This window comes from Carassius gibelio, chromosome A21, assembly GCF_023724105.1.
Source record: "Carassius gibelio isolate Cgi1373 ecotype wild population from Czech Republic chromosome A21, carGib1.2-hapl.c, whole genome shotgun sequence".
Classification (NCBI taxonomy): Eukaryota; Metazoa; Chordata; class Actinopteri; order Cypriniformes; family Cyprinidae; genus Carassius; species Carassius gibelio.
Genome location: NC_068391.1, coordinates 6,510,931 through 6,583,019, shown reverse-complemented (window position 1 = coordinate 6,583,019; position 72,089 = coordinate 6,510,931). Strand labels below are relative to the sequence as shown.

Here is a 72,089-nt window from a genome sequence, read left to right as displayed (position 1 = left end):
ATGCAAAGTACATGTTACCCCATAGTGCTGAGATGAAAAAAATCATGAAAAACAAATAATGAAGAAAAATATGCAGCCTGGCAGCTTTAGCTAATTAATGTTGAACGCCAGGATTATGACTTGTACAAATGCATTAAGAGCCATGGCATAATTTCTGATGTGAGAGAATTTGCTGTGCAACTTTAGGACGGCCCTTGTGGGATACAATTTTAAATAAATGAAATTCATGTTTCCATAAATTATTGTTTTATTCAGGGGCCACGTCCATTGAAAATGATGATTAGCATTAAAACACAGGCTGGTGCAACAGAAAGCAGTCATTAGCAAGTTTTTCTCACAGCTGTCAGAAACCTTCTTTCACCCTGTGCCAAGACAGCGTTCCGCCCACTGCTATTTCACGCCAAGGGCAGACAGAAAGTGAGAGAGAAGGAGAGCATGCCGGGCTCCAGAAGCGGCATCAACAAACAGGTAATTGAATGAACCTGCGAGCCTAGCTTTAAGTTGCTGGCCTGAGGAGATCAATATATTGTCACTTGGCCTTTATAGGAAACTGGTGCATTGCTAAGTTGCTAAGTGCATGAGAGAGAGTGTGATCCAAGGCCAAATGGAAAGCCCCCTGCTGTCAGTCGGCAAGTGACAGGCCTGGTAATTCAGCTCCTGTCCTCCCTTCAGAAATATATATTTAGATATGGATAGATCGACAGCCTGTCATTGCCACACAGATTGCTTGACAAAAAAAAAAAAAAAAAAAAAAAAGATGAAGCCTGAGATGGAGATGACCTTGAGATGTTCAAATGTTTTGACTTTTGACGCATGGATTTTAAATGTGTGTGCAATTCACCAAACGATAGTTTTCATCAAGGGCATGCAATTCAGTGCTGAGGGTTTATGTGCATCTGTAAGCATCAACAATGAAAGCAATTTTCTCATGCACGTACTGAGTAGAAAACAATACAGTACTTACATACTTAAAGTAAATCATGCTGGGAAATTAATTTGTCTGCATTACTTAATACTCTGAAGTTCTAACAACTTCCAAGAGCATGTTTTATTTGAAAATAAACTTAAGTCAAACTAACAAGCATTTTTTTAGGTAAAATATGCCTGCACTGAAAAATGGTTTTGTAGTTCAGTACCAATCACCCTCTTCCCAGCATGCACTTGGACATGAATAATTAATATGTGTCAGTTGTTTCTTAATTTTACTGACATTTTTTTTTCACATTTAGTTACTTATATCATTATCATGTCATAATATTATGTTTTTTTTATTTTATTTATTTATTGGTATTAGCCAATATCATGAATAGGCTATAACATTTTTATGGAATATTGAATATTATACAGTAAAAGTGTTTATACTTTGCCATCATATAATTCAAATTTAAAGTTAATCTTTAAAACATTAATAATAAAAAACACTGTTAACTGTAACAAATCTCATACTTATACATTTTTATACTGTTCATGATGCAATGCAGTTGTTTAATAAGGGGAACACTTTGCATATTCTCTTGTTGAAGATTGACTTAATTTAAATGGTTAATTGTTACAACAGTGGCAGATGAAATCATTTCAACTGTACACTTCAAACCGAGGCTAGATATTGATACTTTAAATTCCTTGAATAAATAGCCACTGTCAAATTGTTACCCTTAATTTTTTTTACAGTGTAGAAGTATGGAGTTGTTGTATGCCACTAACTCCTTACGGGATTTGTAACTTCACTGCTACTTTGTAGAATGCACCCTGTACCCAGTCCAGATGATGAGAAAGCAAAGAATGAGAAATTCAAAGAAAAGCAGTGCTGTAACGAGTATAGCCTGCCTCTTCCGGCTGAATATACGACAACAAAGGGCAGAGAAACAGCTAGCGCTTCTTAATCACATGGCATCATGTAGTTTGTGTAGTGGAGGCATCTTGATTTATTGACTGTAATGATGCATTTTGGATCACATCATGAGCCGTGGGTGTGGGGGTGGATTTGAGAAAAGGGGTGCAAGTTGCCGATACAAGATGAACGGGCAGAGTCGAAGGAGATTCAGCCCTCCTATTTTGGGAAGCGCACAGGACCACTCCTCACAGCTTCGAGCTTCTGTTTTCCATCAGCATGCCAAAAACCAGCTGTGCCGTCTGCAGTAAAGCAAAGTGCATCCTTCTTCAGGAAATCACAGTAATCCGCTCCCCACATCCTGACAGAAGCTGACGCAACTCTAGAGGTAGAATTATCCTGTCAAGTAGCCTTTTTGGAACCCGTATGTAAATATGGCGACTGAAAGGAAGATTCCATCGGAGAGGGAGTGGGAAATAGCACTAGACATGGGTAAAACGGTACACTTGAGCAAAAGACAGGCTCTTTGGGTGTGCCAAGATAATGATCAATTTACTCCAAGCCCACTCTGCTGATATCATCATGACAGAAGTGGCTTTGTTTGTGGCTGGATGGCAAAGTGTAGGATGGCTGTTTTTGACTGAAATTTAGATGGGGATCATTAGATCTGCAGAGATATTCAGTGCTTCTGGTGGTTGTTTTTTTTTTGTCATTCACTGACAGAAAGAATGAGGAATAACTGGCAAAGAGCTTTGTTCTGGTTGATTACACATTGGCTGGAAAGATTAATTTTACGCTAAATTTAAATCACACAAGCGGATATTTGTGTTTTTATCCGCCATTTACTTGTCTAAATGTTTGATCTATGTGTAAAAATAATATTAGTCATTTTAAAATTGAAAATATTCAAATGATAGGTTTTCCTATGGTCATCAATACTTGGTAAGTTTTTTTACATGTTAGGGCATTGGGGTACGGGAGCCTGTTTACCCAGTGGAATACAAAATAATAAACTGCAACTTTTTTCTTGCAGTTCTAGATCCTCTGTTCCTCTCTTGTCTTGCACTGTCGTCACTCCTACTTTTATCCTTCCAGAGCTCCTCCATGGGACTCGAGACCAGTGAGTGACGTATTATCACTCGCACCGTTTCCCTGGCTCTCAGCAAGTGGATGGGGCAGCCACTTGACACACTTGCATTTATACTCAGAATTGTTATTAAGAAAGTCAGAACTGTGAGAGAAAAAAGTTGCAGTTAACTCTTTTTATTCCATGACAGAAACGGGCTCCCATAATGAAGCATTTCAGATATTGTTCAAAACATGACGGTTAAAGCCTTACAGGCTTTCTTCAACAAGTTCAATACCTTTTTGCTGCAAAATGGCATTTTAGAAGGGTATTCAGATCATCATTAAGGTCATTTCAGCACAAATATCATGTTGATGACGGTAACATGACAGCAATGCATTGTTTAATGTATAATTATAGAGGAATTAGCTTGAGATGACTGGTTGTGAAATATGCTTTGATGTTATTTTTGGGATGCTTATTTCCTCTATTTATCCTCATTTCAAAATTGTTCATGGTTAATTTAGAACAAGAGTCTCAAAATCTCCATCCTTGCTGGCATTCATCAGTCTTTTTAAATGAATGCCATTAGACCGTCTGTTGCGTTTGGCTGTTTTAAAATACCACTGTTGCAAAATAGTAACCAGTCATTGGCAAAATAAGATGTGTTATGCTTTTTTAAAGATCATTTTGCCAGAATTGTATGCTAATCCTGCAGTCTGTGACTTGGTTCTAATTCTAAACAACCTACTTCAATATTTGCATTGTTTGTTTGAGACTATAGACAGATGTAATCTGTAAATGTGTTCTGCAGGCTCAATAATGTACCTGTTATTTAGTTCTTAAGCCTCAATAAAGGTTTTATCACATCATAAAGCAAATCTTAACAGATGCGTCCGGTAGTTTAATAACTTGGTATACTGTTGTAGACCATCAGTCTTTGCATTAGTGATAGGGACTCTTTTGGTAGGTTACATCGTTACGGCGATAAGTGGCTGTCTTTATGATTAAATCATTGATTCATTCATTCAACTGATTTATTCAAAAAACATTAATTCAGACAGCTAATTAACATGCTAAACTAAACAACTAAATTAAAAAACTAACTAAACAATGTTGTTTAAAAGGTAAGTTACTCAATATTAGCTTATTGTTTATTAATCTGTTGAGCTTTATACAAAAAATTAGCAATAATTCAGAAACTTCGCATTAAATTGATCAAAAGTGAAAGTAGAGACACTCACATTGTTACAATTTCTAATAAATGCTGTTCTTTTGAATTTTATACGAAGAATCCTGAAAACAAAATGTCATGTTTCCCACAAAAAATATTAAGCAAATGTTTTCAACACTGACAATAAGAAATTTAATTTTGGCAGAATTATTTGTAATTTTTTTTATCATATTTCTGAAGTATCATGTGACACTGTCATTAAAAAATAAAAAATAAATAGATATATAAATAACTCACAATATTACTGTTATTTTTTTATTTATCAAATAAATGCAGCCTAGGTGGGCATGAGATGTAACTCAAAAACATGAGAAATCGTACCAAACTTCAGCAAATAGCATGCCCACTTGTGCAACAGATAGTGTTGAGAAGGTGCTGCTATTAGTTTTATAATGTTTTATTGCTCTGTGTACAATAAAATGGGCAAAATAATTCCATTTACTTACATAAAAGGAGGGAGCCGAGTCATATCTGAAGACCAGAACATTATGGAGACTTAGTAAGTAACCACCTAGCAACTTGCTGAAAAACACTCATAACCCCCTGCATTGCAGCAGCAAGTTTTACAGATGTGATCACACTGACTTAAGTAGTCTACTATACAGTACTTCCTGATTTTATATTTTACATGACAGAAATGGATATTCTATGCTGATCCCGTGACCCTCTCCAGGATTACAGTGAATCCTCTATGGGATCTGCCCATTGTGGCCGGCGTTAGAATAAGCAGGCTCGATTCATTCATCTCTGCAGGTGCTCTAATGCTGCAATCTGGATGACTCCCTCTGTGCGGCTTTGTGTCGGACTCGTCCGTGAACACAGTGATCTAACACGGGCTGCTGGGACACAGCTGGGGGACGGAGAAGCAATAAGAGACATCAGGCTCGGAACACGGCAATCTGTTGACTTTTCATAAAATATGCATGCACTCCTTGTGTGGAGAAGTCTTTGTACAATATGTCTGTGTGTGCATACTTGATTTGGGTTGTTTGTGTGTGTGGCAGGTAAATCATTTTTTGAGTCATGGTATTACATATGGACTTATTTAATTAGTATAGAAAGCAAATAATAAGGAATTAATTTAATTTAATAAGTGTGCAACTGTCACGATATGCTGCTGGAGGGAACGAAGTAGCTGTGGATAAATGAAATTGTCAATTTATTAAATCCAACACACACGGTAAATCCGCACTTGGAAGAGAAGGAAGACACACGTACACAACTGGTAGACCCAACAAAGGAGGAACGCATAGACTGGAACTAAATACATGACTTAACTAGTCAATTGGGAGGAACACAGGTGAACAGAATGACTAATTAAGAGCTAACGAGGACAGGAACAACCAAATAAGGGCACATTAGGGAGAAACGCAACATAGACAATCCAATCCTGACAACAACAAATAATTGTAATCATATTATATATTTTTATATTTTTATATTTTTTAGTTTTTATAATATAACAACATAATATATATGTTTTATTGTAATTTTCATCACAGTTACAAAAGGGGAAAAAAAACATTTCTCATGAGAGAAATGTGAATGAGTTTTGTATAGCAGGGTCTTTGGGGACAGGGTTCCATATTAACAGGGGATGAGAGTGCTAATAAAACGCGAGAGCAGCAGAGGTCACAAGGTCATCTGCTTGTGTAATGAATGGAGAAATTTAACTCATCCAATTATAGGAAAGTAAGACGAAAATCCATAGTGTTACTCTGGGCACTGGTCCCATATGCAAAACTAATAATGTCAAGCAAAGCTCTGGCTTTCTCTTTACTTACGCTGTACGCGTGAGAGAGAGAGAGGAAAAGAGAGATGAAGAAAAGACAAAGAAAATATATATGCATCAATATCTAAGCATGCCTTCCTGGCAAAGTTTGCATGCATTTTTGATGTTCAGAGTGCTTGTTTGTCTAGTCTCTCTGCTATAGCGAGTTGTGTGTACATAGCCGTCTTCAACCGCCATATAATGGGCTTCTACAGCCGACTGCCATTCACAGGGCCATTTAGAAAAACTGGCCTCTTTCTTTGTGGCCTGCTGCATACTAAAATAAAAAGGTCAATAACACTGAACAATAATAACAGGTTATAGTCCCACCGAAGCCAATTTGGCTCCATTTTGAAGGAGTTTTTGCTCATGAATGTGGCCTTAATGGACAAGTTTATGTTAAGTCAGGCATTTGTCGAGCAATAGATGCAGCAGTGTGCACTTTCAAAAGGTGATGAGGAGAAAACTAGTATTCTGACCTTGTACTGCATGGCCTCTCTGAGCATCAGAAGATAAAGCTTCATTCTGATTTAAATACAGCAATTCAAACACCTGAACCAGAGGCACAGCGCAGACCTGCTCGGCTATAACTCATATTTTACAAATAACCAAGGCGCTCTCTGTGTGCTGTACCAGGAAACAGTCACAAACACGCATGCATATGAAAAGACGACACTTCTATCAATCACTTCCCTCATCTCCAAAAGGAAACTCATAAAACGGACGATTATTTGCGAAAGCAAGCTGCCGAAGGAAAGCTTTAATTAAACCCCTTTATTTATATGTCAAGTGAAAATGGGGGGAAATCTAAATCAAATTCTTTTTCTTTTTTCGCTCTTTTTTTCATGTGAGATGTAACCCTCGGAGGCAAGTCATTAGGGCTTATACATAACCATCACGCCACATTAAAATCACATTACACAACAACGATAATCATCACGTTCAATTACATGTGGTAATAAATGCCCGTGCAATCTTTGCTAAATCTATTAGTGTGCCATCGCAGGAGAGAGAAAAAGAGATGTGCAAATAAAGAAAGAAGGGAAACCGGGTTCGATACATTAGTCTTATTTCATTCGTTAGCTGGAAGCGAGGCCACCTGAAGCACATCGGAGACAGACAGTTTCAAGTGTTCATTTTTTCAACTAAAGTACTGAAAATTTCAGGGTGTTCTGTTGCCTGTGCATGTTTAAAAAATGCTTTTTTTTTTTCTTTTTCTTTTTTTACAATTTTGCAGCTTTTTCAGCTTGCCTTAATTAAACAAAGAAATAATTAATTCATTCAGCATGTTAATTAGCTCAAACAGATCAAGATTTTACATTTAACTAGCTACATCCATATTTACAGTATAACAGTACATGATATCCAGAAACATTTTTTAAAGAAGGCTGCATTTATGTTCTTCTTAAACACAATATATATATATATTCTACAGTAGTATATTCTATAATAGTATATTCATAATTAATACACTTTTGAGACTTTGTGAAGTGAAATATACACCTGTAACCATTAATAAACCCCAAAACCCATTTCACAAACTTGTATAATCTTAATAGAGTTTTCAGATCAGACTAACTCTGATTTGATCCCAGTCACAGGGCATGTTGGGTAATCTTAGTGATATTGCCACTTACATTTGCAAAGACATTGAAATTAATTTACTGGTAATCAAGAAGTAAGTTACAGTATATGCTGGTCAGAATGTGTAGCATTGTGAATGGAATTAATAATAATGTTTGATATTTTAACATTTGGTTCAAATCCATTACAGATTAACAGAACTTTGAAAGAACATTTTTGTTGACAGAAATGTCTAAAATAGACTAAAATGTGTGGATGTGACATAACACTGTACTGGCACTGTAAATAAAAAAAAACTGTACAAATGACACCACATCTCTGTCCTGCTTGTCTAAGGTTTGGCTGTTGTTGCAGGTGGAAAGTCGTACGAGAGCAGTTCAGGTCATATTCACCCTCACTCAACATCCACACAGCAGGATATGGCAGAACCTTAAGTGGGGCACTTACCCCACTTGCCTCAGTAAATATGCAGCTGTATAAACTGTTTAAATTAATGATATGTATCTGGAAAAAGAAGAGCTTTGCACTTTCTGGTAGCATAAACGCTATTAGGCTGCCATCAGCGGAGGAGTCTGAAATGCTTGTGCTATGAAACGGGCAGTTTGCTCTGTGCCCTCGAGCCAAAAGTGTATATATCATGGGCAGATGATAACATTCAAACATCTGACACACTATTAAGCTAATGCTCAGCCATTTCAAAGTAATACCTCTTATGTTACCTAAAGACTTCATGAATATTTTATCTCTGGACATTTCCTTGAGCCCAATTGGCTGCAGTTTTCTCACACATGTAAAGTGCCCCAAAGTTTGGATGTCTTATTTTTATTTTTTTTTAGCATGTAGAGTTGCTAGTCAGGATGTATATAGTATATTTGAAAGTGTACTGGCTTAATTATATGAATTCAAGAAGTAATTGTACAACCTCATCAATCCATAACAGTGATCTGCCCCTTTAAATGACACAATGAAGAGGAAGTGAAATCACTGGGCCTTCAGAGTAGCCATTTTGAACAGGTGGTAAGTTGTACTCTTATTTAATGTTCATTATTTGCCGTTTTTTTTGTTTAGTTTTTTCTTGATTTGTTGAGTATAGCATTTCCCTATTTAAAATGAACAGAAATGTAGTAGATTACAGAAATGTTGTCTTTGTTTTGAACTCTTTTAAGAGAACGCTCTAAATCAGCACTGACACGTGTATTTAAACTACTTTATGGTTTTAGTCCCTAATGGTCACTTTCAAATGTCTTGTCAAGTGAGAAACTTGTTACACCCACAGAATGGAGTGGTTATATTATTTACTAGCAAGGTCCAACTGATAAAGCTAACTAGCTAAACTCAGACCATTTGGTTTCTTGATAGATTTGCCTTCATAGAGCACTTAATATTTTATTATATATATTTTATTATATAATATTGTAAGGCAGTTTTCATCAACTTTTCAAACTGTTTTTCTCCATCTTTTTCCCTGTTCAGCCACTTTTTAGCTTTATGTTTGCCTTGAGTCCTTTTCTCTCTTAATTCCACCAGTCTCTCCTCAAAAATGGATGTGAGCTGTAATTAACTGTTATTTGGGATTGATTGCAGACAGCTTATTGACTAGCTGCATTATGGAGTCCCTTCAAAGTAGGATTCTGGCCCTGCCAATACACTGAGTTTATTTCAGCACGGAATCAATAGTGAATGTATTAAAAGCTTTATTTGGATTTTGTTGGCAGCAGACTGCCGCTGTTCCTCAACGCTGGTGGCTGGGTCTCTGCCTGTGCCCTGACTTCACCTTTTGCAGAGGCGATTCTATGGCCTGAATTTCACATGCATTTAAGTTCATTCAGATAACCTGCAGTTTTATGCATTACATATAAACCAAATTCAAATCAGAGTTTAGTTTCAAGTTTAAATGGTTCATTATGAAGTCATTATTAAGTCTAGGTGTGTTTTCACCATAGTGTAGACATAAGTGTTTTTTGATGTCAGAGTTTGGTTCATTGGCTGGTGGGAAATCTGTTTTCTGAGCTGGAAACTGCATCTTCAAAATGTCTCTGGGACAAAAGCACTTCTGTACAAACTTGTGCACTGTGAATGTTTGGGGTTGTGGCCTTAGTTCCTTTATCTATGAGGTCTGCAAAACCACAAAGAGTGTCCCATTTGTTATTTTTGTGATACAGACGGTTGCTCACGGTGAAGGTGCAAATATACTGTGGTTTGAAGTCGAACTGTTCCAGAAAGAAAGAAAAGAAACCAGAGAGGCATGAGTGAATGAAATTCGGGTTTGGACTAAGCAGAAACCAAAAATCATTACTAAAACCATTCTTTCTTAAATCATTGCATTCAATACATCAATTTGCACCCATGTTTACAAATTTGACCAAATATCGAAACATAACCACAAGTTTGGGCTTATATTTGGATCAGCATTTGGAATAAGCCAGTCTCTTGGCAAGTAGGAAAAAAACAAAGAATTTAAACCTTTGACCTGCAAACCTCTTCAAACTGAATCAAGGCTTTTGAATGAGATACTTCTATCGGGTATACACAGCTGAAGTAGGTTCTTGTCTGCCAAGCTAAGTAGTTGGAAAATGACATTCACTTCTCAGGCCCTTTTCACACTTTTCATATCAACATTCTCTAAAGTTTCTCCCTGCTCTTGAGTGTTTGGTTGATGGCCATCATAACCCCATGCTGTCAAAAACTCTAATGCCATTCTTTCAAGCTGAGTTCTGTACTGTTCCTTTGAGTCTATATGGGCCTTTAAAGTTAACATGAAATTGTGTTTGCAACCCTGTAAAATGTAAGTTTTTAGAAGTTACAAGGCTATGAATTCTACATTTTCTGTGATGTATTTCAAAGTGAAACACTATATGCACCTGCACACATAGACAGTATATGTAATATACTGCACAATGCATGTGCATGACATCACAAATTTTACAATTTCACATTTAATAGGTTACAATTTACGATTCTGTGAATCAAACATTTGGCTATGACCCTAACATATAGTAAAATTAACACATCTTTCAGTCTGACAAAACATCCAGCTGTGATTCTGTAAAACATGACGAAAGTATAATGAGACTGCCTTCTCATCAACCAACTGACTTTCGGTTCTTCTCTTTCTCACACACACGCACAGTCACACACGGGTTGTCTCTCTGACGAGATATCATTTTGTCATTTACCATGCTGCGCAACAAGATGTATCTCCCTCACTAATGCATCAGCGACAGCAGCAGTTCTGTCCTTGTCTGTGCTCTCCCTCAAGGCTACAGCAGGCTCCGTGCTGTATGTCTGTGCTCTGCAGCGGAGGAGGCGAATGTCGTCGCTACACTATAAATGACTACACCCTTCCTCACTGTCAGACCCCCCCCTACATACAAGTTTGTGCACGTGCTGCCACACTCTCTCTACTGCATCTCACCGCTGCCTGGAACTCTCACCCATCTAGACTCGAGCGTGAAAGTTCGTATGAAGGAGTGCCACTCAAAAAAGGAAATACTGTAATGTATATGACACATTTAATCAGGCATAATCAATCAAACCAAGCAGTGATTAAAAAACAATTCAGACGTTGCTGCAGTTGCCTGTCACCAAACGATCTCGACTTCAATGGTTCTTTTATCTTAATTTTATCTATTTGCACAAAATTATTGTAACCCTTGTTCAACACTTAAAAAACAAAACATTTTTGTTGCATTAGAAAGTAAAATATTAATTAATTAATATTTAACTTTAAAAAAAAAAGTGTGCCCTATTTGATCAAATAATGTGATTTTAGTTATATATCATGCATGGACATCATACTAAATAATTTAAATACTACATAAATAAATAATTATATATGTATGTCTTGTTACAGTGTTGTTCTAGTTTCATCGAGATACTATAATGTTATAGGATATGTTTTTGTGTTCTGTTTTCATTTTAATTTTATAAATTTTTTAAATAATTTTGTTTTGTGTTCTTATCCTTTTAAGTAGTTTAAGTAGTGTATAGCTTTTAATTTTATTTCAGTTATTTTATTGCAGTTATTTTAGCATATCAAGTTAAGCTAAATTAAGAAACTTAGATTTGGCAACTAGCAGAAATGCAGCTTTAATTTTTTTTTTTTCTTCAAAATTTCAACTCTCTCTTGCACACACAAACACACAAACACGTTTATTTTATGTTCGTATATTTTAAACCTTTTTTAATCATAATTTAATTTAAAGTCATAAACCATGATTATTTGTATATTTTTGTAAATATATATTTATAAAAAATATAACTTGTATCTTTTATACTGTATTTTCTCATAAAACCTTAACCTGTGCAAATGTGCTTGTGCGGTGTTTCTTTAAATGCCACTTTGTATGATATGTACTTAAATGCTATATGACATTCATTAATTTTTAAGTGTGGCTGAAACATCCACATTGGCAGAATCCTGAGGTAGCCTGAAGGACTTTATATCTGCAAACTCAGCTGAAAAATAAAAAAAATAAAAATGTTTTTTTTTTCACCCCCGTGACTTTGGAGGGTCAGGTCAGCTCGTTAATGAGTGTGGAAGGAAGGGGCCTACACAAACGCTTAATTTCTATAGACCTGTGCTCTAAAGCAACCCAATTATTTCTTTTAGAGAATTGCTATATTTGTGCAACCCCAAAGTATTTAAAAAGAATTCAAAAGATCCCATTAGTTCTCCAAGCTTCTCTTTTCTCAAAATGGTGCAGATTTGTTATACCCGTCCTCGCTGTCAGAAGAAAAGAAATGTTTTTGGCAGACGGTACTGAATGTGGATCAAGGGTCAAACTAAGAAATATGAACACCTCTGGTGTACATCTTGAATGCTGAACTTTTTGAGCAAAAGCCGTCTTTCTTCAAAAGACAGAGAGCATATATTATCCAGCATATATGGTCTGCATCAACAGAATGACAATCCAAACAGCCCAAGATGCAGATCCCACATGACAGTATGAGCCATCTGAGTGTCCATACATCACAGAAATCATGAAGATAAATGCTTTATTAGATGCAATAATGGTGAAAGAAAAGACAGAAATTCATCAGGGCACCAAGGCGGTGGTGAAGGCTAGAAGGTTCTTTGAAAAGCATGTTAATTACAAAATTCTTATGCAGTGTGTTCCTCTGAAACCTCTCCTCATACTGTCTGAATTTTCAAAGAGTAGCTGTCGAAATGTTCATGCATTCAGTTCCGACATTTCAGTAATGAATCATTATCTATTAATGCATAAATATTAACAGAGAAAATGAATTAGTTAAATCATTGATGTGGATCAGAATCAACTGGGAGGTTACATGATTATGAACAGCATGAGCTTTCAGGACAAACTTGAGTTATTGGTTCTCTATTTATGTGTCTGTTTTGTTTCGTTTCAAGCTGAGGAATTTGTATTTATTTATTTATTTATTTTTTTGCTTCTACATTGCTAGTAATATTGAAGTTCTCAATTAGGTATCATTTACGTGTTGCCAATGTTTCTGCTCTATAAAAACAGCCACAGATGAGACAGTTAAGCACAGAGCTGTAATGTTCATGCAACATAGTTAATATAAAATGCAGACTTGAGTATTGGCAAAATCTGAGAATATTAGACCGTTTTAAAGGGGGGGTGAAATGCTATTTCATGCATACTGAGTTTTTTACACTGTTAAAGAGTTGGATTCCCATGCTAAACATGGACAAAGTTTCAAAAATTAAGTTGTACGTTTGAAGGAGTATTTTTGTTCCCAAAATACTCCTTCCGGTTTGTCACAAGTTTCGGAAAGTTTTTTTCGAGTATGGCTCTGTGTGACGTTAGATGGAGCGGAATTTCCTTATATGGGTCCTAAGGGAACGTCTGTCGGAAGAGCCCGCGCTCCCGTATAGCAGAGTACTGAGAGGCTGAGCACAGACATTCACTGATCAGAGCGAGAGCGTCGCGAAAAGAAGTGTGTTTTTGGTTGCCAGGGCAAGACAACCCTGCACAGATTACCAAAAAAAAAACAGCACTAAGGGACCAGTGGATGGAGTTTATTTTTACAGAGCATCAACAGAGTTGTGCAAGTGTTTTTGTTTGTTCCCTGCATTTCGAAGAGGTCCCCAAGGCCCAGTTTGACGACGGATTTGCGTATCGTTTATTTCTTAAGGATGATGCAATCCCACCGAAAAAGGGTCACGATCGCGTGTTGGAACCGCAGGCGGTGAGTAAAACTGCAATATCTCTGCCTCCTTGTTAGTGCGTCAGCCTCCCATGCTGGAGACCCGGGTTCGAGCCCCGCTCTGAGCAAGTCGTTGCTGCTGCTGCTCTCGTTCAGTTTCAGCCTCGGGATCTGATTCTGGATCATAAATAAACGGCTGAATCTGACTGTAAGCCATGGTTTGTTTTGAATGATGGTTTTTTTTCCCTCACGGTAATGTCACAACTTCCAAAGGCTGTCAGCGCAAAAGCCTACTCGCGCTCGTGATTCTTTAGCTCCGCCCACACATTACGCCTCCAGCCGGTCGTATTTTTCCGGGAAAAATCGGTAAAGACTATCTTTCTCTTAGGAATATAATAAAACTAAAGACTTTTTGGAGTTATGAAGGATGCAGTACTACTCTATAGGTACTCAAGATTAACAGGATATTGAGTGAAAAGATATATTTCTCCTTTAAGGTCTCTTTTGAGACCTTAAAGGAGAAATATGTCAGGTTACTGAGTTTTTTTTTTTTTTGGTTGAAGAATTCATCTCATTGTAGAAAGAATTAATATATTCAAGAGACATTAATTGTGATTCTTATTTCGTAACATAAGCTACAAGGTAATGTACATATTTATTAATTTTGTGAATAAGCTTTATTTATTGATTGTGTATTTTATTTATTTATATTAAAAATCTGTTTATTTAGATTGCAATTATTTTTCTTTCATTTGTAGTTTGAGTTATTTTAGTATTTGAACTTAAATGTATTAATTCCATTTAGTGTGTATCCTTTTTTTTGTCTTTCTTTCTTTTTTTTCAATTTTCATAGAACCTTTAGAGTAAACAAGCAAGATGTTTTTAGCACAGAAATCTTCTAATAAATACACAAAACATTAAAAAGCTGTTATTTTAAATTCTCTACTATTAAAATCTTCAACTGCCTTTTGATCTCTGACAGTCTGCAGTACCTCAGCTTATACAGAGCAGCTAGTGTAGCTAATCATCATGCTTGACATTGCCTGTCAGAGTCATATGTTATATTGTACATAACATAACCAGCATACCAAATGAGAAGCCTGCGAAAATAACACTAATAAGAAAATCATTAAATACTACTCCGTTGACCTTTTAAAATGCTGGCTTCTCAACTTCTTTTCCTAAATCCCCAGATTATTGACTCGGCCGCTTCCTAAACGTTACTTGTAAAAGTGCGGCGGGATAGATTTTATAGCACCCGCCTTTTCCTAACCTAGCCAGAAGGGCCTGACAGACTCTTAGCATTAACGATCTTCAGAAAGGGATCCAGAGACATTGTGCTTCTTGTCACCCAGCTTGTGGGCCACTCATTCCGCCCTGGGCTTGTCTTTCCCAAATATTGCTCTCTCTACTTCTTTCCTCTTTCGACTTCCGTCCTCTGTTATTTTATTTTTATTTTTTAACTGTAACAGTCCACAACATCAATATGCATAGACCATGACAGCATATGACCCACATGTCATAGTCAATCAGTAACTAACCTCTCTAAGATAATAAAGTATAGGAAAGAGCACAGTGCAGATTGTTGAGTCATCGTATGTAACTATCACAGTTGATAGACGCTGTTATTTAAGGGGTTAAATGGGTTTGATTTTGAAATAGGAAGTGGCAGTTGACCCTAATTGCATGCATCGGCTTATGCCACCTTCTTACCTGTCTCCCCGGCACCAGAGTCCCATATATCAGAGAGATCTCAGCGTATACTCCTGAGAAGTAGGCTATTTGGCCAGTATAAATCACTACAGCCATCATTGCTGTATTATTGTGCTGCAGATGAAAACATTAGCTGATCCCTAGAACATCCAACTCTGTGGGTAACCGCTGGAATAGTGCTGTGGGTAAATGTTTGTCAGGTTTTGCCGTGGCCTAATATTGTTAATATTTAGATTTTAAGGACTGTGAGATCTAACTGAGATAAATGCTGATGAAAACTAGATTGTTGCATTGGAAAATATTAGTATGCTTGCAGTGAGGTTGGAGTTTGCCTTAAAACTCAGTGGCATTGCTAGTGTATTCTGGGTGATCACTACAGTATTTTGATGCAGTTGATTAGGTTTTGTGAATGGTTGTTAGGCTGTTGCTAGAACATCAAGTCTCTGTAATGAGCTCTAGATGGGATGGTCTCATCCCTGGATATTTTTTAAAACCTGTTTTAGCATCTGTTGAGTAAAATCTGTCTGTCTAATGCTTTGGAAAATATTATTGATATCCTTAATAATTTGCACTATTTAAAGTATCATTTACATGCAAAAGTCTTGTTTACGGGTAAAAATATCCTGAAGAAAACTTTTACCTCAGAAATGAACTTGCATAAGATAAGTTTTATTATTATTTTTTTTTTAGTTATTTTAAGTTTTGTTTTATATTTGTTATAGCCTACCTACATCTAACCTGATCTCACAGGAAAATGTTACTAGTTTACTAGGTGGTTATTTTGTGTGAATACATACAATGTTAATCATACAAAAAATGAAGGTCAACAGCTAAATATAACTGTCAGATTGCAAGCAGATTTTATAAAACATACAACTGAAAGCATACGGATTACTAGTTCACCTAAACATAATTTATTGTGTGAGATTGTGTTGAGCAAACCAGTTTGCCAATGGGATAAGAAACATAAATTAATAATGTATATTCTCTAAACCTTTAAATATTTTGCTTTTCAATTACATTCTCAAGATATTTTTACTGTAAAATAAGGCAAAATATATTTTTTAATAATCCAGCAAGTAGGACCAATAGTAACAGTGTTGCTTACATTCTCAAATACTACTAATTTTCTAGATCTTTTTTTTTATTTAAGAGAACAAATTGAAACATAAAATCCAACGGAGTGAAATTTGGTCCAAATCTAACTCTAATATCACCATAGCATCCTCTAAAGGCAAATTTTAGGTTCTTTAATTTTCATTCCACACTGTGCTGTATTATTAAACAAAGCCATTAGACCTTTTAACCAGCTGATATTGTCTGTCTGTAAGCGGCCGTAAGGGTTAATAACCATGGTGTGATGTGAGGCTGGGGATCAGGATGGAAGCTGACCAGCTTTGATTTTCTTTCGTCTTAAATGGCTGTTTGGCTAATTAAAGGTCTGGGTGTTCTTCTTTCCCCATGATTTTTGGCATTACTGTTTCCTTCTCGATGTCAGGTCGACTATTTCGCTAATGATGCCAATTAAAAGAAAATATAGCAAATCTCAAGGATTAGCGTTCTGCTGGGAGGGAAAGGGGGCCTTGACTTTGGTGTCATTCTGTCTGTAGTATCAAAGCACAAAACAGAGGCCCGCTGTCGTCAGGAATGCCACATGCTAATTAAGAGCAGATACATTCCCAGGTTAAGTACTGAGGGGACTTGGAAACATAATCAGCTGGAATACATTATAAACTCGGAGTGATCAAACACCTCTAATATGTTCCCCAAGCAAACGTGTCTAACAAAGGAGCCTTTCCAGACTCCAGCCCGACTCCCTGGAGTTCAAACATTGTCATAGAGACCAAATGTTCCGAGATTGCCATAGCGACCTACTTCCCACTGGTTGAGGATAGTACTCAGGACATCATCAACGTGGCTGCTGTAATCATCACCGCTGCAGACATATCCTTGTGATGGTCGTGTTCGCAATTACCCAGCAGAATGTCATCAACGCAGCCCAGGGCTTGGCCCGAGGACAACCCAAGTTCAATGGCACGCATTTAACGGCCATCAGCACTGCAGCACACTTTGAGCTCATCACGCTTTGAGAAAAATAAAACCCGGCGTAATGATTCAGTGAAGGTTTTAGGGGCTGCTCTGTGTGTGAGCTGTATACAGGGCAGAAGACATGGTTATCTATTTTTAGAAATACTCCATACTGTATTAATGGGGCAGGTGTTCTTCCACTAGGGGGCACAGTCTCACTCTGGGCAAATTCCTCCAACAGTCCCATCTGATTACTTTGTACAGTGAGGAAAAACATACTTGATGGACCTTAAAAAAATTTGCACTAATGGAGCAAACTGTCCTTTTTTTTTTTTCGGGGGTGCATACCAAAGGCAAGGCGAAGATATTTATTTTATCATGCATTACTGCTCCAAGCAACTCGTTAATTTGCGGTTTTGCTTGCCTTCAATCAGCATAACACTTTAAAACACCATTAATGCTAACCTTATATCCAAAACTAAAATCTTAGCTTGTCTTCTAGCTTAAATGGAAAATGGCATGTCATTTTTTTTAAAAATCATAATCACAAACCACAATAGTGACTGAATCAAGAGTGAAATTGTATACACCAAAAAGAAAAACTTGGTAACTAAACTTATTAATTGATTCATGGTGACTATCTTGAAAAAAAGAGGACTAAATAAACATATACACTACTATTCAAAAGTTTGGAATAATTGCAATTGCTATATAAAATTTATATTAGAGGTGGGCATAGATAATTTTTATTTAATCTAGATTAATCTCACTGTGATCTTGAAATTAATCTAGATTAATCTAGATAAAAATGGCTCATTCGAATTCTGCCGAAGGCATTCAGAATATGTGTGTTACCCAAATAAAATTGACAAACAGTAAGTCTTTGAGAAGGGGATTATCAAGTTAGATGGTGCATTAGAAATGTACATCTCCTGTTTCCAAAATGCATCACAAACTGCTTGAAAAAGCTGTAAACTTATTCCACATTGCACAAGGTGCAAACAACATTACGCCTGTTTCACACATACTCTGTCTGCAGTGCGTATGCATTGCATACTTTTTTATTATGAAAAGAAAATAATTAATCAAGGACTTATTACATTGATTAAATGTGACAGTAAAGACATTTATAATGTTACAAGTTTTTTTTTTTTGTGCATATAAACGATACATTTATATTTATCAAAGAATCCTAAAAAATATGTATCTTGGTTTCCAGAATAATACTTTATACTAACTATATGCATGACGATTATTAAGTATTAATATTATTATTTGTATATGACTACCCCCCCCCCCAATCTAGTGCAGTTCTAGGAGGAAAATGCTATCAATAAACTGATTCTTTTAACTAAAAGGTGGGACTTCCATTCCTACAGCTGCCATATTGAGCATTGCATTAGTTTTTCTACAAGTGGTCCGTCTCCTCCTCATACTGTCTCTGCTGACACGTGAATCATGGGCTGATTCTGTAGAACTCATTTTAGCCTATGATATTAGCACACGGTGAGAGCGAGCTTTAGGTGGTTATTGGACTGACATTAGCTGATCACGAGAGATCTGAGCAGTGACTAGCAGAGATGACAGGTGAGACCGTGCCGGCTGCCAAGCTCAGGACACCAGGGACCACAACGAATGAAAGTCATCTAATCCAGGAGAAGAATATAGGAAAGCAGGAAGCAGCCCGAGGGCCTGACAGCCACTCTATCTGTCTGTTTCTATCCTATTCTCTAATTTCCTTCCTTTCTCAAGGTTTCTGTTTCTCAAACTGGTTCTTGTTCGCTCTCATATTTGCTGGCTTTCTTTTTAGGAGTCTAACTCGGTGTCTGACTTCTGGCTTCACTTCTTCCTTACATCCTGTACGTCACCATAGTCTCAGCTCTCCACCTGATGGTACCCATCACTATCGCCCCTCCTGACCCAGTGAAATTAGGGGCACTGAGGGAGATGAGTTTGGTTTGAGCAGTCCAGGGTTAGGGGACACCAAAGCTACCTGACAGGTTACTGTCTCATGGAGGCAAATCCTCTGCCGTGATATTTATCTTGACTTTGTGAAGCAGATTAAAATTGTGGATACTATCTTATGATGCCTTAGCTGAATTGTGTTATGCCAAGCTAGCAGACAGGAGTATCAAAGGCCAAATAGCAAAAAAAAAGAGCAATGTGTATGCCTAGTGCATTTCTTTGGTTATGTGTGTGCATTGAAAAAGTGGCATTTATTTTTAAAATATAGTACATTTCTAAAGAATATTTATAAGAAATTAATATAATTTAATATGATTAATATAGCCAAAAGTCAGTGCTTTCTAAACCACAAAATTTGCCACAAATCTGTGAATATGAATGTATTTGCATTTATATAATGACATATTATAAAGTAGTATTTATAGTGTTTTTTATTGTATATAATATTTTAACATTTAATTATATTTTATATAAGTATGACTTCAGTGTACAACAGTGTCCAAACATATCTACTGTATATCTATATTATGACTGTCAAATGATTAATTGTGACTAATCGCAAACAAAATAAAAGTTTGTGTTTTACACAATTTCTGTGTGTGTATTGTGTATTTTCTTTTATTTATTTACCCTTTATTTTACCAGGTGGTGTCCCACTGAGATATTCAAATCTCTTTTACAAGGGAGGCCTGGGGCAACAATTACACAAGTTACACAGAATCACAAAAATTGACTCCGATTTACAATACATGTTAAATAATTTTAAATGACATAATAGGGTTATTAAAAACATGTGCATTGTTCAAATTTGGAACGTTTAAGTAATTGTTTAAATTGTTCAAGTGGAATAAAAACCGAAAGCTTCAAAACTTTTTGGAACAAATTCCAACACCAAGGAGCAGCATAACTAAAAGCAGTCTTACCAAATTCAGTTGTTATACGTGGGGTATTTAGAGCCAGAATGTTAACGGAGCGGAGATTGTAAATGGAATGATTCCAGGTCAACAAATTAAGATAAGGTAAGGCTGGGTAAATCACCGCTAATAGCTTTGTAAATAAAACTATGCCATCTACGCCATCTAAAACCAGTCACCTCATAAAGACGACAGTGATGCATGCGTGACTTGGCATTAATAATAAACCGTAATGCACCATGGTAAATTGTGTCAAGTGTGTGCAGCATTGTAGAGGCTGCATGCATATACTGTAAATAACATCACCATAGTCTCGAGACTGGTAAGAAAGTTGCACTGATTTGAAAGATTTGATTTGATTTGAAAGATTCTGAAAGATTTATTCCTAAAATAAAAGCCAAGCTTTACTCTCAGCTTTGTCACTAATTTATCAATATGAACTTTGAAGGTTAGCTTTTCATCAATCCACAGACCAAGATATTTATAAGATGAAACATTTTCAAAACCCTTCCCATCCAGTGTGGAAATGGCTAAGGTGGTTTATTAGAGTACTGTGCGAGAATTTGTGAACTGCATCACCTTCGTTTTACCAGCATTTAATACCAGTCTAAGTTCAATGAAGGTGGCCTGTGATTAAAAGACTGCTGTAATGATTGATAAGCTTGAGCTAGGGTGGGGGCAGAACCATATATTACTGTGTCGTCTGCATTTAAGTGTATTTTGCCATTGTCTGCTACAGAAGCAATGGTGTTTATGTAGATGGTAAATAGGACAGGACCAAGGATAGACCCTTGAGGGACACCTTGCCGGACCCCCTGTGGGGCAGAACTATGCCCGTCAACAACTACAGTTTGAGTTCTGTTGGCAAGATAGTTTCTGAACCAATCAACTGCCTTAGTGCCCAAGCCAATGTCCCGGAGCCTCTTAAACAGGATACAGTGATCGACAAAGGCCTTTGACAAGTCGATAAACAGGGCAGCACAGCTTATCTTATTGTCAAGGTCGCAGATGATGTCATCAAGCACCTTGACAGCTGCAGTAATAGTGCTATGCTTGGCCCTAAATCCTGATTGTACCGTTGAAGAAACATATTTCATATTTTTCTTAACTATTTACATGCATGTCTGTGTATTTATCTATATGTAATAAATATACACCGTGTGGTCCCAAAAAGTTTACTTAAGCCACACATATATAATCGAATGCATATCTTTGCATTATATAAGAAAATATTTAAAGAAATTATAAAATAAATATTTTTATACATTCAAGACATTCATAAAAGTAGTATTTATTATATATATAAAAAAATAAAACTTTTTTTTTGTTTTATTTTTAATGTGGCTAAATATTTCTGGGACCTCCTCAAATATAGATGACGATTTACAATGAGGTTTCATTTGTTAATGTTAGTTGATTACTTATGCTAACATGAACTATAGCAAAGAAAAAATATTTCTTAAATATGATGGTTTAATACAATAGATATAGAGATATACAGTAAGTACAATTTTAGATTTGTCTATAGAGATAGATCTACAGAGGTAGATCTAGATATGCACATTGTTATATAGACATATAATGTTAGAACAAAAGAGCATGTAGTGAATCTCTCAGTGGGAGTGAAAATCTGAGGCCGTGTAAAGCCTTTAAAGGCTTTCAGTGCAGTGGGAAAGCGATTGGCCAGATGATGTTATGGAAGATTGAAGTGGCAGCAGCCTTCACCCTGGGCTTTTTATCACGCCATCAAATCTCAGATCCGACACCCTGTGGCCACCCTAGTCCACAAACAGACACAGAGAGGCCTCCACTTGGCACTTTTGCCTGCAGCAAGCCTCATAATGTCACTCTGCCATTGTCAGAGTACAGCTTGTTTCATTGTGGCGAGACATTTGGAGAAATATTTACTCTCTCTCCTCCAGATCACATTTCCTGAGTACACTGTCACAATGATATATTTGAGTCTGTCACACTGGGCACTAGAGCAGATTGCGCAAACTAAGCATTCAGTTGGGCATCTATACTTTAAAAATGGTTCCAAAAGTGGGTTTTCACAGCGATGCCAGTAAATAACCATTTTGGGTTCCAAAAGGAACCTTTCAGTGATTTGTTCTTAAAATAACCTTTAGTTAAAAAAAAATATATGTATAGCATTCACAGCCAATATTACTTTCAGATTGTCACATTTTTAGAGTGAAACCATAGACTGTATAAGCGTAAAACATTATATTTAGCAAAAAAAAAAAAAAAAAAAAAAAAAAACAGGTGGGGTTTTGAGCACACAAAGCTGTTGAATGGCTTCATAATATTTGGAATATAATATAAAAGTCATTTGCATTACTTAAAATCTAAATGTAATTAATTTTAATGTTAAAAGAAAAACTTGTTAACTGGTTCATAGTGACAAGTCATCTTAAGTCATATAAGGCATCTTATAATTTACAGCGTAAACTGACATTGATAGAATTCCGGTTTTATCTTAGTGTTTTTCTTATTATTTATGCAAATTATGGTTTTATGCTATACCTTAAATTTTGGTAACACAAAAGTTAAGTATTAAAGTTTGTTTTATTATTTTAGTGTGTGTATGACACTGTTCACCTTTTTATTTTTTATAAGTGCTTTTTTTTAAGCTTTAGGGCCACAAGGTTTAATAATTGATGACATTTCAGCAGATTTTTTATTTTATTTTGGGGGTTGTACTTGCCCTTTAAATCTAAAGGCCTGTTCTTCTTCATGAGTAAGGAGGATGTAGGGTTAGTGGATGGTGAAAGTATACAATAAGAAAAGACTGTGGGGCCACTGTGTCTGTAATATGACTGCAGTAACGATGGATGTGTATTGGAAATAGAAGTGTGTCTGAAAGTGTGTGGAGCTCTCCACCTTCTTCTGATGGGAGATGTGACAGAGTGGGGCAAAGAGGCGAGTGACAGGGACACCCTCAGGGCATTTCATTACTGAAAGTGTCTGTCCAGATGATGGGAAAAGGATTATCCTCTAAACAGGATTTACTTGAGAGGATAATTCATTGGCTGAACTCACAGAGGGGAAGTGCTCTATAGGTTAAGGTTACAGTATCGCTTCATTCACAGCTCTGTCGTCTTGTGTACGAGTAGGTGGGTGTAGGTGTGTGCAACTGGGAATTGTGCTTGGGTGCTGGCTGGGTGCACAACTTGTACTCATGCACCATTTTAAGAAAGCTCTCTTAGTGTCTGTGGAAAACAGTGCCACAGGGAACATTCTCTAATGTGAAACCTCAAAAGAAAATCGTTTAAGAAACATCCTGTTAGATTTGAAAGAGGCAGTGAGAAAGCGGGAAAGGGGGAGGTGTGACAAAGACAATGTTTAGAACATGCATAAAAGAAGAAACAGCTGTGGTATCAAAGGCACAAATATCAAAATGTGCCTCGTTAAGGCCTACAGGCACTTGATAAAGCAGTGATGGATATATAAGCAGTGTCAAAGCATTTTGCATTTTAACAAACTGACTCTTCCCAGCCTGTCATGTAATATTTATGACCGAGTAGATTGTGTTGTTCTCCTGATTTTAATGCTTTAATGTGACATCAGGTTGCTGGTGGAGGAGAGACAGGGATGGATCAAGGAGGTCTGTTGTATCTGGAGAAAGCTATCTGTTAATGTTCCCTTTCATATGGAGAAGGACGCCCTGGAAGTATGGGATTTGAAGTATGCCATTTTTGTTCATGTAAATGTGACTAATCATTCTAAACACGGGAAAATAATGTCATGCCAGTGCTGACGGCACCACAAGAACACACACAAACATGTCACTGTTGACTTTGCTGAGCTGTTAGGGGTATACAAATATCAGTACCATATTGGTTATTGGCAAAGGTAAGAGGTTTTTTTTTTTTATCCGTATATGTCAGTATTGTTTGTTTGTTTCTTTCTTTCTTTATTAATTAATTAAGGGGATATATCAACCAAAAATGAAAAATCTGTCATGATTTACTCATGCTCATGTTGCTCCAAACCAATAGCTCTCTTTGGATAATCTTTGAAAAACTAATTAATATTATTTTCATGAAACCTCCTCGTTTACCATATGCAGTGCACAATTCACTGGCTCTCATTTTGATTCTGATTTAATTCCAGTTCATTCAGCTAGAATTTTTATATTTTTGTATCCCTTTGAACTGCGGCATGAGTCCATTTTAATTATTTTAAAAACTCTCCAAGGCACTGAAAAACATCTTCTATAGTAAAATAAAATATAAATTGTATGTTGCTTCCAAAAATGCGTCATAGCTAGCTTTGATTGACTGCCAATGGGGAAAGATGCTATTTGGTCCAGATTGTGTAGTTAGCAAAGGCTAACCGGGCCATGCTAATCAGCCAAACCTTGACCCCTATTGGACTGATGATGATAGCAAATCCCACTTCATACACTTGCTGTAATCCCTAACTAGACGCTTCATGCTTTTGTAATTCTCAATTTTTAGCATAAAGCTTTATTTTGCAGTTGGTGCCAGTATCATAAGTCTCTGCCACCCCTGCTTCAACGTTTCAGACCACCAGCCAGGGCCAAACCCTTTCTAATCACCACCATCATGAATAACAAATTCCATGCTTGATGGTAGAACGTTCCTCTCTTTTATTTTCCAATGTATGCGAAGAATGAGTCAAGAATCTTACGATAAAAGGCCACTGATTGGGGTGCCACAGTCTGTAATTTGCAATTAACGAACAGGTCGGGGATTTGATTCGGGTCAAGGTCCTCATTTGCATACATTTTATTCCCCCATAGAGATTCCAAGTGTGTGTTGCAGCAGCCTCCAAAGTCTATTTACCCACAATCTGGCAACACATCCCCTCTCTCAGCATGGGCCAATCAGCCACTGATCTGCATTTTCTTCAATATAGTGGCTCTCATTTGGAACCTGCCCTTAATAAATACAGGAACCTGAGCAGTGATTGAGATTGCTACTTGATGGTGAGCTTGTTAGGACTGTGAAATTGCAAGCACCACCTCTGGCATTGTAATTGTGGTTGTTTCTCACAGTCGCTTGACGGGTCTGTTATGTTCTGGGCAAATGTTCAGAATACAAAGTGGGGGACAAGAGGAGTATTACTTGAAGTTTGTTAATACATATTTTAGCAGAAACCGTAAGGATGCCAAGGCGGAATGGTCATTTAAAGTCAACATGAAATCAAAATCTTATTTACTTTCTAAATACACATTCCTAGATGATTCCAATGCAAAAAAATACATTTCATTTGTGCGTATATTAGTTATAGTGTCAATGTTGTTTACATATGAAAGAAATTTTCTCATTCATCTCAAAAGCTATATTAACATCCACACCAATGGACAATAACATTCTGTTCAATATAAACCCATGCTGCAGGTATTTTGTCTGCAACTTAAATGCTCAAGGCTTTTAAAGTCAGGTGGTATCATTCATCAGCTGGAAAAAGTATTTCTGAAAGTGATTCTAATGAAATCGTTCCTCTGTGTTGTAATTGTTGTTCCTTTGGTAAGGACTGCCCAGTTTTTTCAAAAATAGAATCATTTTTAAACCCTAATCTTTATTATTATAGTTAACATCCTTAGTGTGAACAGGTCTCAACTCCTGAATTCATGAGTCTTTTTAATGATTCATGTAAAGAATCAGTTCATAAGAGTCATTTGTTTAAAAATGGGATTGCACTGGTCTAGGACTTGCCACAGATGATCGCTTGTCTGCTCAAGAACTACCCAGGAAGAACCCTGTCTCACAAGCATACCCTGCGTCCAGTCCTCCTTCCCGTCCTTCCTCAGAAGTAGGGCAGGTAGTGTCCATAAAGGCCTGAGCTCAGTGGCTCCTTCCCTGTTTGGCTCCAGTGTGTTGAGGCATGCGTCCCTGCCCTCCGAGTCCCAGCACAGCTCTTGTTTGCTTAGGGCCTTGCTCGAACACAAGGATGCAGATGGCACAAAAAGCAGCCCTGGAGTGACTTTCGACACGCTCTCGCAGAGTGCTGGGTCATGTTCTCTCACTGAGTACAAGACAGGAAATCCATTTAATTACCTGTGAAGCAGAAGACTGAGTGTGGGGGGATGACAGGGAAGGACTGTGTTTCACGGAGGGAGAACTACCCAACAAGACCCTCCAGTTCTACTTGCTTTGCCTCACGCTGTTTTCTCAAAACCCCTCTCGGACTCTTCTTCTGACTTTTCCTTTTGCCGTTAGCACTAACTATCCTTCTCTCAGTCTTCTTAGCCCATCTCCCTTTCATTTTCTTCGTTTCTTTGCTTACTGCTGCTTCTTTCCTGACCTCCTCTCTTTGTCCTCCTGTCTATCTCTCTCTCTCTCTCTCACCCTCCACCATTTGTCATACTTCCTCTCTTATTCTAATAATGTATGCTTCATCTTCCGTTTCACATTTAACATCTTTAATCATATCAATCATTGCGATTAATTGTTTTAAAATTTTATTTGATTCACAGCCCAGTTTAAAATTGTGTGGGTGTGTGTGGTATCATTTAAATAATTTGCTAATAATATGTTTGGTATTGATACATTTTTTATTAGTTAAAAAAGAGAACAAAATAAAAGCATTTCATTGGTAGTCTGAGAATTAAGTTGGTTGGGTGCATCTGCCAGTCAGTGCACACAGATTGTTTTTATTTATTTATTTATTTTTAGCTATGAGGACATGTTCGTTTGAGACTGCAAGCATCTATTACTCCTGACTTGACATGCATGCTTGCTTTGCTCACTTGTGGGTTTAAGAGCAACATGGCAGCCAGTGGGCCACGGCACACATGTTTGGCCCCGGTCTGCCGTAAAATGGTTTTCATATCTTCATCCATGTCTGCAGTGTGACTCTCCTGGTAATAGAAGTGGAATGGCAGCAGCAAGTCTGTCCTCATTGGGGGATGAGCTGTCATGTTTGAGGAAAGTTTGGCTTGGAGCCCGGCGTTTGAGCTGCATCACAACAGCCGCCATGCTGCTAGATATGCCAGGTACTAAATTGACTAAACTTCCATCAGTAGAAATAGTAATGACCAGAACGGCAGGGTTTTAGGTTGGGAAGTGATTGTGTAATATTGCAAATCTGCCTATAAGAGCAAAATAATTATAAAAAACAAACAGAATCCATGAGTATTATTCAAGAGGCATGTGATGAATCCATAAACAGATGCAGATTATTTTATGCACAAAGCACATTACTGGAGGCCCTGAGGCATTCGGAATAACAGAAATCTTGGCTGATTTGGGAGGCCAGATTTTGATAAGCATGGTTGCACGGCATGGATAGTCGAGAGCTTGGAAGTGCTTCACTGCTCCCTAACAGCACATTAGCAGGCTGGAGGCTAACATTAGTCCTGTATGGAGGAAAAAGAAACGGGGAAAAGTTTTCTGATAGCCCTAAGAGGTCTGCTTGAAGCAGAACTAGCCGACCAAATGAGATCTACTGCTTTGAGTTGAAACTCTCAGAGTAAAACAGCTTATATTGTATTTACTTATTTAGCATAGTATGCTCAGTAAACCAGGCCAAGAGACATCTGTTAGTAATTCATGAATATTTCAAAACCAGTGTTTACTTGAAAGAGCTACTGTATGGAGTAAGGAAATGAACACAAGAAATTGTGTTGTATTTATGGGAGGGATAGAGATGCAAATGCTAAATCACAGCCTGGGACACATTCATTGCTGTAATATCTGTGGATGAAAGCATCACATTCTATAAAAGTGCCATATTCGTGTATTAACATCTGATAATGCTTCTGAATTTAAAATTGATAAAACAAGCCTAAAGTGGTTATTGTCGACTGGTAGAACCATCTTAGGCTAGTAAGTTCATTCCCTTTCAGTGGGTCACATTCAATGTCACGTCCGAACGTACTCACAAATAGGGAATTGAGGGGGGACACAAAACAAGAATCCTGCTTAGAAATATTACAGCTTCACGTTGCACTGCAAAAGATTCTAGTTGTCTGTAGCTTTGTTAAAAACAAACTGATAACAGGGTCTACTGTACACAGATGGCATATTGGAACTGAATTCAAATAGTACAGTAGTCATAGTCTCATTGGATTAACAGGAAATCAAAGCATTCACTTTAAGTAGCCTACTGTATTCCATCAGTGTGGATTATTGAATCTACATTTCAAAGCTCTGTGATGAAAGGCATTTAGGTTGCAACTGTAAAGAAGAGTTCTGGAAATTGTGACATCTTCCCTGACACACACTTAGCCATCCAGCTCTGCTTACTGCTTTTTGTTGTCACCTCGTTTCGGATGTTTCCATCAAACACAATAAATGTATGAAAAGCTGGCATTCCCTCCTCAATAAATCTATTAATAAATCCCAGCGTGGGTGATAGGATGATGCCAGCACACCATTTATAAGGGCATTGTGCAGCTATATATTTATTAATTTGTTCATTCATCCTAGTATACCTTTTTATTTTATTTTTTATTTATGTCTTCATAAGGGGAGATAATCACTTCAAAGTGGCTTGACAGCACAACTTTTACCTGATTTATTATTTACATGGTATTGTAAAACATTTAGATTTAGGCACACAACTATTTTACAGTAGTAACAGACAGGAGAACCTTCTTTTTTTTCACATGAATAAGACCATGACAGTACCATTTTGCATTGTACCACCATGCTAATAGATCTGCACATATAGGCGCTGGAACCATTTCCTCTTCATTTGTTTTTGGGACACGGCTGTACCTTTACAAGCGCTGCAGATAATACATGTTCCTCCGGCATTTTAAATCAAGAAGCGCATTTTTCTCTCTCATTTTGACCGAATAAAAAAAAAAGAATACTCTGTTCATTTGTCCCAGTTGCAACACGTGCCACGCCTAGGCTGAAAGGCAAAAAGGCCTGGCCTCTATAAATCACCAAATGAGACTGAGATAGTGTGCAAGGTGTTAGCAGGAGATATAGTTTTGCAGTGAGGGTGCTGGAGCATGAACCTAAGGGGTGGGGGTTATGGGAAGAGGGCAGGAGGAGCGGAGACAGGCTGGGCAGCATGGTGTCATGACTCTGCTGTCCTCCGCCACCTGTGTAGGGTAACGGGGTGAGTGTTGGCAGGTGGCGGGCTGCCTGTGGCAGGTGAGGAAACTGTCACCTCCAGCTGGCATCCCAGGCCTACAGAGTGCCTGCAGGGAGTGAAGAGGAGGCTTGGGGGAAAGGTGGGTGTGCGTGCCGTGTCCTCCTCTATCAGCTCGCACCTGTGTCCCACTGGGATGGGATGAAGAGGTGATAGCCTTGAGACCACAGCAAAAGGCTCAGCTGGAAAGCAAGAGTTCTATCACAGATTGTTAGCTTTACTGCGAAGTGAGGTGTCGGGTTTGTCAAGCATAGCCATTAATCACAGACATATTCATAGCCTGCTTGGGTTTATTAAATAAGGTGAGTTTAATTGTTAGTTATTTAAAAAAATAGGATGTAGTTAGATGATGGCTTTATTCCATGCAGTTTTAGCAACCAGAGCGGTTCCTATTCTAGCAAAGGTGGGCAGCCATCTAACTGGAATAAAAGCAAATAGCACACTCCTGCTTTCACCCAGGCCAGAAGGAGCCACAAAGCTCATCATGTTGAAAATAATTAATAACACATTTAATAAATAGCTCCTGAGACGCTGATGTAGTCTCACCATCTGTTACAGTATAACGTTCTCCGCTTTATTAATGTGATACAGCCATTAGATGACTATGTAGATGACACAATAATGCATGGCATCGTTCAGACGCTATTTGTCTTCTCAAATTTCCAATCTGGTGCTGTTTTTTCTTGTTGTTTTTCCAATTCTCCTGTCGACTGATTAATCGGACACATTTTAGGTAAAGATTTCAGCCTGATCTTGGTGATCAAACGGTTTTGATGGGTGAGCAATTTAGAGAGAATTTGCCCTCAAGCATGTTTCCACAATATATAGATCTGCAACATGTTTTTATTAAGAAACCACTGTGACTGGGTAGTAACATCATGTTGTGGAATGTTGTATGTAATGAAATGTTATGTTAAAAGTTAATATAATTAGAGAAAGTTATGTTAGCATCGTGATGCTATCTATAAGCATGGCTGTTAGACACTCGCTGTATATTGATTTGCTTCGCAACATTTATTCTATGCCATTTTGTAGTATGAAAAGTATGAGTAGAGTGTTCACACTGAAGATTTCAACAATAAGAAGTATACGTAAAGAGTACATAATCCATACGTAGTTTAAGTTTGTAGTGTAGTATGTAATTCAGGTCACAAAAGTTATAAAACCAGCAACTGCTAAAGCTAACTTGCTAACTATACACAGATTCTATCAAATCCTGACACAACTCTGTTTGAGTGAAGGGATTGACTATTTTTTCCCTGAAATGTCTATTTGATCTTACATGAATCATTTAATATAGGCTCTTTGGGTTGAAAGCAAGAATTGATCCACAGGGTGCTTTAAAAGGCCAAAGCATGATTGGAAGTGAAACCTTGTTTGGCCAATACTCCTTGTTTCCTGCTCATTGCGGCAGTTTCAATGATTTTGTATGCATGCTTGGTATGTCCGATGTCAAAAGGTAGTCCCGTGCTTAAAGAATAGATCACTGTGCCCTTTGGAAGCTATTCTAATTTCCTTGGACACACAGAAGTGTTTACCATGTGTAAGGGAAAAAGCATACAGAATATGGGCTGGTTTTCACAGCTTGTTTGCATCTTGTGTTTTCAGGCGAATCAGACGGAGGAGGTGAAGGGTGCCCATTCATGATGCTGTAAGTGGAAAGATGGGGTGGAACGCGGAATGGAAAAGATTCAAGAGTAGATGAATGAGGTACTGCTGTTGAAAAGTCATTTTCTTCCTTTCCAGTCCGCGAGCCTGTTGTTCATGATGCACATGCATTCCCATCTGACCCCAAGGTGAATCTATCTCTCTTAACCTGCAGCAGTCGAGATGGACGGTCAGTGTGGTGACTGTTGTATATCCCTTTGGAAGTCCGTGTATGTGTGGTTGGACTCAAATATCACATTAGGAAATGTCAATCAGTTCATCAGTGGCTTTGTCTCTCCTCTGAGCCTCACTTTCCCCTACTGACTTAACAGTAAAAGAGAAAATCTGAAATGTCTGACTCTGTTGGCACAGCATCAGGGGGCAATCAGTCTCTTTGTATTACGTCACGGATGGCAGGTCAAGTAGAACAGACGCAATAGCTTTACGGACTGCTGGCCAAAGTAGAGTTTCAGCCATCCTTCACCTTGCTAGGAATTGCTAAAATAAACAGTCATTCAGTTAGTCTGAATAATCAATTGAGAACATCAAAAGTGTTTTACGTAGAGTTGAGTAGCTCAACTTCATTTAGATTTCATTGCAGTTGTGTTCCTTAACTGAAAGAATTATGAGTACTGGAAATGAAGTGTTTTTTTTTTTATATACATGAATTATTTAGTAAATAATATTTATTTGTGATGTAAAGTTTACTAAATCAGTGGTTCTCATCTGGCAACCCAAACAACATATATGGTTAGCTGCCTTTTATTATTTACTAATAATCATGCATAGAGAAAACTCTTCCCATATTTTGTTGATGACATCAAAGACTGATCACAATCACACATTTAGAGGCTGGTTTGGTTATCACAGTAGAAGTTATTCTATTTTGAAATTATTTCTAATATTATCATTATTATCATTAAGAACAATTGTAGTGCTTAATGTCCAGTTAAAATATATACAGTATCCTAAGCCAGCAAAGCCCGTTGAGAATCACTTTTTGAGGTACAGAAAACTGTGGTTAATCGTTTTTGGCATAATTTCTGTAAATGACACATAGATATTCTAATCGATGGAAGAGATGTAAACCTTTAGTTAACCATTAGTAATGTGTACCTTCTAAGCTAATCAAATAGCGACCTTAACATTAGCCGTCAGAGTTTTGCATCAGGAGATAAGTGGGTAGTACTTTAGTAAATCATGTTTTTAATTTATTTATTTATTTTTATACAAGCTCTATATATAGCTCATTCCAAAGAAAATATGCAATGCCTGCCATTTTCAAGATTAGCAGCCAAGCATTCAGTGTATTAAGCGATAAGCTGTTTTCATGCACAAACAGTTTATTCTGTGCATTGAGGCATCTCCTCTAGTCCATTGACTTCCATTCAAACAGAACAGCCCCTAGTCATCGTGTTGAGCATAACACCTTCTTGAGCTATTCCCTTGAAGGCTTGCCCTTGGGAAGAGGCACTGGATGAGGTTTGAAGAAGTCAGGTCATGTAAACAGTGCTTCGAAGATAGTTTTGGCTCTTCATGGTTTTGTTTACACTCTTTAATTGTCTTCTGAGCTTCCATTCTCAGTGTATTGTTGTAAACACTGTCCAACTCTTTTATGAATAGACAAGAACATATTACAATTATTTTCTCTGAAAACTGAAAGCATGCCATGGATTCTCTCCATATATTTGATTCCAAATATTATTTTAGACACGTTGTTAAACATTTCAGAATATAGGACCTTTGGTTTTACGTAAACAGCGAAACATTCTGCTGTAGTCTTTTGTAATACCATGTCATGAGGACACTGTTGCTGTAACACTTCTTTCATTTTTCTAGCTCTCCGTTGACCAAATAACTTGGTCTGAGGATTTTATTGTGAAATGCTTTGATTGAACTGGTCTGTAGTTCATACACTATAAACCCTGTACACATCTTTACAGGTCTGCACTGTCAGCATGTGGCCAAAATGTAGTAGTAATACCCTTGCATCAACACATAACCCATTCTTATAGTGGAGAGATTCACTGTAAGGCTCAACATTTTTCAGCCGAAGCTTTAAAACAAGTGCACAAGTTCTAAATAATTCAGAATAATTAAAAAATAATTAATGATGGCTGTTGGTCATTATTGGTTTGCTATTGGATGGCTATACTATTTTTGGTTAATAATTGGATACATCAGCAAAAAATGTTTCTGAGATCAGGGTGATAACATTTTGATTAAAGATTGAGATATTTTCTTTATAACATTTACTTGCAATAAATAAAATAAAAATTCTTAATACATGGATATGTATATGTGGCTGAATGATGCCAGTCTTTAGGTAGACAGCATTTGCTCTCTGCATATCAATAAGTTGTTCCACATCAACATGTATAGATTTCATCTTCCAGGTTTGCATAAGGTCAAGGCTGCAGATGATGAACTGACCAGAATGCATGGCAAACAAGCTTGATTGACAGCTAGCTCCTTGTTTGAGTTCACCGCTTGGCACCACAAAGACTTGTAATCATCCGACCTCTCACCTCTCCTTTCATCTGATGTTTCTGGTAATGAGAATGCATTTTAATATTGCCATCAAACCTGTCAAGCAATAGATTATAATCTATTTATTCAATAGTTAATAGTCTGGTTTTGCAGATAGATTTGTTCTAGCTCATGGCCTGACTGTGCTGAGCAGGAAAACAAATGGGGGAAGGGAAGAGAGATGCAGGCCGCAGAGGGAGAGAGAGGGAGAGAGAGAGCAAAAGAGGGGAGCAATGACAGGAGTGGTGTGTCCATGAAGGAGAGACAGCAGACCACTTTGGGCGGTTGGAAAATGTGTTTGCTGATGTGAACCCATGCTGGAGGGCCACACTCTTCAAAGCTAACATTTAACATCGTTTGGCACCAATCATGCGTATACTGCATTATTGGGTGCCATTCTCTCTCAGACATTCACGAGGTAAATAGAAGCTTGTTAAACAGTGAAGAAGTTGGGATTCCATCAGCATTAGACTTTAAAGAGCATTTGTAAACCACATGTTTGCAACAAATGCCACATAGAGTGTATACAAACACAGAAGACATGTTTTAAAGAGTTGTCATTGAGTCCAGCATCATCCCTCCAGAAAACCCTTGACATTAGTCTTGTCCTCCATATACGGCTTCCTGAAAGCATCTCAGTGCTTTTACATAACTGATGACAATCTGACTAGACCTTTCAGATCATTTTCTCAGTGACTTCTGATACCAAGGGAAGTCCTAACTTGCTGCAGGCCAGCCTTTAATGGAGACTGGCAACTTGTTCATGTGGATCTGCCCTACTCTGATTCTTTTCCAAAAAAGTAAATTAACATAGATTTATTTATTTTTTTCAAACCTGCTGAAAAGGCCAGCATATGTTATGTTTTGAGTTTAAAGAAAAGTTCACCCAAAAATGTTATTTCGGTCTTAATTTGCTCATTTACAGGGAGCTGTGGCCTAGTGGTTAGAGAGTTTGACTCCTAACCCTATGGTTGTGGGTTCAAATCTCGGGCTGGCAATATCATGACTTAGGTGCCCTTGAGCAAGGCATCGAACCCAAAACTGCTCCCCGGGCGCCGCAGCATAAACGTCTGCCCACTACTCCGGGTGTGTGTTCACAGTGTGTGTGTGGGTGTTCACTGCTCTGTGTGTGTGCACTTTGGAAGGGTTAAATGCAGAGCACAAATTCTGAGTATGGGTCACCATACTTGGCTGAATGTCATGTCACACTTTTTTTTTTTGTCATGTTTTACCAAATCTTCTTCTGTGAAACACACGAGAATATATTAAAGAAAATGTCTGTGTTTTCCATTATTGTTCAGACCCCTTTAGGCTCTTCAAAATATCTTCTTTTGCATTCCTCAGGAAAAAATCAAGTCAAACATGTTTTGATCAACATGGGGCCAAGTATGTTTGACAGGCTAAGTTATATAGCCAAATAGTCCTGTAAATGTCATGTGGTGTGAGTTTTATTTATTTATTTATTTATTTAAATTGCACTTTCATTATCATGGGAAACAAAATAGTTTTCTGAATATCTGAACTATGGCTAATATATGAACTAAATGACAAAACACCATTCTGTTTGGGCGTTATAATTAAAGACTTCGGAAACCATATGTTAGTTCTGTGTCTGTTATTACAGTAATAACTGCCTTACAACATAGTGATGTCAGTGATGTTTGGGGTAATATTTTTAAAGTGTTGGAAAAAAGTCTGTATCAAAGTCACATTTTGACAATTTTTCTCGTTTTCACTTTTCATTACATTTAATACTATACGCTTTAATAGCAAGGGTATGTGTGCTTGGCTGACATGTTGACTTCATGACTAGTTTGTGAAGCACTGGGAATCCGAATTCTATCCATGTGACTAAATCTCCGATTTGTGCAGTGAAAGTTTTCTCTTGTAAGCTGTTCGCTCTATTCTTATTGAAGGGAGGATGCACTTCACATCTGTGCATCTTATTTTTATCCAGCGAAGCTGAGATCCGCAATTATTTGTATGTGCTTACGCCTGTCACAAACAAGCGAGTAGCCAAGGGAGAGAGCCAAGAGTGATGTGTGTAACAGCAAATTGATCCTATCTGAAAGGGCTCAGAGAACCTTAACAGAGATCAAAGCTGACACTAAGGCGCTCAGACTGCCAACTGGAAATGGAGGGGTGATAAAAGAGAGAGAGAGAGGGATGCAAAAAACTGGGAGTATCTCATCTTGTCTAATTACACATTTCAGACAGCTCATGACCAATTATCCTCCCCTTAGTAGCATCTGCCCTTCTCAATGACCGCCGAAGTGCAGTCTAGAAAAGAATAAAAAGAAAAGATGCTCCTAAGTTAATGTTTTCTTCAGTGCTCATTAACGAAGTGATAGCCATGCTGGGAAGACGTCATATTTTTGTTTTGTTATTGTTTTTTTGTTTTGTTTTCAGGTCTAAAGCATGTTTCTCTGCCTTTTTTTTCACACTCTTAAGTCTGAAGTCCCACAGAGTGGTTCCTCTTTTAATGCTGACTTTCTTTAAGGTGACAGCCGCGTTAAATCTGTGGTGGATTGTTAGCTGCGAGGTAAAATGCAGACCTTTTCCACCATCTCTGTGTTTCAAAGAGCCCTCTAAACCTCAGCTTTTTAAAAAATGATTCCCCGGGGCGGCTTTTTGAAGCCCTGATATACACTGTCTTGGCGTCCCATGAAGCTTTTTTTACACAGCAGGTTATGTTGCAAGGTCACCTCCAGAGGGGGTCGGAGAGGATGTGTGGCCGGTCCTTGCCTGAGGCCACCTGTGGGCCACTCTCGGGAAGTAGGAAACCGCGGTTCTTCCTGGGCCTTTGCTGTGGGTTTGTAGCTGAATATCAAATTATACAGGTGGCACACTGTTGTTCCATTAAGGTATTTGCTCATAGAATTTTGAGACAGTGCCCAGAGCTAAAATATAATTAATGAAATGCCTGACTTTGTTCTCAACCCTCCTGGGACAGTAGGTGGGTGGATAAAGAGTGTAAACATTGCAAATGATGACTCTCAAACAAATGTTGAGCTGACCACGTTGCGCTTCACAATGAGCACATACTTTATGAACAACTTAATTTCAGAGAGGATTCTGAAGCAGAATAATGTTAGTTGGTACAAATTTGAATAACTTGTGAAAAAACTTGTGAAACTGTGTGAGCAGTGGGAGAAAACTTTCAGCTAACAAATATTAGCTGCATGCCAAATGACGCACTGTACACTATGCACTTGTAGACAATGTACTTATGCACTACGTACTCAACCATGTAGTGTATGAATTATATATAAGATTATTTTGTCATTAAAAATTGGAGTAGGACAGCCCATCCCCCTCCACCATGTACTGTATAATGAAAGCTGCGACAGTTGAGTCCATGAAGGGTCCAACATACCACACTTCATTTGTTCTGTTATAAGTGCATCATCCGGCTATTTAAAGTGCACTTTTTCTTTTTGGAATTTTCAGTGTGAACACACGACTACTCACACAATTTATACTACACAGCATCATAGAATAGTGCATAAGTACACTATTTAGGATGCACCTTTTAACTTGTATGATACAATGTAGCCATAATTGGAAACAACAAAATAAAGGCCTCAAATTAAACAGTCAATTAAATAATTTAAATTATTCCTCTTTTAATAGTAATATCATTAATATTGCCTAGGATAAAATGTTATCATCAATAATACTAATTTATATTTTAAATAGACTTTATTTTAAAAGCCCTGAAAATTAGCTTTGCATAAAAGTTGAAACATGTATAAACGACATATAAACACAGAAAAACATGTCCCACTGTTGGATAGACAGGGTACATGGTTAACTTCCCTTTTAAAAACTGTTTTGTATGCCCCTGGTTCTTGCACCCACTGTGCAAGAACCTCCCTCTACAGTCTTCCAGCTACAAAAACCCTTGTGCTGCATCTAAGTTAATTTGGACAAATGTAGGTCATTTCTTTCCTTGGCATCTGCATTAACGAGCCAGAAGGCTCAGATTAGGGTGCTAGGCCCAGGCTTAGCCCTGGAGCTGCGGATGGTCTCATAAGTTTAGATAAACTGAGGGCTGGATCTGCCGGCTTCAGTAGGGGAGATCAGCCAGATGCACAAGACTGTCTGTCCATCAAAACACAGACCTTTCCCACACAGCGACAGGCTCTAGTGAACCAGACAATTGCAATGTAGCCAAGTGAGAACAGGGCAAGATCGAGTCACGTTCAGCAACTGAAGTTGTTCCAGAAAGAACTGCTGCAGATGCCTCTGCTTTGAACGTAGAAGATCTCTAACAACCAGCCATTCAGAAAGAAACGACTTCACATTACAACATACAGAGACTCCTAGCATCACTCGAGATAAAAAAGGGGAGATAGTCAGGGTGCAAATAACCATCTTTATAGTGGATAGACCTGTACACATCTGACTGCAAATGATCATTAGCTTAGAGCCGTTTTCAGGAGCACTTCTGTGTATATTAACTTACTACAACCAGAACCGGTGATACAAAGTTTTTCTTCTCTTTCTACCAGATTACAAAACTACTCAAGAAGAATTTTTTTTGTAATTCCCTTCTCTTCTTTTCCCTGGCATCCTTTACTTATCTTTACTTACAGATAACAGTACTTATCTTCTCAGGCTCTGTGTCAGCTCTTTGGTCCGTCAGCATCTTTACGTTCATGTAATCTGCTGCGTTGTATAGCGGGCTTCAGCCCTTTAGCTGTGTTATTAACCCTCTTTCCTTCAGGGTGGATGGAATGAAGTGCTTGTTTGATGGAGCATTGGAGAATCTGACCCCTCCTTCCACTCCTTGTAGATGTGTCGAGGGTAAAAGGTTGGCTGACAAAGACCCGGACATGTGATGCATCTCCCGGAGCTCTCGCTGGGTCAGCATTTAGCTAAAACCGCCAAGCAAACTTGCGGTAACATTGCACATGGTCCTCAGGAAGCACACGCAGGCCTGTGGTCCAGCCTGACAGGGATTTCACTAAAGGTTTCCTCTGAACAACAGGCTGGAGCTCATCTAGCCCATTGTGATGCTAATGCTAACTGACACTATTATCCAACAGATTGTGCTGCCTGTAATGACAAACCGAAATCACTCAATCCAGGGCCAAAACTGTCTTGCTGAAATATTTATCTGCCCTCCTTGAGACTTCTGTTTCAGATCATACTCTTTTTGTATGTAGGCATCACACACATTGTGTTATGAAAGATTAAGTATAGTAAGTTTGAGCTGGATCAGAGTTTTATACAATGATTTGTCAAGTTCTGTCAGTTTCCCATCTCAAATATTTTTTATTTTACTAGAAAATACATGTGTGAGCTATTTGTGAATAACACCAGGCAGATGTGGTGTATTAAAGTTATGGCATTCAGAACTGAATGGAGAAATCATTTTATGTTTTCATTTCTGAATTTGAATTGAACTAGAAAACAGATGAATGCTACTACAAGTGAAACTGCAGTTCATGTTTGAATGTAAGGAAGTAAAATGTATAATGAATTTAAAATTTAAAATTCACAAATATTTTATTATTTTATTTACTAAGACAAACACAAAGTTTTTAGAAAGATCTAACAATCTGTACAATACCTATCTATTTCTATTTAATATATTTCTATAGGAATAGCAATATAGGTTCATAGGAAACAAACAGCAATATTGTGAAATATTACAATTGTCTTCTGTTTGAATATAATAATAATAATAATAATAATAATAATTTTTTTGTTATATTTTCAAATATTACTACTACTACTGATACTACTACTAATATTATTTTCAGCACTCATTACTCCAGTCTTCAGTGTCACATGATCCTTCAAATATAATTTGAATATGCTGATTTGGGGCTTGAACATTTCTCATTCTTATCAATGTTGAAAATTGATATTTCTGTGAAAAATCAGGATTTATTGATGAAAAGAAAGTTCACAACAACAGCATATTTGAAATGGAAATCATTTGTAACTTTATAAATGTATTTGCAGTGACTTTTGCTCAATTTATACATTCTTGCTGAAAAAAAAAAATCGTACTGACCCCGAGCTTTTAAAAAGTAGTGTATAAACTTATTTTATTCTGGTACTTTTGACGAGCACATTATTGAAAGTGAGTCAAACTTCTCATCAATAATTGTCTCTGTCAAAAGTTTAACTCACTTGGGATAAAACATCTGCGAAAATGTCTTGCTAGAAGAGAATTTATATAAAAAATGGCCTGACTGTTAGCAAAATAATGGTTAGGGACTTTAATTGACAGTCTGTGGTTAAGGATAACCTTACTTGGACTTTTCTCCTCAAAGTAAGGTCACTTACTGTAACTCCTTTACCTGCAAGACCACTGGGATATAGGAAAACTCACAGTTTCATGGGGAGGTGACGTATGGTGGTACTTTTGATGACTGAGTTCACTAGCTCTGACAAGCCTGAAACAGAGAAAAAGCTTCTCTCCACAGCGGGCAAAGCCCTGCCCTTTAAAGGTCTCGATCGGTTTTTAAAATTTATAAGAGCACTAGTGCATGTGCCTCAGGTTCAGATTTCTGAATGCAGTGCTGTGTCTGTTCAATGTTCCTCTCTCCCGCTTGGCGAAGCTTATTAGTGACACTGGTGCAATGCCCAGCGCTTCAACCCTTCCCCCACATATCTTTCTGAATAAAAGCCTTCATGGTCCAACATTATCCCTACTGTAAACAACCTCTCATGTATGAGCTCAGAGCCATAAATAGGTCATGATGGATAACAGAACGTCATCACTGACACAGAGATAGTGGTAGAGGGATAGATCTTGAGTGAACCAAGGAGGATTTTTTTTAATACTGCACATAAATTTAATTCAGTTTTTTTTTTCTTCTAGAGTTAAGGGACAGGCAGTATAAATTGAACAAGCTATTGTGAAATCTAGTTTCTTCTGAAGTATTCCCAGTTTAGCCAAAAATGAAATGTGCTCACCCTAAAATGAAAATGAACTCACCCTCAGGCCATTCAAGGAGAAGCTGAGTTCCTTTATCAAAACAGATATTTGGCATTACATCACTTGCTCCCCATTGGATCCTCTACAGTGAATGGGGGCCGTCAGAATGAGAGTTCAAACAGCTGATAAAAACATAACAATAATCCACAATTGATCCACATGATTCCAGTTCACCAATGGTTTGTGAAGGAAAAAGCTGTGTGTTTTTAAGAAACAAATCCATCATTAAGGCGCATTTAATCGTCAAACCATTGCTTTGAGCTAAAATATGAGTCTTCTATCCACAATGTTGCTTTCTGCAGTGAAAAAGTAATCTTGTCTGAGAAATATACAAGCACAATTTACAAGCGAAACGGTCCAAACCAGTACTAACAAATATGTGGGTGGATTTTTGATATGAGAGGACAACACAAGAAGGATTTTTTTTTTTTCATGGCAGAAGCAATATTATGGAGATTTATTTTGCCACAAGTGACAGTTTAAAGTTAAAACGCCTTGATGGATTTGTTTCTTACACACTTTTAATTTCACAATACATAAACTGATAGACTGAGATATAGATACGGGCATGTACACTAGCTTTTTGAATTTTTTTGACGGCACTTTTTGATGTTAAATGTTATCTAAACAGCAGTAGTTTAGCAGCATGCTAATAGCACACTCTATTGAAATGCATTTTTTATTTGAGTCTCTGTGAGGGCCTGTGTTTATGCTGCACCGAGTTGCCTAATGCTGCCTTACCATTAGTCTTTCAACTAGACAACAAGGCAGCATGCTAGTTTTTTGGAACACAGCCACTGTCTATAAGAATAAGGCTCACTTTACAGACAACAAACAAATTGTTTGGCTTTCCCAACTCCTTAATGTTTGCATTTAAGGTGCCATTCAAATTATTAGCTCTTTTGAGTTCGCTAGCACACCTGCATCAGTGCTCGGTCTAATATTTTCATGCTTGTGTGATTTCCACTGGAAGCTTGTCCTCCCCCTCTCTTCCTTTCTCTCCCCCTGTATATCTCTTCATTTTCTCCCTCCAGCAGATAAACGTACTCCTCAGGCTTGCTTCTGCCACAAAGCATTCTGTAATAGTCTAATTGTGGCTAATGGTTTGTGCAGCTAATTAAAGTGTATGAATTACAGTAATCAGTCAGACACGTTGAGGCTTGCATCTCCCTGCTCCTCCAGGCGTGGAGGGGCAGAGGAGAGGGACTGCAAAGAGAGGGAGAGAGAAATGACCAGACAGGAGGGAAAGGAGGAGGAAAGCTTTGTGGGAAGTTGATAGGTTTATCCGTGCAGAACATAATTAAGAACTTTTCTTCCACATTAAAAATGACGCCACTGAAACAATATTTACCTTTCGGATGTTCCATGTCGAAGAATGGATCAGCAGGCTTGTGTCGCTTACGCCTGCAGCATTCGAACCGAATCAATGCAAGCGAAACTAATCAGTCACAAATATAACAACAGCTAGCGGGTGGCTAAGATTTGTATAATGTACAATAATAGGAAGAAACAGAATTGTGTGTGTGTGTGTGTGTGTAAATATATTCTTCAAACATTTGGGCTATTAAAAGTTTCTGAAATAAGTTTATGCTTATTTATTTGATCAATGCAGTGAAAACCGTTAATTATTAACTGAAATTACTTTTGTCTATTTACATTTTTACAATGCGATTTATACAGAATTTTCAGTAGTGTCACATGATCCTTCAGAAATCATACTAATATGCTGATTTTCTGCTTAAGAAACATTTCTTATGGTCACCAATAGGGCCATTAGTACCACTTTAGTTCCGGAACTAAATGTACAGTACTAAAGTACTGGGACAATTTTGAAGTTTAGGAATAGGAATGTTATACCATTCTTGTCTAATACAGGCTTTTAGTTGCTCAACTGTCTTAGGTCATCTTTTGTCGCATCTTCCTCTTTATGACATGCCAAATGTTTTCTATGGGTAAAATATTTGGACTGCAGGCTGGCTATTTCAGTACCCGAATCCCCCCCTACGCAGCCATGATGTTGTCATTGATGCAGTATGTGGTCTGACATTGTCATGTTAGAAACTGCAAAATCTTCCCTGAAAGAGACGACGTCTGGATGGGAGCATATGTTGTTCTAGAACTTGGATATACCTTTCAGCATTGATTGTGCCTTACCATATGTGTAAGATGCCCATGCCACATACACTCATGCAACCCCATACCATCAGAGATGCAGGCTTCTGAACTGAGCGCTGATAACAACTTGGGTTGTCCTTGTCCTCTTTAGTCCGGATGACATGGTGTCCCAGTTTTCCAAAAAGAAATTAAAATTTTGATTCGTCTGACCACAAAACACTTTTCCACTTTGCCACAGTCCATTTTAAATGAGCCTTGACCCAGAGAAAACGCTTGCGCTTTTGGATCATGTTTAGCTTCTTTTTGGACCTGTGTTCACCGACAATGTTTTCTGGAAGTATTCCTGAGCTTATGTTGTGATTTCCATAACAATAGCATTCCTGTATGTTATGCAGTGCTGTCTAAGGGCCCAAAGATCATGGGCATCCAGTATGGTTTTCCGGCCTTGACCCTTACACACAGAGATTGTTCCAGATTCTCTGAATCTTTGGATGATATTATGCACTGTAGATGATGATAACTTCAAAATCTTTGCAATTGTTCTCTGAGAAACTCCTTTCTGATATTGCTCCACTATTTTTCGCTGCAGCATTGGGGGAATTGGTGATCCTCTGCCCATCTTGACTTCTGAGAGACACTGCCACTCTGAGAGGCTCTTTTTATACCCAATCATGTTGCCAATTGAACTAATAAGTTGCAAATTGGTCCTCTAGCTGTTTCTTAATTTTACATTTAACTTTTCCGGCCTCTTATTGCTACCTCTCCCAACTTTTTTGGAATGTGCAGAATGAAATCCAAAATGATCCAATATTTGGCATGACATTTCAAAATGTCTCTTTTTTTTTTACAACATCTGATATGTTATCTATATTCTATTGTGAATAAAATATAAGTTTATGAGATTTGTAAATTATTCCATTCCTTTCTTACTCACAAATTTTACAGTGTCTCAACTTTTTTGGAATCAGGTTTGTAATAATTTATTTGTTTTATTTCCAGTAACCAAGAACTATATTTAAAAAAATTGTCAAAATTTCTTCCTGTAAAGTTTACAATTTCTAAATACCAGTTTCTAACCATCAACAGCAAATAGTAAATAAAGGTTCACAGCAGTGATATAAAAGATGAATAGAGTTCACTAGACTTCAATTTTAAAGGGATGAGCCCTTCATCCCACCATGTCTTTCTGTTTCTTTGCTCATCAGATGTCTTCACTGAGTCTTTAAGGTAACACCTGCACTTTTTTCACCTTTTACAGTGACTGGAGAGTTAAAATGTAGTAAAGGGTGTCAGGGATAAGAAATTTAGAAATGTAAAGGTTTAAATCCTTTTAAAACGCGGGTCGAAATGAAAAGAGAAAATAAGTTGATTGATGTGATTACATTTCCATTATGTTGCTCCTTTTGCCATAAAGGCCATATAGGATCTGTTTCTGTGAGACAAGGAGCTGAAACACTGATTAATTAGATATGCTAAGCTTCTCACCATTAGAAATGTTAAACCCCTTCCATATATAGGACATAGAAGAAGTCTGTTTCTTAACCATTTACAGGGGTTTCATATACATGTTATTGCTTGTTATCTCCTGATAACATTATTAAATGTCTCAATAAATCCTCAGTTAAATTAAAATCTCATAAAAGTGTGGACGAATTTAACAGGTAATACTCAGCATGTGTACTGCATATATACGATAGGCTTTCTGATGACCAGAATAAATAAAATGTACAAGTCCAAATAACTGAAAGTGTGAAAAAAGTTATGTGTGTGTGTGTGTGTATATGAGTGGATGATTTCATATGGATCTAATAAGGCATCTGGCAATCTTCACCCCACCACAGACGTTATGAAAGAAGTCAAGGGCAAATGACAATGTGCAATTAAGAGGACAACAAGGAGAGGGAGTCTGCAAAAATGCCTGCATAACAATTTGTCACGATAATTATGAATAATTACAGGCAGCATCATAATAGCAGTTATTGATACACCTGCACACAAAAATTGTGCTCTGTGTGTAAGAGAGTGATCTGTGTGTTTCAATCCTTCTACAAAGAACTATGCATTTATATTACTCACACATGTGAACCACCATACCATGTAATTGGCAAGTGGAGCGACTGACATTAGCAGTACGACATATTGTTCTCTTTGATATGTGATGATAAGAACATCATTGCTCTAACTGCATAATGCACTGGCATTTGACAATGTAATGGCCATTTCGTAGTTGATGGTGTGGGACCACCTATCCAGAGACTTCATTTAACAGTTCCTTGAATGAAGGAGCATTCTCTATTTTTATTTTATTTTATTATTAGGTATTTGGGCACTTTTGGACAGTTAAATATGTCTAATTTTCATTATCATTTTGTAATTTTTCATTTTTTATTTGTAATTTTGCAATTTTAAGTAGATCTAGGGTTAGGGTTATGTATTGTTGTAAAATTATTTTATACATTATACTGTATCTGTGGTTTGTTATATAGTATTTATTCAGATGGATAAGAGTCATGCATTTAAAATGGCTTAAATGTCCATTTATTTATTTTCCCTCTGTATATGTACCTATGTATTAGGTATTTGAAAAAAAAAAATTTTTTCACACATTAAGTTGGAGTACTAGTAAAAAGAAGTTGGAGGCAAGCCATACATCAACAGACAAATGTGAAGCTTTTACACTGTTAAGACCACTGCGCTTAACACTATCTTACTCCCAATGAAAGGCATGTTATGGGGATAGTAAAGTTTTACTAGTCCATGATGGAGATCATTACCATGCCGGAGGCCCGTCCTGTCAAGTTCAGAAGCACATTAAACAAAACAGCAAAGAAATTTGACATGTAAATAAAAACGGGGCATGCTAATGCGCAACCTGAAACAGGCTAAATGCTGTTCTGATAAAATCTATAAAATGGACACCATCATTTATTATTGAAGCATAAATGCCGTACAGAGAAGCGTCAGAGGGAGGATTTCGCATATGTTTTGAATTCTATATAGTACAAATTAAATTAAATATGAAGAATGTGTAAATGTCATTAGCATTAGCACCACTTTTTTTTTTCATTATCGCATCACCAAGATGGTAAGTGATAACTTTTATGAAGCTGAAGCTCATTAATATAAGAAAAAAGAGACAGCAAGAGTGAATAAGACACGCACCTCTGACTTTTTCCGTCAAGTCGAAGCACAGAGGGAATTGCTTTGCCCATTCAGAAAAGAAAAAGAGAAAAGAGCTCATAAATCAGGGAAGAAATGCAGCACTTTTTGCCTAACAGATTGGCTCACCCGCTCTAGCGCATCACTCCCCATCCTTTAAATGGCCGGATGAATTAGTAACAAGCACATTTCTAGCCTTTTAATTTGGCTAGCATACAAAATACTGCTTCCGATAAACGAGCTATGGAGTTTCTCGGTGACAGTGATATCCATTATGTGTTTAATTATCTTCAAAGTTAAAATGAAGGACTTCTCCTCCGCCCACACCCCCTGCTAATGGGAAGATGTGGCAAAGCACATTTCAAACATGAATAGGAGGCTGACGAGTTAGCCAGCGCCCATTTCACATTCCCTGATGCAAATTGGAGCAATCAGAAAAACCTCGTAAGAAATATCACTCCTGTTGTTATTTATTCCTTTTCCTTTCATTTCCAAGTCAAATTCCACTGGGCTAATTTGATATCTTCTATGAAATAGCAGTCCAAACAAGTCAAGATGATTTGCGCATTCAGGATAAAGACTGTTGAGGAAAAAGGTTGGGCTTGTCTCCAATGTCATCAGAAAGACAAGCTGATTGCATTGTGCTCAATTGCATTACTGTGATCTTCAGGTGGGAATAATCACCCATTAATTTTTGGTTAAGATTTTCAACACCAGGCTGTCCCGTGCCCCCTATGTTTTACGTTTTGTCCCGGGAAAAGATTTCTTGTTTGTAAAATTAAATTTGTCTGTTGTTTTATTTTAGGGTTATTTATATACTATTTTATTTTCAGTTTACTTTTTAGTTTTAGCTTAAGTAATATTGTGCCTAAATATTTTAATAATATTAGTTAAATATAGTAAACATTTCTGTATCATTTGTTTTTATTTCATGCTTGGTGTTAACATTAGCATTTCATACACATTTTTTTTAAGCTGAAGTTTGTCTAATATATTTATTTATAATTTCAGCTTCTTTCTAATGACCATTTTTTTTATTATTCATTTTAGATAACTCAATGCCATTTACTGCAGTTTTCAAAAGGCATATATATACATGCCTTTTGAAACCGCAGTAAATGGCACTGTCATTAAAATGTTATTTGTCAGTAAATGGCATTGCCAGAGTATTATAACTTCTTTTTGTTTTCATGTGCATGACAGACCTACAATATCCACAATCGATATTTAAAGGTGCTGTAGGGAACTTTTGTAAAAATATATTTTTTACATATTTGTTAAACCTGTCATTATGTCCTGACAGTAGAATATGAGACAGATAATCTGTGAAAAAAATCAAGCTCCTCTGGCTCCTCCCAGTGGTCCTATTGCCATTTGCAGAAACTCCATCGCTCCCGGTAAAAAATAACCAATCAGAGCTGCGGTCCGTAACTTTGTTTGTGTTCAAAATGTAAAAAAATGTATATAATAAGCGAGTACACCATGAATCCATTTTCCAAACCGTGTTTTTAACTTGTCCTGAATCACTAGGGTGCACCTATAATAAGTGTTTATATTCGGACTATTTTAGATTGCTTCGGGGATACCGCGGCGGAGTAACCCAGTACCTTTGTGATTCTTCATAGACATAAACAGAGAGAAGTAGTTCCGGCTACGATGTTCTTCTGCAAGACGCAAGCAGTTCTGTTTATTTACCGCTAGAGCATAAAAAATTCCCTACCGCAGCTTTAGGGATAGATTCAAAATTGTTAGTTCAAGTTATGAGGTCATCAAATAATAAACACATGAGGAAGAAATGTGTTTTATAATTCAGTAATAAAGTATGACAGATATGATTCTTTTTCATGGCCAGCAAAAAAAAAAATTCCAATGTTGCTACGCAGTTCTATATATGTTTGTGTGTGTGTGTGTGTGTGTGCCTGTCTGCGTATGTGTGTTGTGTGTGTATGTTTTTTAACCTTAAATCGCATAAACACAATGCATTACACCAAATACACAAAATAACGTTCTTTTCAGCAATGTCATATGACCCCTTCAAGTGTGCACAGTAGGTGGGTAGAGACCTACCCTAACTGGTAAAGCCTAGTCATTATCTTCCATTACACTTGTTTAGGCGGTTGACTAGATTACCAGCTTGCTGCTAAGGTCAACCAGGAAGACCATTCTGGTGAAACTACTATCGTAAAGGCTGGTCCACAACAGTTTTACACAGGAGAACTGAATCTGACCAGGGGCACGTTTTCCTATTAATAATGTAGTTTGCATGGCTATTGTGTTGGGAATAGTGCTGAATGGTCTTTGGTATGTCTTAAGCGCTCTGTCTCTCATATTTACACGTGCCACTTCTCTTTCAAGTGATTAAACGAGACAGTCTGAGAGAGAGAAATTGATTTGAAGTGGCCTCCAAGTCAATAAAAGATGGATGCTGGGCACCGAGCTAACCGCCTTTCAGAGATAAAAAGCAGAGAGATTACTGGACATAGTGAGGAGCGTTAGCATGATGGAGCAGTAGAGGTTAGCAGCTAGCAGGGCAGCCGGCGCGAGACAGGTACCTGAGTGGCTTTAGATAAAGATTTGTGTTAGCGCTGCACTGACAGACCCCCAGGAGAGAACCGCACTGTTCCTTGATAATTCCAGGCAAATAGAAAAAGCCAACAGCAAAATTATTTAAAGGTAGGGTGGTGGGAAGAAGGGAGACGTAATCAGAGGTCGGACGAGAAAGAAAGACACAGACAGAGGATGAAGGGCTACAGTACTAACACAGTATCTCTCAAGCTGTGCTAGTTAGATTGAACTGTTTAATCTTAAAGTATCCGGTTAAATGATTCTGTGCTTTTCCTTTAGATCCACTATGAAAAAACTCCTTACTGTTTTTCCTAACTGTGAAAAAGGACACTGAAGATGTGTAATTGTTTTACTAAAAGTAAAAAGCGTACTTATGATTAGTAACAATGAAACTGAGGTAGTGGCAGACCTTTTCTTTTGTATTGTGCCGTACAAAAGAAAATAAATGAAATACGGCACACTCCACAAGAGGAAATTCTGTAATTTCAGTGGAAGATCAAGATAACAGTTCTCGACTTTTGATTAAAGGTATATATATAAAATAAAATGGGCAGGGTGAATTTTTATTTCATGCCAACTTTTGTGATTAGCATCCATTAGCTATAGTAACAATGTTGCTGTGCAATGCTAATATTAGCCAGCTAACATGAGAACAAATCAGCTATTTTCCCAGACAAACAAATAAATAACAATTATTTCTTGGCATTACCTTCTTTGTGCTTCTTCACACCAATTAAAACACAAATCACAGTAAAAACCTGCACTACAACTTTAACGTTTAAGGTTTTTTAAGTTAAGAAAGACACCACACAGGTTATTGTTTTAAGCACTTATTAAGAAAATGATAGCATATATTAATCAGAGTATTGCTAGGGATGAAACTTATATTAGTAGGAGCTAAAAAAGGAGGTTACTGTATAATGCTGTGTTGAAGACCCAGCGCTGGAGGCATCAAAGAAGAAAGTCCCAGAGGAGAAATATGCGAAAGTGGAAGGCTTTTTATAAGAAGCTTCTTAGGGAATTCCCAGACCTCATGACATCACGAGACTTTGGAATCCACCTGCTGTCTATAAGATACTGAAGTGCAAAGAGGAAAGCAGATGCTGGTTCTGTTGAGCCGCCGGCCTTGCCATTGATGCCTCTGAGCTTTCAAATTATATGCTTTAATTATTATTTCTATTTTTATATCAGTGCATTGTTCGTAAAGTATTTACCCTATATACAATAAAAATATACAAATTATAACTAAGAAGCTCGCCTGCCATAAAATTCTAGACTTGAGCAGAACAGTTTTCTGTTATCTATTTTGTGAGTATGAAAATTCAAAAGCTTACGAGATGGGACAGATCTGACTTGCTTTACCTAACCTGAGAATAAATAAGGTAGAAGGTGTAGGAAATGTAGCATCATAAAAAAAAATATATAAAATCTCCCTAAGATCAACTAAGATCAACTAAGATCAACTAAGATCAACTAAGTGTATTGTGAAGATCAGTTTGATATATGCCTCTCTACAACTCTTTTTTTTTTTCTTTCATGTATTCCTATGTAAATTAGAGAAGACCTTACTTTCAGCACACCTGCAATTCTGTGTGGGCCACATTTCAGCGCTGCATATGCACTCCATGCATGTACGCTTTGTTTATGTCATTGATTTATTTATCCTGTCCATTGAGCGTGTAGCCGGTGGGGAATGTGCTTTTCTTACTCTGAAGTCACCACCTCCTAATTATCTGTCACAATTTCTGCTATCCTGTGCTGAAGACACAGAATGACCAATAATTACCCTCCAGCCCGCATCTTTCAGTGTGTTGCAGTTGATTTCTTGACACCCTCACCACCCTAATCTCTCTCTCTCTCTCTCTCTCTCTCTCTCTCTTTAACTCTCTCTCTCCCTCTCTCTCCCTCTCACTCCATCACCCTGGAGACAGTGAACATATATCCCTCGCCACCCAACTCCTGCCATTCAGTGTGAAAACAATGCTTTGGTTGATCATCAACTCACTTATAAAAATTAGACCTGATCATTCCAGCGCTGTCAGTGTGTGCGCACGTGCGTATTTGTTTGTGTGTGTTCTTGCACCATGCTGCTATGTCTCTGCTCGTGCTGTGACACGCATGACGGGCTTGTGTGTGCGTAACAGTTGAAAAGGATGAGCAGCTGTCAGTCGTGTAAATGAAGATAAATCAAACATCATTGAGCGTGTGTGCTGTGTACACAGTGTGATTCCCAAAAGATGCGGGAGGGGCCGAGAGAAAGTGATCACAAATGTCGAGCATTGATCATTCACAATTTGAAAGACATTGATTAATCAGTGCACAATAGACTGAAAAGATGCTCAAACATTTATTCAAAATAGTGACAACAATATAATAGAAAATAAAAGTAAATATATCTATCTATCCATCTATCCATCTATCTATCTATCTATCTATCTATCTATCTATCTATCTATCTATCTATCTATCTATGTATCACTCTATCTATCATTCCATCATTTGTTCCCTTATATATATATATATATATATATATATATATATATATAAATAATATGTATGTGTGTGTGTGTGTGTGTGTGTTTGTTGCCTAGAAGGATTCTATTCTCTCATTCAAACAGACTTTAAGGCCACACTAGTTTCAGCCTACTGTTAATGACTCTGCCAACCGGTTAAGCAGTGGGCTAAATGAACGTTCTCACAACGAACTACGTCTAGCACAACAATAAAAAGTCCACCTTTGATCAGCAATCATGTGGTTTAATGCTGCTCAAACATTTAGAATTGTAGAACAACTGCCATTTCTTTGAAGTTGTTTTCAAATAATATTTGAAATAAGTGTCTCCATTGCAACTTGAGTTCACTTTTCATCGATGATTGGTGCAAAGGGCATTTACTTGGTGCTAAACGAGCCATATGAATCTGCTCTTCTTCAACAGGCAGTACGGTCACATGGCAGAAGGCCCCTCCTGCCCACCCCAACCCCCTCTAGATGCCCCTTCATCCTGATGGATGTCATCAATAATGGACGCCCCATTGCTCACTCCCACCCCGGGACACAGGAAATCACAAGCCAGCTGAAGTGGCAGCCCAAGCCAGGCAGAGGTGTGATAATTCACATCCACATTTATACTTTTAAATTCCATCAAGTAGTTTACCTCCCCAAACATGCCACAGGCTGAGGGGGGGAAAACTGACAACGAAACGTGGGTTTGATTGGAGATGGAGAAATCTGGCCTGACTGTCTTTGCTCATGGTAAAGCCCACCGAATGAGGTAAATGCATCAGCGCCAGGGGCTGTCTCGATACGGGTGGCAGGGGGAGGACGGAGGTGACGAGAGAGAGCGAGAGAGAGAGAGAGCGAGAGAAGTGCTGGAGTGCTGTGGAAAGTCTGGATCCAGCGGCTAGGACATAATGAAGCACACCAGGCAGGGTGAGCATTAAGGGCTGTCACTTGTATTGGCAGCTCCCCCCTTCCCAACACCTCTCAGTGCACAGCAAAGCCAGTCAGCTGGACACGGCTTCAGAATTCATTTATAGTCTCTATCGCTGACCCAAGGAAATGTAGATCCGGAAAGAAAGAGAACGTGAGAAAGATAAGTGAAAAAAAGATTGAGATTGACAGTTCCTGAGAATTTGAATTGGAACGTCACTGATTTGTAATTCAAAGAAAATCACACAATAGATATTTATTTTAATTTAATTGTAATCTATTTGATAATTTTGATTATTCTGACAAATAAATAGGCATCATCAATTATATATGTGTATATATCTGTGTGTATAGACGATACATGAAAATATGATTATTTAGAAAATAATTTTTTTACCTAAATAATAATAAATTTATGTATTTTTATATAAATATATGTTTTAAAATATGTTCAATATTGATACATGATGATTAAATTAGATTATTATATTCTGGCTTAATTATTTATATTGAAAATATTTGAAGGAAACAATCATATGTTGGAGGTTTTTTAAGATGTTAACATTTTACATAATAATTCAGGAACTGAACAGGAATTAAAAGGCATTCCTAATTCACTTCTGAATGAGGCACAATTCAGATATAACTATTCTGAGATATGAATATGGTAATAATATTTTCATGGCAACAAATGCAGCGTGGTACTGCCATAGTATTTTTATAAGCAGAGGAGTGTGGAAAAGAAGGAAGAACTGAATACAGAATGATGGATTTGGCAAGCAAAGAAAGTGCGAGAGAGAATCCAGAGACGGCGGGTGGGTCAGGGATGGCATGGCAGAGAGGCAGAGATAAGGTAATGACAGGGTGGCGGGTCGGACTAATGCTGTAGCTGGACAAGGTCTGTGGGAGTTGAGCTGATCACCATAGTACTGCTGTCTGGAAAAGCCTGTTTCCTTTCTGCAGAGCTCATCAGCTCCCCCGCATCAGACTGTACCACACCACACCACACCATAGCTCATCGTAGCACGCCAGCAGACTGGCACGGCTCAGCACTCCAGAAAGTCCAGCTCTGCCACAGAGACACATCTGCAACAAACCCCCACCCAGAACAAGAACTGAACACCACTTACTGTCTACAGCTAATGAGAGACATGGGTGATACAAGTAGATATTTTCTCAATAACAGTATTCTCGATTTTGGCAAGCATCAATATATGGTGGGATCCAAAATCTTACATAACTGTTTCTATTTTGCACTTTTCCAATGTAATAGGTTTCCTTTCAGTAGAAATTATATTGTCAACATGAAAATTGGAGTACACGAACTCAAGCTGCAAGAACTCCATATGTTTGTGTCAAACCTGATTCAGTTTACATTATAACTTTTGTTTCACATTTGTTTTTCTTTCTCCTTTTTTTTTCTTCAAATTTTGCATTTTGAATACCAAATGTAAACATTTTCAGTGTGTTCACACACTTTTAAACCATGGTGTATACATAACGATATATTTTTTTTACATTTATTTATCTATAAATAAAATTAATAAATTCATCATTTGAGAGTGTTAAGAAGCGTTTATTGGGCCTTTCATGTTACAGGGTTCAATAACTTATGAGATAATCTGGAGATTTTCTCTCTGGTTTACTGGTTACAAAATAAAATGGAGCAAAGCTTGAGAGAATTAGCAACTGCACTAAGACGGTGGGTTTAAGAGTTAGTTACTGTCTTTCCCTACCATGCAGTATTTTATACCAGTTTAACCAGCATAGCACCAGCCCCTACAGCATTTTAGATATGCAAAAAGACCTGCTGTGTTAAAGGCCGATCTTTGACAATTCTTTATGTTGTGGACACTGTGTACATAAAGCACTGCAATTTTCCCCTGAGGAAATAGGCAAAGAAAATTAAATTGATTTAGGAAAGCTGACAGATGAGAGAACTCCTGCAGTCCAGCAGCTGTGTGCTTCAATTGAACGTTTATTCCCTGCAGAATTTGCCCTGTATTATTAAACCTCTCCACAGAACTGACCTTCACATATATCTTACTCTCCATGTCTTTCTCGGTTGTTAAGCTCATGAAAATTTCTTTTTCTTTTTTTTTCTTTCTTTTTTTAAATTCCAGTTCTGGTTATTTTGCTCAAAGTAATGACTGACACCTACTTAGAGGCTGTATTGGTAAATCGATACATTTACATGCATTGTTTGTCGTTTTATAGAGTCTTGGTGTCATCGATATCTAAATCTATAGGGGAAGGGTAGATGACTTGTTATCATCATTCTCTTATCATGTGGAAGATGAACACATCACAATTATTGTCTCAACAATATAGATTCTGTCCTTTCAGTTGAGCACATCTTTTGTTCTATGGTGGGAATTGATCATTATATCATAGTAATTATGTTACAAGTCTGTTTTCATTGCGGAACTATGGGGAGAGAAAAGACACTGATATTGTCTAGAGAACCTCCCATTTGATGTTATTGTTTTTTTTCTTCCGGAAATCCAATTTCTGGACTAACCAAGTTGAGTTTTCTGCTTCAGTGAAGTGCACAGGCATAGTCAGTTACCTACAGTGTAATTAAACCCAAACAAACTCCATCAATCAGCTGACATTAGTCCAGGATGCACACAAACACACACACACACACAATCTGGAAATCAAGTTTAGAAAGCGGACAGCGGGCAGCGAACAGTGTGATTACAGCAGTAGAGTGAGTCACAGGTAAGCTCCGAGGGAATGGAGGTGCTAGTGGAACATAACGCTGAACATACACACATACACACACAAATTCTTGCATATGTATGTGGTTTACAGGAACTCCCCATTGGTTTAATGGTTTTTATACTGTACAAACTGTATTCTATCACCCTACACCTAAACCTGACTCTCACAGAAAACTACTGACAGTTTTTTATTTTAATAAAACACAATTTAGTATGTTTTTAAGCCTTTTGGTTGGGGACACAGGAAACCATTTTTACGTTGTAGTATACACATTTGTGTCCTCATAAACCAATATATACCAGAATACACACACACAGAGCAGGGTCAAATGCAAAGAAGCATGTCTAAATGTTACATGTGATGCTCAATAACGCTGTAAAATATTTATTACTGATTTCTTGTAGGAGCTATGGCCTAGCAGTTACTTTACTGTACATTTTATGACACGTTTAGCTGTGGCGCTCATGTGGGTGACTCAAGAAATAACATTCAATAACAAAAAAATAACATTAAAACATTGAAAGGCCAAACATACTAACATGTACTAAAACTACTGATATATAGTACAACAATGTTTCATATAATTCAACTTTTGCCCTTTTATTTACTTATTTATTCCAAATTAGTCTCACAATGCACTATGACAGTTAATAAATAAATTCCAAATAACAAAATATGTGATTTATTGTAATTATTTAGATTATTTTTTTATTTTACCCAAAAATTAATATGAAGAAGATAATCCAAAAATGCAATACAGTGGTGAACAAATCAATCTGAGGTTTTGAACAAAGCGAGAGAAATGTTGATTATGAATGTCCTTAAGGGCACAATATGTAAGAATTTTTTTAATTAGAATATCCAAAAACCACTAGAACAGTGTTATATATTTTGCTGACTTGTGTACAGTACTTACATTATCCCAAATGTTTCGAAGAATGTTTAAAATCTAGAGAAATAAGCAATTTTAACTAGTTACATGGTAAGGACTTGCCAGTGACGTCATAACTACGGTGGCCGAGACAGCTCAACACGCTGCAACTTAGAAAACACATGCAAATTGAAAAAAAACATCAAGTTAGGAAAACATCTTCATCAGTTTGACAACACAAGTGTTGCAAATCATCACAACACATGCATATAACGAAACGCGCTGCAAATCCTCACAACACTTGGCATACAACGAAACGCACTGCAAATACTTCACAATCACAACACATCGTCCCCTTGGAATTACAAGGTTCTATCTGACATTTTTGTCAAAATTGAGTTATTCACATATTCTTATTCTGTGACAATTTATTTACATTACGTTATTTACATTTATTTACATTACATATGTTAAGTTGTGTACATTTTGGGATTTTTTATTGAAAAAACAAAAAGGTTCTATCTACAGAAGTCAATGGAACACAAAAACTTTAAAGCTCAATATCTCAAAACTACTCAGAACGCAGATAAAACTTATAATTCCAAGGGGATGACATGCATATAGCGAAACGCGCTGCAAATCATCACAACTCATGCATACAACGAAACACGCTGCAAATACTTCAACACATATAAATTAAGAAACACTGCAAATCCTCACAGTACATACACATTAAAAAACAATTAATGAAGGATTGCATATTTATTTTTATTAACCTTGAAATTATATTTAGTTGAGAATATTAAAGTTAGCCAACTTAAGTAAAGTTTAACATTTAATCATTCAATTATTCAGCTTATTTTGGCTAATAATATCCAAAAGATAAAGGAATGAAAAGTCCATGAAAAAAAAAAAACCTCACCTTTCAGTTCACCAACAACTCCACTGACCAGTAGCCACTGCACGATAAAAACATTTATCCTTGAAACATTTCCATTGTGGTCAGTGCTATTTGCATATGTTGTTATATGCATGTGTTGTGATGATTTGCAGCGTGTTTCATTGTATGCATGTGTTGTGATGATTTTCAGCGTGTTTCGTTTATGTATGTGTTGTGATGATTTGCAGCATGTTTTGTTATATGCATGTGTTGTGATGATTTGCAGCGTGTTTCGTTGTATGCATGTGTTGTGATGATTTGCAGCGCGTTTCGTTATAAGTGTTGTGATGATTTGCAGCGCGTTTCGTTATATGTATGTGTTGTGATGTTTTGCAGCGCGTTTCGTTATATGTGTTGTGATGATTTGCAACCCGTTTCGTTATATGCATGTGTTGTGATGATTTGCAGCGCGTTTCGTTATATGCATGTGTTGTGATGATTTGCAGCACGTTTTGTTATATGCATGTGTTGTGATGATTTGCAGCGTGTTTCGTTGTATGCATGTGTTGTGATGATTTGCAGCGCGTTTCGTTATAAGTGTTGTGATGATTTGCAGCGCGTTTCGTTATATATATGTGTTGTGATGATTTGCAGCGCGTTTCGTTATATGTGTTGTGATGATTTGCAGCGCGTTTCGTTATATGCATGTGTTGTGATGATTTGCAGCATGTTTTGTTATATGCATGTGTTGTGATGATTTGCAGCGTGTTTCGTTGTATGCATGTGTTGTGATGATTTGCAGCGCGTTTCGTTATAAGTGTTGTGATGATTTGCAGCGCGTTTCGTTATATGTATGTGTTGTGATGTTTTGCAGCGCGTTTCGTTATATGTGTTGTGATGATTTGCAACCCGTTTCGTTATATGCATGTGTTGTGATGATTTGCAGCGCGTTTCGTTATATGCATGTGTTGTGATGATTTGCAGCACGTTTTGTTATATGCATGTGTTGTGATGATTTGCAGCGTGTTTCGTTGTATGCATGTGTTGTGATGATTTGCAGCGCGTTTCGTTATAAGTGTTGTGATGATTTGCAGCGCGTTTCGTTATATATATGTGTTGTGATGATTTGCAGCGCGTTTCGTTATATGTGTTGTGATGATTTGCAGCGCGTTTCGTTATATGCATGTGTTGTGATGATTTGCAGCATGTTTCGTTTATGCATGTGTTGTGATGATTTGCAACACTTGTGTTGTCAAACTGTTGAAGATGTTTTCTTCATTTGCTAATGTTTTTTTAATTTGCATGTGTTTTCTTAAGTTGCAGTGTGTTGAGCTGTCTCGGCCACCGTACATAACCCCTCGATTTCCGTTTTGTTTTGTAGAAAACATGGAAACACCAAAGAAGCTTTAATATGTTGTGCGTTTTATTAGACAGGTGATGACCATACTGAGTACCATTATACCAGAATTTTCAAACATCTCTAGTTTGATCAAACCACGCTGATTGGCACTGAACGGATAATTTAAAAAAAATGCACGGCTGCATCCAAAATCAAATAGTAAGCAGTCTTTCTTTTCTTTTTCTTTTTTTAAAAATATGTTCTGTATAGTATAATGGTGTCTAGTAATGTAATCTGAATGTAATATATGTCACCATTTTGTCACTGTCATGTGGCCTGCCACCATCAGTTGTACACTGTAAAACAGAAAAACTCCCTTTCGAGGTTAAGGTGAGCAGCAGCATCACAGGTTCTATGCAGAAAGGTCTGGAGCATCTTTATCAGAAGCAGATGTTAAGAAGGGTTGAATCTATCCTGTTAGATAATTCCCATCCCTTACAGGCTGAATTTCAGATGTTACCATCGGGATTACGCTTTAAACTCCCAAAATTCAGAACAAACAGATATAAACACTCTTTTGTGCCTGCATCCATTCTGCTTCTTAATTCTATACAATGAATTGCCCCATTGTGGACAAAAAAAAAAAAAAAAAAAAAAAAACACCTCTCCAGTGGCCTTATGGGAAAGAATGTTGCCAGAATAGTTGGTCATCTGTGTATTTTTCTGTTTAATGACTATGAATTCTGACATATTACACTACTCACAAACTGTTTTGTTGTACACTATATAGTAGGGAAGTGAGCGATTTCAGATGCAGCCAACATGTTAAAACTACACTAGATTTTGCATTTGCATTTCTACCAAGTGTGTTGGTGGAGCTTAGTGAAGTGTAAATTGAAACTGAAGCATGAACAGGTTTGCAGTCATTGTAAATGTGCAATTTTTACGATGGTGTTTTTAGGCCACAGATAAATTCCTGTTTCATCTGGGTTATTTAATGGAGTTTGATTTCCGTTGCACCCTAAGCATAGCACCTATGTGCTGCTCCCCTCCCTCTCTCACACACAGTAAACAGGTCTGCGTGGTGTGTATCTTTTCTCAGGAGATGACAGCTTGTTTGTGGGTGTATGTGCGTGCGTGTGTGAGTTTCTCTTTGAAGTGTCACAGCTTTTCAGACTCAGTTGCTGTCTTACTGTGCGCTGTGTGTGTCTCCGCCCCCAGGTTAGCCCTCTGCGTTTGAAGCGACAAATCGGCCGTCAGCACGCATGTCGGAGACCAGGCACCATAGCGTTCTGTCTTCCTCTCTTGCTTGCTTTCTGCAGATGTTCTTTTTACCTATTCAGCAGGTACTGTATATGTTTATCTGCACTTTCACATGCAAAAACACATGAGCTCTGTTCAAGAACCAGTGAGTCTCTTTATGCAACATTTTAAAGTATCACAAGCATACTCACAATGTGTGTAACAGTAGTGATGGGTCGTTCTTGAACAATTCGTTCATTTTGAACGAATCTTTAATGTGACTCGGAACGAGTCCTCTTGGGGAGTGATTAGTTAATTCGTGCATGCGCAACATCCTGTGGGTTCTGTACTGAAATAAGCTCAACTCTTTCGGGTCTTTGGGTTTTTTGAGTCGTTCTTTCATCATGTGACTGCCCCATAGCTTAACAAATGCAGTTTGAGCTGGAAAGAGACTTAATAATAAGAGGTGAGGTGAGCTAATCATAGGCTAAAGACCCAGGTAAATAATGAATTAATCTTTTCTGTTTCTTAAAGCGTTATAGTTTTGAGCTGTTTGTGGTGTGTTCAACAATAAACTAAACTAAATGACTCGAAAAAAAGATTTGTTCGTTTTGCTGAACGTGACTCCGAGGGCTGAGTCAGTAAAATGATCTGAAAATTATTTTACCCAAAATGTTATGTGGCCAATTGAAGAAGAGAATTCCAAAATGCAATGCGATACTAAATAAATAAAACCAAGCTAGCGGGCGACGCAAAAAAAAAATTTCATTTATCAACATCTTTAATTAATACAATAATGAAAAGTATTGATTAAAAATAGTTTAATAGTTTAACTATTTTTTCCAAAATCCCATCATTTACAGTGCCAATGACTAAAGATGTTGAACAATGAAAAATGAATTTTGTTTGCAAAGGTAATAATTAATTGTGATTCATTCATAAATATAAAAGTAATATATATACATTTTCTTGGGGAATGAATCAAGAAAATATGAATTATAAATGTACTTAAATTCATGCAAAAAGGCCTGTTAAGGCAAAACACACCATCTAGTTCCATCCTCACTACACTTACCTGTCTAGATCATCATAAAACGTATACATTATCTGCACTGATCTCCGTAGGGAAGAAAAAAACCTTGCAACAGTTTGTCTTTGAGCTCACCTCCTTATGTTTTATGACAGGTGTAAGTCTGGTGGGTGCAGGTTCCCCTGAGTTTGTTTCCATTACGAATAGTTGAGGTGAAGGAGGCTGTGTTTGGACGTCGCTCAGTCTAACAAGTGTGGCTCTCTCTGTCTCTTTCCCTCTGCAGAGACAGGGTGACAGTGGGCTGTGACAGCTTTCCCTAATGACCCGTGAGTGGCCGCTTCTGTGTGCTGACATTTTGGGTGGCAGCACAGATGCCAGGCATGCAGAGGGGGGCGTTACTGCCGCTGGCAGATCTCACTCCAAATAAATTACTGTCAGAGGTGTTGCTTTCTCTCCCTCTCTCTCTTTCTCACTTATGTAAACAAAATGCAGCAGACTTGCACCGTGTCCTAACCAGGCATGATGCAACTGTTCAGGCGACAAGCAATTTGTCTCTTACACTGAATGAGAAACTGTTATGTGATGTGACACAATCACAGCCAGTCAGAAGATATGTGATGTTTAATGTACAGCTGTATTAAGTAGGATTTTGGGTCATTGAGATTTCATTTTGGTCAGGGATATCCAGCGCAGAGAAATGCTGAATATAAATGTTCTTAATTAAATGACATTAATCTGATAAAAAAAATATATATATATATTTGTATTAATGTTAAAGTGACATACAAAACACGCCTCAATAAACAAACAATGTAAACAATTCCAACATATCCAAAAATCAGAATCAGAATCAGAATCAGAATCAGAATGAGCTTTATTGCCAGGTATGTTTACACATACGAGGAATTTGTTTTCGTGACAGAAGCTCCGCAGTACAACAGAATGACAGCGACAGAACATAAAACACATAATAAAAGAATAAAAAATACAAATATGTAGACAGTGAATGACAATATACAAATGACAATTGTAGGCAGGTATATTACAAAGTGAAGTTATGTATGTACATATATATTGTGTGCAAAATTTAAGTGTATACTAAGTATGTGTGTTAGATAAATAAAGTGTGTGTGTATATAAATATAAAGTGTAGTGTGTTCGCCATTATTGTCAGCTGTTCATAAGATGGATTGCCTGAGGGAAGAAACTGGTCCTGTGTCTGGTCGTTCTAGTGCTCAGTGCTCTGTAGCGTCGACCAGATGGCAACAGTTCAAAGAGGGAGTGTGCTGGATGTGAGGGGTCCAGAGTGATTTTGACAGCCCTTTTTCTCACTCTGGATAAGTACAGTTCTTGAATAGATGGGAGAGTTGAACCGATGATTCGCTCAGCAGTCCGGACTACCCTCTGTAGTCTTCTGAGGTCAGATTTAGAAGCTGAGCTGAACCAGACAGTTACTGAAGTGCAGAGGATGGATTCAATGATGGTGGAGTAGAACTGTTTCAGCAGCTCCTGTGGCAGGTTTAACTTCCTCAGCTGGCGGAGAAAGTACAACCTCTGCTGGGCCTTTTTTTACGATGGAGTCAATGTGAATGTCCCACTTCAGGTCCTGAGAGATGGTGGTTCCCAGGAACCTGAATGACTCCACTGCAGTCACAGGGCTGTTCATGATGGTGAGTGGGGGGAGTGCAGGGGGGTTTCTCCTGAAGTCCACGATCATCTCCACTGTTTTGAGCGTGTTAAGCTCCAGGTTGTTGAGACTGCACCAGACAGCCAGCTCTTTTACCTCCTGTCTGTAAGCAGACTCGTCACCGTCCTGAATGAGGCCGATGAGTGTGGTGTCATCTGCAAACTTCAGGAGCTTGACAGAGGGGTCCTTAGATGTGCAATCGTTGGTGTACAGGGAGAAGAGCAGTGGGGAGAGAACGCAGCCCTGGGGAGCTCCGGTGCTGATTGTACGGGTGCTGGATGTGTATTTTCCCAGCCTCACTAGCTGCTGCCTGTCTGTCAGGAAGCTGTTGATCCACTGACAGACGGAGGTGGGCACGGAGAGCTGATTTAGTTTGGGCAGGAGGAGGTTTGGGATGATCGTGTTGAAGGCCGAGCTGAAGTCCACAAACAGGATCCTCACATAAGTCCCCGGTTTGTCTAGGTGTTGCAGAACATAATGCAGTCCAATGTTTACTGCATCGTCCACAGACCTGTTTGCTCTGTAGGCAAACTGAAGAGGATCCAGCAAGGGTCCAGTGATGTCCTTCAGGTGGGCCAGCACCAGTTTTTCAAATGACTTCATGACTACAGACGTTAGAGCCACAGGCCTGTAGTCATTTAGTCCTGTAATTTTGGGTTTCTTAGGGATGGGGATGATGGTGGAACGTTTTAGGCATGAAGGGACTTCGCACAGCTCCAGCGATCTGTTGAAGATCTGTGTGAAGATGGGGGCCAGCTGGTCAGCACAGGATTTCAGACAGGCTGGTGTAACACAATCTGGGCCTGGTGCTTTTTTCCTTTTCTGCTTCCGGAAGACCTGGCGCACCGCATCCTCGCTGATCTGAATTGCAGGTGTGGGGGAGAGGGGGGACGCAGGAGGTGAGAATGGTGAGAGTGCTTGATAGGAGAGGTGTTCAGGATGGGTTGCAGGAGCTGTTAATGGTGTGAACGGTAGTTTGGAGAGGCATTCAGGGCTGGTTGCAGGAGTTGTGAAGGGTGTGAATGGTTGTGTGGGGAGGCGTTCAGGGCAGGTGATGGGTGTTCTTTCAAACCTGCAGTAAAACTCGTTCAGATCGTCTGCCAGTCGTTGATTCTCTACGGTGCTGGGGGGTGGTGTCTTGTAATTGGTGATCTTCTTTAGACTTTTCCACACTGATGCTGAGTCGTTGGAAGTGAACTGAGTCCTTATTTTTTCAGAATAATTCCTCTTTGCCACTTTGATCTCCTTTTCCAATGTGTATTTAGCCTGTTTATACAAGACATTGTCCCCCTTCACGTAAGCATCTTCTTTGGCCTGACGGAGCTGTCTGAGTTTTGCAGTGAACCACGGTTTGTCATTATTGTAAATTAGTTGAGTCTTTGTAGGAATACACATATCCTCACAGAAACTGATATATGATGTTACGGACTCTGTGAGTTCATCCAGATCGGTGGCAGCAGCTTCAAAAACACTCCAATCAGTGAGGTCAAAACAAGATTGTATATCTACTATATAAATAAACAAAAAAATTTTTATATTTTAACTTATATTTTAGTTAGTACTAAGTTAGACATTATACTTATATATGTTTCTGTGTGTTGTGTATTTGTATCCCTATTTGTGTATTGTGGCATTAGCGTAGCAACATGCTATCATCAGAATTTGTTGAATTGTAAACTTTCTTGTGGCACATTATTTGTGTTACATAGAGTCGTTGTCTGTAGAAAGCTGAAATTTGTTTCTTATGAAAAATAAAACTATACTGAAATTAGTTGTCATCTCTAATGTGGAGCTACTTTAGTGATTAGTGTAGAGCTTTTGACTATGAAGTACACTCAGAATCATTCATTTAATAATAATATTTCCTTTATTGCCAATAAGTATCAATTGGAAAATAGTTGGTGCAATGAAATCTGGATTATTCTACTCAGTATTTCTCTAGGCTACCTATTAGAGTTCTGTGGCATTAGCGTATAGCAATATGCTGTCATCAGTGTCTTGTGAAATCAATTGCCAGGTGTGTCTCTATTTGACTAGCATTAAGAGTTGCTGCATGTAGATATCTCAATATCATTTACTTATGAATTACATTTCAATACTGATATTATTCTATAATACATTTTTCAGTGATTTCTATGCCTTTAGCATTAGCAACATGCTATCGTCAAACTCTGTTGATATTTACATTTATGCATTTAGCAGATGCTTTTATCCAAAGCGATTTACAGTGCATTCAGGCTATATTTATTTTTATTTATTTTTATCAGTGTGTGTGTTCCCTGGGAATTGAACCCACGACCTTTTGCGCTGCTAACGCAATGCTGTATCACTGAGCCTATTTATGTGCCACGAAGTGTTGCTTCCTATATAGAGTGTTCCAAATCAGTCACTTACTGTACCTGTATGATGTTCAGTGGTTAGAATTTTTGGTACATCACTGGTTAGGGTGTTGTCTGAAGGCAGGCAGTATGACACCACAACAGAGCTTAATTTGCTCTGAGGGTGTCGCATTTCTTTATATACTCTGACTTTTTTTTTCCTCCTCTTGTGTTAGTGGCACAGATTCTAATTAAGGATCAGATTTTATGGATGTACATATACGCAAGCCATGATAAACACATTTAAACACTGCCTATATTGATCAGACATAATTCAGCAGTTACTCTCTGTAAAAGCACACATTCAACACAGGCAGTTACACAGCATTTTATCTCATTTCTGTTGATTTGTATGCGGCCAGACTAGCCTCAGGTTAGTGACAAGGGACAGGCTAATGCCTTGCCACCATTGCTTCTCCGCTTCCATTCACATTTATTTAAACAGATGGAGGACATGATCAATGAAGCTAAAGATTCTACAGTGAGGGGAATTAATGGACATTGCCTGGCATATGCAATTAGTCTGTGGTATTATTGAGTTGTCTTATTACAATGGCTAATTTGTTATTCCGTTGAACATCTCTCCCCAGGGCCACTACTGATGGGGGAATTTTTGCATATAGTGTCTTGATTCACCGTTAAATGGCATATTGCAAAAAACTTAGCATGGCTTTGTCACAAATAACAGTGAAAGGGGTGATGCTTTCAATGATGAACGGTGAAAAGAAGAAAAGACACCCATGATTAATAAAAGTAGAGAGATTGTGGTTCAAAAGAAGGCGGTTCGGTTTGACAGGCAGGCAGAGAGCTACAATCAACATGCTAACATTGAGTCATCAGGTCTCTTGATATTTTATGGGAGTAGGTAACATCCCAGCTAGCCTCTTTTTTCAATCTCTTCACTATGAATTAATTAAAGCCTTTGTTTGTGTTTTTATTAAGACACACTTTTGGAAACACTGGAATTAAAACCAGTAAAAATAAATGGTAGCAAGCAGGTCACGTGCTTCAAGGTGATCACGTGCCATAGCGAAAAAAAAAAAAAAAAAAAAAAGCTGAATTTTCAGCTTTACACTGTGCCACATGATTTTCCAATTTGGTGCTCAAAAAACATTTTATATTATTAATGTTGAACACAGTTGTGCTGTTTAATATTTTTGTGGAAATAGTGATACTTTTTTTCAAGATTATAAAAAAAAAAAAACTTCAAAACAACATTTATAATAAATAGAAATCTTTAGTAATGTTATATGTCTTTACTATCACTTATGATTTAATGCTTCTTTACCGAACAAAAGTATAATAAAAAATTATACACTATATTTATGTGAAACTAATATATAAGAGATTATATAAATATAAAATTGTGTATGTATATGTGTGTACAAACAAAATTAAAACACAAACTAAAATCTACGCCTGGTCCTCTCTCGTTCTGTCACTGTCGTCGCTCCTCTTTTATATCCCTCCACCTCCTCCACTGTATATATATATATACATTATATATATATATATATATATATATATATATATATATATATATATATATATATATATATATATATATATATATATATATATATATATATATATATACTAGGGCTATCAAAAATAGCGCGTTAACGACGTTTAACGCATTTCACGCATGCGCAGTGTGACAAATTATCAGGTCAGGAAAGTCTCGTCGATCTCTGAATTCTCAAGATAGTAAAAAACAGCGGCGAGCGCTGCGACGAAAACACCGAAGAAGCTTAAGGTTTTACGCGAGTTACTCTCAAATACATTCATGCCAAGCTCGATAAACAGAGACGACTTTGGTATGCTGGAGCTTCTTCCTGTTATAGCATCCTGTGTTTCACACTGCGCATGCACAGAACGCCTACATGCAATGCAGCGAAAATTACAGCTGTTTGGAAAAGCATATGCATTTTTACTTGGTTTTACTGGCACTTGAAGCCTTCAGAACGTGAAAATATCGATCCTAAAGTATTGTGGCAGAGCAAATGAACACCTCCCAAAAACAAGAGTGCCCAGAGTGCAGAGGGCGCATGTTTGTTTTTCTGAGTTCATTCTTTTGAGTTTCTCTATGCATAATTTCATAGATATGTGGCTATATTTAACCACTGGTTCACCTAAAACTCTTACACTATCTGTAGTTAAATGGCATGGTTTGATATAGTGCTCAGGTAAATTTGATCTAAGTAAATGTTAAACTTTTGAAATCCAGAAAAAAAGAACCACATATTGATGAATCAATACATGAAAATTATGTATCTGTGTCCTGTTATTTATCTTTTGGTATGCATTTCAGAAAAAAAATGGTTAGGATTCAGGTGTAATTGCAAATAGTGATTAATCCTGATTAATCCACTGAAAATCTGATTAATTTGATAAAATTTTTTAATCATTTGACAGCCCTAATATATACAGTACAGACCAAAAGTTTGGACACACCTTCTCATTCAAAGTTTTCTTTATTTTCATGACTATGAAAATTGGAGAGTCACACTGAAGGCATCAAGGGCTATTTGACCAAGAAGGAGAGTGATGGGGTGCTGCGCCAGATGACCTGGCCTCCACAGTCACCGGACCTGAACCCAATCGAGATTGTTTAGGGGTGAGCTGGACCGCAGACAGAAGGCAAAAGGGCCAACAAGTGCTAAGCATCTCTTAGAGAACTCCTTCAAAACTGTTGGAAGACCATTTCAGGTGACTACCTCTTGGAGCTCATCAAGAGAATGCCAAGAGTGTGCAAAGCAGTAATCAAAGCAAAAGGCTACTTTGAACAACCTACAATATGACATATTTTCAGTTGTTTCACACTTTTTCGTTATGTATATAATTACATATATAATTCTACGTGTTAATTCACAGTTTTGATGCCTTCAGTGTGAATCTACAATTTTCATAGTCATGAAAAAAAAAGAAAACTCTTTGAATAAGAAGGTGTCCAAACTTTTGGTCTGTACTGTATATAATGTATATTCCCCGTGCATCTATATTCCCCCCTTTATGTTGGCTTCTAACCTCAAGCTTATTTTGTCTAAAATGGGTGAGACCAAATAATGAGCTAGCAAGTACTTGATGTACAATATTGTCGGTCTCACAAATAGAGTTCGCCAGAGCAAATATGATAAGCATTTACAATCCTTCAATCCTTTAGCTGAGCACGTGGATGACCCTGTGGTCACAGTCATCAACGGGCATCTCGAGAGGCTTTATCACATGCACACACTCACACATACACAACAGCAGCTGAATAAACACTGGTGATTTGTTGCTTCCATCTCCTGATGCCGTCATCCTCCATCCACTCTGCCCCACAGATCACTATTGATTACAGAGAGAGGGGTGATAAGCACAGGTGAGGGCTAAGTGCTGCTCCTGGTGTTGTCATCAGTGTGTAATGGGTCTAATACGGTCATAAACAGAGTGGTTAAATCCACACTAAAATATTCACTCTTTTTGAATGCACCACTGACAGGACAGTTCGGAGAGATTTAACAATGAGAATTTATCTGAAATGGTAAGACAGGATTCAGAACGAGGAAGACTTGTGGAAGAAGAAGCAATGTAAGTCAGATTTGAATAGTTACATAATGCGATGTTTGAAGGCCGCATAGATTTATAATTGGCTACCTATGATATCTCACAATCCTGTGCATGCATTTTATTGGTTGTTCAGAGCAGCTAAAATAATTTATTTCCTATGTTCCAGGTAAAAGTTAGATAAAAAAAAAAAAAAAAACTTTTATGTTGTAAAAACAAAACATTTTTATAATAAATGTATAATATAAAGATATATATATATATATATTTAAAATCAGCCGGACTATGTTTTATTTTATTTTCAATATATTTTTTAGACAGTTGTTGAACCAGAGAATAAAAGAAAAGGCATCAGTTGGTGCATAAGTTGACATTTGTCAATGTGTTGCTGGATTTGTTGACACTCAAACAAACTGCAAAGAGCTACAGTGCAAGAGTGTTAGATTCTTCAGGGAAATCAACCTACGGATGGCTTACTTATAGTTGTCTCTATATATTATAGTGGCATAGAAGAAATTTTAGCATCGAAAAATTGCACACACCAGCTTAAACTGACATGATCATAATAAAGGACAGTTGGGAAGAGTAATCAAGCTACTGATTAGAAGAAAACCCTAGAGCATGGGCTCCCTTTAGCCTGCCTTTTCTCTCATGATATGCTAGGACAGATTCATTATAAGCATGGGACATAAGGCACTTCACATGGACACTCAGAACGGCAGGGAAAACTGCCTGAGACTGCAGTGGAAGCAACAGGTGGCCCAGGTGTGTTGAGGTATATCTAGACCCCACATGTTCTGCAGGATGCCAACGACCCCCACCGAGACAAATCAAGTGTTTTATCTTCAAACGGTCTCTAGTATGAATAATAATCACAAGATGAACCTGAAAAGCAGGACATGAATATCTAAATACCATCTGAATATCTAGTCTGTTCTATCTCCCTGAAATTGCAATGTTTGATTACTCTATGAACCACGTGCAACAGAGTGTGTGCAATGTCAATTAAAATTATGCAGATTTTTTCTCATTCAGGGTATTTACTAGGCATTTACATACTTAAAAAAAAAAAAAGAAAAAAAAAATCATGCATATGCATTAGCAGGGAGAAAAAAAATATGTGTAATAACAAAAAGCAAGTTAACGTGAATAAGAACCAGCCAGAAACGTTTGTCATGGTTAACACGCATTAGTATATTTCTTTACCCGTTTTAATGGTGGTGAGGTGGTTTGCCTTGCAGGGTGTTGTTTTCCAGGCTGAAAACAAGTTTAATTCTGATGGTGGTAAGTAATTTTCATTAAATGTCAATTTGGTATTAATTCAGAGCAAAGCTTAAATAAAATTGTGTTCATTAATCACTCTGCCGTCCAGTAGGCTGCTAATTAAAACGTTGTGGGGCTCGCTCGTTAGTCAGCCGCAGACCTGATTGTTAATGTCGACTCATTGTCCTCCTTTTCACCGCTATCATTTATTTTCTTTGCTGTTCGTGTATACTCTTGTTAATCATTAAATGTCTTCTTTTTTGTCCTCTGTGACACTTTGTGGATAACTATCAGAGGGGTTTCACAGGCGTGGACAGAGAGCTGAGGTCCTGAGGGCAATGAATACCAAGCAGAACATTGATCTCTATATTCACCTCTTCTCTTTCTGCCCTCATCCATTCATGACTCAAATTAAAGCCACTGCCCGGATACATCTGTAAATACACAGTAAATTGTGTGCATTCATTAATTCTATGAATCGCATTAACAGCTTGTTGTTTAAAGTATACTGATTTCAATTCAAGACACACACACACACACACACCCACACACACACACATATATGTATATACTGACACACACACACATATATATATATATATATATATATATATATATATATATATATATATATATATATATATATATATATATATATATATATATATACGGATACACACGCACACGCACGCACACACACACACACACACACACACATATATATATATATATATATATATATATATATATATATATATATATATTAGTGTTGGGCATAGATTAATTTTTTTAATCTAGATTAATCTCACTGTGATCTCGAAATTAATCTAGATTAATCTAGATTAAAATGGCTCATTCAAATTCTGCCGAAGGCATTCAGAATATGTGTGTTACCCAAATAAAACTGACAAAGAGTAAGTCTTTGAGAAGGGGTTTATCAAGCTAGGTGGTGCATTAAAAAAAGGGGCTCAACTCCTGTTTCCAAAATGCATCACAAAGTGCTTGAAAAAGCTGTAAACTAATTCCACATTGCACACATACTCCATCTGCAGTGCGTATGCGTTGCATATTTCTTTACGCACCCATGTTAATGGATTCCAGTTGTTCCAGGAGCATTGCGTCTGCAGCAGTGCAGTGATCGTTTACGTACCGAGTAGAGGACTGCAAACGCGTCCTGTGTGAAAGCACATCGAGTCCGTGCTGCACCACATACATACACACGGACTGCATACGCACTGCAGATGGAGTATGTGTGAAACAGGCGTGAGCAGGGCCGTAGCTTGGGTCAGCGGGGCCTGGTGAAGGTTGTACCAGTGGGCCCTGTTTGAAATTGTTTAATTTGTATGTTCGTTTATTTTGATTTATTTGTGCTATTTACACAATGTTTAAGTTTTTTTTCAAGTTTGTAGGTGTCAAGGTACAGAAACCAAATCATTAAATGTAAAATAGCACTGGATAGTCTTGATTGTATATTTCATTTTTACATTCAAACATTTATTCAGACACCTTCAACATTTCTCTCAATATTACAGTTTTGCTATATATATATCAAAAATTATATGTGGTGTCTGAATCATTTTTGGTTTGACTTTTAAAACTAAAAAGTAATTCAGTCAAGACTGGATTAACATTACAGCAGCCAGTCGATAAATTAGGCGCGGCCACTTTAAGAGACGATGAACGCATCCAATATAATAAACATCCCATTTTTTTCCTCAACTGTTTACTTTCACTTAAGAAATAACTGACAGTTTTTTCGAGCATAACTTCCAAGGTGGATATTTTTACATATTTTGTATGTATTTGTCGGCACAAGAGCAAAAAAAAGCAAGTTTGATGTTCAAGTGTTTTGAGACGCCTTTCTCTGCGCGAGCCCTGAACACCAGAACACTGCGAGTACTGAATTGGGCCCTTTACATCTTTTTGTTTGTTCAAACTGCGATTTGTATTTGTTCGTTCAGGTGCAGGAGGGACTTTGAGGAGAACTTCGCAGAAGAGAGCTCGGTTCAGTGTCGCTGTCCATGATACACGACTCTCTCTCTCGTGCGCACCGAACACAGCGCACGAGTAACCGGCTACTCTGTTCAGCTTCTCCACGTCTTGTGTTTGGATGCTTTAATGTTTAAATCGACAAGCGGTAAGGCTTAAAAACACGTGAATAAGATAAGCTTTCGTGACGATACGCAGCAGTGGCCCGTCATATGTATATATATATATATATATATATATATATATATATATATATATATATATATGAAATGATTCATTGAAGTGTTGAAAGTAATATCAGCCAAAAATGAAAACTGTTTTAGGAACAGAGCAGGTGACACAATGTGTACATATGATTTATTATTAATTTTCTTTTTTTTTTTTACTCAACCAGATCTTTTTGTATGGTGCTGGACCGAGGAAGGAGTCAAGGGAATATCCGGAAGTATTACCGGCAGTTACGTATATTTATTTTATACTGCACCGCTGCAGGATTACAGCATTCAGCGTTTATTAAATTTCAACAGTGTTCTGTTTTTCTGGACTTGAATTTCAAAATTGATGTGCTACAATGGATCGAAGTGTTCATAGAGCTTTCTCTGCTTGAGACGTTGCTTTTGATGACATCAGCCTGATGTTTGAGCACGAGTTATGTTTGAGAGGAACTGACTGGACTATGATCATGCTGGTTAGCCCAGAAAACTAATCATGGCTGTAGGGGGAGCAAAAGTTTCTGTGAAAAGCTCTGGAATTACAGGGTATGAGGAGACTATTTGAGCTGCAGAGTTTGCCTTCTGTTGCATCAGCTTGCGTGCTGGATTCATTTGAAAGCTTATTAGGTAAACAATCACATTAGTTTCTTGTACTTTATGCTCACAATTCATTACCAAATTCCCTGGGTGGTGGGAATTTGCATTGGGAACTAATATTTCTGCATATACGCAGCAAGAGTTTACACAAATCCAATATTTTGAAACGCATTAATTTTTTTTCCCCCACGTTAACATTTACTTCTTTCTTCTCAGAATTGATAATTTATGTCTCACAAATAGGACTTTTATTCTCCAAATAATGGGTTTATATCACACAAATAGTTGCGAGTTGCAGTCTTGCAACTTAGAGTTAACATCTCGCAATTCTGAGTCTGTATATTGCAATTCAGACTTTTCTTCTCAGATTTGTGAGTTAACATCTTGCAATTTGGAGTTTATATCTTGCAATTCAGAACAGTAAGAAAAAAAGTCAGAATTGTGAGAGAAAAAGTCGCAATTACCTTTTTTATTATTTTGTGGTGGAAAATGTTCTAACTATACATCATAAACATAGGTATACTAGTAATCTCTTTCATTGAATCTATATGTTTTAAACGCATTTATAAACCTTATGATTTCATAACAGGCCTCACAAAGACC

The 72,089-nt window shown here is 37.5% G+C and overlaps 1 long non-coding RNA gene across 1 annotated transcript; it reads left to right on the top strand.

Annotated features, from left to right (window-relative positions):
- The first annotated feature begins 30,926 nt into the window (after window positions 1–30,926).
- Window positions 30,927–60,252, top strand: LOC127941491 (uncharacterized). Its single transcript, XR_008149040.1, has 3 exons — window positions 30,927–31,029; window positions 58,761–58,885; window positions 60,095–60,252. It is a non-coding gene; the product is annotated as an uncharacterized LOC127941491 (long non-coding RNA).
- Window positions 60,253–72,089: the final 11,837 nt, after the last annotated feature.